The sequence below is a fragment of the Cupressus sempervirens genome, chromosome 11 (genome assembly GCF_028749045.1).
Source record: "Cupressus sempervirens isolate cs-2001-9-10 chromosome 11, ASM2874904v1, whole genome shotgun sequence".
Lineage (NCBI taxonomy): Eukaryota > Viridiplantae > Streptophyta > Pinopsida > Cupressales > Cupressaceae > Cupressus > Cupressus sempervirens.
In genome coordinates, this window is record NC_143128.1 from 498,639,260 (window position 1) to 498,711,348 (window position 72,089).

Here is a 72,089-nt window from a genome sequence, read left to right on the forward strand (position 1 = left end):
AATATGTTTGTAAAACTACTGTATTGCAACTGGAAAAAATTCATAGTAAAAAATTTAGAAAGCAACTTGAAGAACATACTAACCACTCATCTTCATCATGTTGTCTAGATGAATAGCTTTAGTAGCCATATGTTGAGATAAATGACTTTAATTGGCTAAATAACTGAAGATTTGCACCTTGATAAGCACCCCACATTTTCCCTGCACTACCAGTCTACTATGAAACACAAATGTACTTCTTTTGGGGTGTATATAAGTATGCTCACCAAGTTGAAAGTCTGTGAAAAACCCTAGGTTTGGCTTTTACAATTTACCCTGGCGCGAATTCTTTTTGAAAAAAGGGGTGAAGAATGGATATTCTTCTCCCACCTATTTGGACGTCGTGGTTGAGTCTCATGAAAAAGGTGTTTTAGTCCTACTTTTGTATCTGATTTGAATCCATGGTTGTTGCATACTCACTATGGCAAGATGCTCATTTGTTACGTATAGCAAGATGACGATCAACGAAAAATTACCTGTGGTACTGAAAAGTGGAATCCGATGCCACGAAATGTGTTCGCGAGATGATCTTATGACCACGTGATATGTCCCAGACCTGTCAGTTTCAAGAAGGAATGCATGTGGGAAAAAACTTGCAAGTGGTGTCATTGAAGTTCAAAAATATTTGGCGATTTACCAAGTTGCTAACGGGAAATACTTGCGATTTACCGGTGGCGATATAGTGAATGCTTGGATACTGGCTAAATAGCCACGAAAATGCACCGGCTCAATAGCCTATGTCGTTACCTCCCTTACTTTCCTCAGCTCCTACAAAATGTACTACCTTGCACAATTTTGGGTTGTGTCCTTTTAAATAGGCCTGGGGCAGCGTGAGGGTGGGGGAAAATATTTATGGAGCCCTGAGCCCACGTGGTTGGAAGTTGGAAGTTTGTGGTCGTGGGTGGTTAGTGTTAGGGGTTTGGGGTTATAATGTAAGTTCTAGTTTTAGTATAAGTTAGTTTATATATATATATATATATATTTGTTAGTTTTGATTATGTTTTTATTTATATATATATAATTTAATTAATATGTGTCTTTTAAAAATTAGTTTAGAATTAAGTTTTTTTTTTTTTTTTAATTATTTAAATTAATATTAAATTAAGATTAGTTTTAAATTTAAATTAGTATTAGATTAGTTTAATTTTAAGTTAGTATAAATTTAATTTAGTTTTTAGTTCTTAATTAAATTTATTGTTTGTGATAATTAATTTAGTTTTAGTTTAAAGATAGATTAGTTATTTAAAATAAGTTTAAAATTTAGATTTTAATTGTTAGGTAGTTTAATTTAAATGTTTTAAAACATTGAAAATTTATTGTTTGAAAGTTAAGTTAGTAGTGTTAATGTCTTAATTTTTATTTTTACTTTTTATTAATTTTAGTATTATGAGTTGTTAATGAGTAGTATCAGATTTTAGATAGTTTTTTTAAAATTTAGGTTTTTAGTATTTTTTAAATTAGGATATTTGGCAATAGAGTTGTTTGTTTTGTATTAAATAAAGTGTTAGTTTAAATGATGTTAATTAGTATATATATTTTTTAGTGGAATCAAATATAATTGCTTTAAAAGCATAGTTGTGTTAGTATTATTAAATAGTATCATTGTTAATTTATTTTTGAGGATTGTATCTTATAGACCAAATTCAACATATAATTATCTCTTCTTACACAATAATAAATTTACTTATCTATTTACCTTTATAATATATTTTGACAATTATATAAATATTATTAATTCTTATTTTCAATTAAATTTTATCAAAAAAAACTAATAATTAATATAGTGAAGTTTTAAACTTGTAATAAATTAAATTTTAAATAGGAAATTTTTGAAATAAATTTTCTAAAATTTAATTTATATAAACTCTTGGAGAACTACTATGCTAAATCTATGTGAATAGTTTTTTTAATAAAAAATGATATAATATTTAGCTGAAACTTTAATAAACTTATTTTATACTCTAATTATTAAATTTAATTATTTTAAATTATTTTAAAAATAAATTTATATAATAAACTTCCCTATCTAAAATTTGATACTACTCATTAACAACTCATAATACTAAAATTATTTCCAAATATCCTAATTTCCTATTTAAAATTTAATTTATTACAAGTTTACTACTAATGTTTGCAAGAGCAAGACTGCAAATTAGAATCCTAAGCAAAAGTTCATGGGTCACTGCCACAAATGCAACAAACAAGGACATCAGGCACATGAATGCAAAACCAAGACCTTGAGCACACAAAGATTTGAAGGATACTCCTATAACTATCATAAGTATGGAGATAGAGCATATGAGTGCAGATCCAAGCCTAAGTGGTCATCAAACAAATACACAAAGGTAAATCACAATGGAAAATCTTATAATTAGGATTACAATACTAGGTATAGTTGTCACTACTATCAAGAGTATGTACATGTTCCTAAGAATTGCATAAGAACACACTTTAGAAGTGACTAAAAAAAATGGTTGAGTCAACTACATGTTTTAGTTGGTTGAAGATTGGTCACATAAGTAAGAATCACCCAACAAGGTCAAAAGTGTCAAGCAGTGATTCTACAATGGAAAAGAAGAGGCAAATGTTGAGAATGTCAAAGATGAAATGAAAAATACATGGAAGAGAAAGGAAGATTGCAGCACATCAAGTTCTGATGGGATCTCTTCACCCAATGGGTCAGTTGATGACACCATCTCCAACTAAGAAATCAAGAGGCATGTGTGGGACTGATATTTAAATAATATATCATAATTATTTCCAAGGACTTAGTTTTGAAAAGATTATATTTTCATGAAGAAAGATGCAAAGTTTTGTTTAGAATCTTGAAGAAATCTTTTAGTTTCTCAATTTTCATGTTACTGTCAAGCATGAAAATTTTCACTTAAGTTGTCGAGTGAAATCTAATTGATACTGAACTATGATGAAAACCAAGAGTGCATAATGTAAGTTTCAATCAATACTTGGATGTATATTTTTCTATGTGTAGAACACATTTCCTTCCTTTGGAAAAGTTTCATGGAAGACAAACAAATCCATTGTAGTACAAATAGGAGAATTCATTGAGAAAATGGGAGAGAGCTTCGAGTCTATTATGACTATCTATTTTGAGGACTTTAAGTAGTCAATGAAACAAAGACACAAGATACTAGTGTCACTAGTTGAGAAACATTTCAATGAGGTTTGCTTTCTAGTTGATAATGATTTCAAAAATGTACAAGTTGTAGCTCCAAGGGTTAATGGTTGAGATCACTAGGATATGAAGTCAATGTGGATGAGGCATCTATAGTAATTGCATCCTTTCTTGTAGAAGAAGAAGTAGATAATAAGGCTACTGAATTTGTAAATTGTGATGTTTCCAAATCAAAGATAACTATGGATCTAAAGACAACATTAGTGATAAGGAAGAAGAACAAGATTGTCAATAAATTGAAAGAAAAATATGGTGAAGGGGCAAAGGAAGATGATGAAGAAGAAGATGTACCAGCCCAAGTACCATTGGCCCTAACACAAGGTTAGAGAGAATATCAAGGAGAAGAGGAAGTCGAGCTTGAAGAAGAGACAAAGGAGAAAGTACATTGCTCCAACTAAATCATATGAAGAGAGGATAGAATTTGATGTTAATAGCCAATTTAAAGTGGTAAGTCAGAGTCCTTCTGATTTAGATTATCTATGTGAAAATATAAAGAATAATGTAGATTTGAGTGGATTTTCACATATTGGATTTGATAGACTTGGAAAGCTAGAAATGGATAAAGTAGAAGAGTCAGTAAATGCCATGATGGTAACATTTAAGATGACTCTAATTGAGATTTTGAACTCTCTACCAAATACTTTATATGATAGAGTTGAGAAAAGATGGAAATATAGTCTTACAATAGAAAGGAATATTAGAGAGACTACACTTGTAAGAGTGATGCCTGATTTAGGTAAAGCTAAGATGACTAAAGCCATAAAGAAGTATGCAAGGAGATTTTCTCCTAAGTATCATGCATTTAATATTCTCCAAACTAAAATTGAAGATATTGTTTAGAAAAGTACCCAAATCTGGAAGGTAATTTATGGGCTGACAACATCTAAGGTAATTGAGGAGAAACCTATTAAGGTAGGTGAAGATAAAGATGAGCAAGAATTAATTGAGGTTACTAAAGTTGATACTGAGAAGGATGAACATATGGAAGGCACTGAAGAATGGGAACAAAAATAGGCAATAATTGAAGATGAGTAGCAACTAGAATAGAGTATACCAGATATACAAATGTTGAGTGCCAATCCACTACATGTGACAAAAGTAGACACTAAAATCATATAGATCAAGGATGTTTTTGACACTATGACTCAATACACTAATTCACTAATAGAGGAGGACATGAATAAGATACTGCTAGACACCACCACCAAGGAAAACTTATGTAGTCACCCTATATTGGTGAGTGTAGATGAACTTAAGGAGGCAGAGAAGACATTTATAGAGGTAGAAACTTGAGACATCAAAACCCCTTAATTTACTATGATGCAACCTACATTACCCATTGTAGTGTATCAAAGGAAAGAAACAACCACCATGGCTAACATCAACAAATTGGTGCAAAATTTGTTAGTACCAAAAGTTTCTACTCAAGCACGGGATGAAACACAAGTTCAAACAAGATAGGTAGATACTCATCTACCTACAACACAAGTTCAAGATGCAATTGAAATTGAAAAGAAAGAAGAGGAAAGATGGAAGATTCAAAATTGACTATATAGCCTTGTTGGAAGATTGAAGAGATTTTTGGAATATTGGTTTGATGATAATACGTAACACTCATGACTGAGTTTGTCATTGGTGTCAGTATAGCATGTTTGATGTCTTATGTGGTATCTGACAGAAGAACAATGGAAAGATCAATTTGATATGATTGACTAGTTGAACATAACAACCACTCATGGTTATGAGAGATACATTTGAGTATCTAGCATATTCAGTTAACATTAGAAGTAGAAAGGCTAAGTCTAGAAGAAGTTATGTAAGTTTTGGTAGTGTTTGTTCTAAGATAGAGTTTATAGAGGCATGTTTGGGTAAACTTGTCATATCTCTTAGCAGATTTGATATATTAAGGATCAAGGTTGAGGACTTGGAGAAGACATGTTAAGGATGGCATGGCTAAGGTCACTTGTAATAATATTATGTGTAGAAAAAGTTATTCAAGTTGCAAGGTGGAAGATTTGTGTTATCGCTAAGTGTAACATGCTCTTAATGTGGTCCTATAATAGTTAATTGAGAAGGATTAACAACCAACTCAAGGAATTTTTTAATGGACTTGGTATAAAGGAAGGATATTTTACTTTATCATGGCATGGATATATGTGAATTATGAATGTTTGGAAAGTAGCAGAGAGTATGGAATGTGAAGTTGAGCAAAGCAGTGTTGAAGTAAAGGAAACTTTATTGCCAAGGTTTTTCTGAGTGATCCAAGGTTTGGTATTTAGATTTGAGGTTTATGACCTGGTCTACAAGGTCTAATATAATTGGTCTTGTTGATAGGACAGAGGAAAGAACAAGCAAGGAAGATAAATAACAATAAATTACTTGTTTGAGCAATGAGCTCTTCTCGTAGTTGAAATTGCATGTTTTGGCAATAGGATCTTCTTGCATACATTGTACCACAACTCCTAATAGGGTTGGAATCTCCTAACAAGGATTCAAAGTCTCCTAATAGGGATTGATTTTACTAAATGTTGTAATAGACTCCTAACAAGGTCTATACTCTAACAAGGAATATTTATATCAGTACATCATCTTGTGGGCATCATTCCCACTGGGGTTTTCCCTCCGATCAAGGGTTTCCCTAGTCAACATATCTAGTGTATTTGTTTATGTGAATTTTTCTATTGTTGTTATTTACTTTGGTTGAATGGTTAAGTTTGTTTAAAGAAGATAAGTGTTTTAATTATTGGATAACTAATTCACCCCCCACCCCTCAATTATCTTGGTGGACCATTTTTTCTAACAAGCCTCAAGAGAAATTGTCAAAAAAAACACTAGTTACCTTACCAACAACTACTACTCTTCCAAGTCAAGCACTTCAAATGTCGAGTATAGAAGCGACTCCATTATAATCACCAAGGTCTAGTACATCCAAGGTAGGTGAGGTTACATCATTTATTGATGTCAACTTGGATGAAGTGATTGTCCTACCAAAGATTGACCTTGCAACAATCACAATTGAACAAATGGGCATACTACAAGATGCACTTGCAAGGAAAAAGCATCAAGAGCTACTTAGAAGGGAGCATAGGTAGAAGAAAGCATTGCAAGACATCAAGAATATATTTATTGATGCATTCAACCTGCCAGCACCTGAAGAAGACAAGCTTATCATGGAATAATTGGTATTCATTGTAGAACACATCAATGATGCAGACCTAGAATCAAATGTCAAACTACTTGAATTGTCTAAGAGAAAATTTCGAGGAAAGGTAAATGACAAGCTATCAAGTTCTATTACACTTTTAGTCTTGGTTGAGTTAGCAACCAAGACTAAAAGTGTAAATAAAATCTTAGAGAATATTTTCTTACTTCACACCAATTTGTGTGATACAAATTTGTTCACACAAGAAGTATAGTGCCATATTGGCAATTTGGAGGCAAAAATGAAGCTAACAGGTATTACTCTACCCAATTCTCTAGCTCAGATTTAGAAGCACTTCAAGAATTTGATGTATTCCCAAGGTCAATTGGTTGACCTAGTGCATGCTGAAGAAGAAAATATTTGGGCCACACTGATTAGCATCCAATCCATGTTGACCCCACACATGAAAATAATTCACAAGGAGCTAGCCTTTGTAGAGACACTAATGAAAAAAGATTCCCATCTTTCTAAACTAGAAGGCTTAGTTTATCTTGTTGCCAATTTGGCCATCCAAATCAAATCATTGGAGGTAGGTTGTGATGATTGGGATGTATCTTTGAAGCTAATACTTGAGATGCATAAATATTTTTTGGATAAACAAACTATTCAGGTGTAACCCTTTGACATAAGTGTCAAAAAGGGGGAGTAATAAGATAGGAGGAGAAATAAGAAAGAGGGAGCATAATAAGTTTTTTAGTGACATTGACTCCAAGTGATGAATAGATACAGTTTTGGGGGAGACAAAATAAAGGGGGAGTCAAAGACATAAAAAAATTATAGCATATGCATATTTACTTAGCAATAGTATTGATTCAAGATTCAAGATATAATAATAACCTCAAGGGGATGTATAAGATTTTGAGGTATGATAGTAAAGTCAAGTTTTGTAAAATTTTGAAATTTTGATATTTTGTATTATACCGAGTAAAGATGGTGATTATCTAAGTAATGCTTGTAAGTTAAAGATATTCATTCATGACCAAGTGTTTTTTCCACTCATGTCAAAGGGGGAGATTGTTAATCTCAAATTGGTTTTGACATATGAGTGTTTATACACATAAGTCATTTACAAGATTAGTTCATGTCAAACAAGTAATACATTTGGAGCATAACATGTCAGATAGTGCATATCAAGTGAGATTCTTAGTGTATGTTGAGTAAATAGTTGGTGCCAATCCACTCAAGTGTCGAGTAGATAGATGATGTCGAGTGATTCAAGAGCCGAGTAATCAAAGGATGTTGAGTTATTTAGATGTTGAGTTTTGGCATTGAAGTTGTAGTTGATGTTGAGCATCAGGGACTTCTAGTGTCGAGTTATATAGTTTTGACATAGTTGTTTGTAATGGCACAAACTCCTATGTAAATTATTTTGGAACCAACTTAAGGATATATTTTGAGATCCTAGATGATAACAATGAATCTTGATTGATTATCCCAATGCAACACATGCAACCAATCAGAAAAAAGAGAAGGATTAAGCAATAGGTGAATCACAATCATTGATTCATACCTAACCCTAAGTCACCAAGATCTTCATAAGGAGGGTAAACCCTAATATAGAATGTAAGGAGATGAGTAGAGAGAGAATTTTGTGCATGCAAAAAGAGAATCAAGGTGTGACTAAGGAATTGTGATCTAGAGACATGAATTATAGAATATGTTAGCGGAGAACATAGTAAAGGAGTTAGAGGATAGAAGAGATACATCTAATCAAAGAAGGATCAAGAATACATGCAAAGAGGTGATCTAACATCAAGTAGTAGAGTGCTAACAAAGGATCATTGTTGAGACATTTTAATAGGTGAATCATTTAAATCTCTTAACAAAGTAGTCCTAACATGCTGAGATAAATCCTTGAATAGGGTGCTTACTTCATTGTAAGTTGAAGTCCTCTTACTAGGCACACTTCTAATAGGGTCATGAAATCCTTTAATAGGGTAAGACTTAATAGGATTTGTAAGCCTTTAACAGGGCATACCTTTAATAGGGTAGATCATATTTCATGATCAAACATTGTAACATTCATTGGATATACTTTATAAATGTAGTAGTGAAGATGTATGGGTGTCATCCCCACCCCAGTTTTACCTTCTCATTAGAGGGTTTTTGGGTAATCATATCTTGTGTCATATGTGTGAATGTTTATTTACTTTCAAGCTATGAATAGTTATGCTTAATTTGGTATTTTAGTTTACATGCATAGGTAGTGAATGATTTTAAGGATGAAGTTTTCAAGTATTTTATGGGACTTAGTATTATCATATATTTATTGAAAAACCTCCTTGTAGTAAGTCAATTTCATCAAACACAAAACAAAAAAAGTAATGGTTCACTTGACCCCATGTCACATGAATTCTGGGAAGGTTGGTGTCAGGTTGGGATTATTGGGACGTTAAGTGGATTAATGTTATTTGTATGGGGAGATGTATAAGTAAAGTAAAATTTAGTAAATAAAAGATTTGGCTTAAATATTTTTATTTTTTAAAGGATATAAGGGTTAATGGCTAGTGGATAGGGAATTAGTGGTAAAATTAGATAAGGGGTGGTAGGAAGTAAAGCAAGATGTAAGGGATAGTTATAGTATAGTTTAGGAATGGTTAGTAGAAAATGTTAGGAGTAAGGAACTGTATATCAGATTACTAATAGAGATTATTTTAATTGATTTAATATTCAAATAATATAAGAAAATAAATTAAACTAAGATAATATTGTTGGCATTATGATACATTTTTGTCATTAGTTACAACACTTATTGGATTCTGAATGCTTACCGAGCTCACACCGGAAACCAAGCTTTACTTAGTTCTCAGTGTTTACCGAGTAATCAAGGTGAACAAAGAAGTCAGTGTTTACCGAGTAATCAAGGTGAACAAAGAAGTCAGTGTTTACCGAGTGATCAAGGTGAACAAAGCAATCAGTGTTTACCGAGTGATCAAGGTGAACAAAGCAATCAGTGTTTACCGAGTGTTCAAGATAAAGAAAGGAATCAGTTTTGATCGAGTAAAGATGTACTAAGATGTAACCGAGAACTTCATGATAATCGAGCTCCTGAGGTTATCAAGGAAATTAATTTTTACCGAGCTCAGACGGATATCAAGGAAACTAACTATCACCGAGTCACAAGGTTCTATCAAGTATTTCCTTTGATCATCGAGCAACAGTTCAGATAAAAGTATTCACCGAGTGACATCTCTTCTACCGAGTCTCCAGTGGTTACCGAGTTCAAAACTATTCAAAGTGTTTAGTATGAACCGTGCCTTCACTTCTACCGAGTGCATGATGATGCCGAGTAACGCAGTGGACGCCGAGTATCAGAAGGACACCGAGTCAGTTCAGTGAACTTGAGTTTTTACCTTGGGCCGACTTTGTATAGAGATTTGCACTTGTTGTTTTAGCCGACCTTGCATGTATTATTTAGCCGACCTTGCATGTATTATTTATATGGATAGTATATATATGCAATGTATTGTATCATTCAAACAACAGTTATGGCAAATGGTAATGAGTGGAAATGTGAAAGTGTGAATGTGTGAAAGTGCGAAAGAAATACATGCGTGCGAAAGTATGTGGGCTGAATTGTGAAGATATTCAGCAGGTCTAGTTTTGAAGCAGAAAAGTTTTATCTATCACATCAAGGTGAATCAGAGCATAGCGGATCTTATCAGCAATCAGTTGTAATCAGATCCACTGTTTCATTCTAACAGGTGAATCAGTTTTTGCAAATCCTTTAACAAGGTAGACTTAACAGTCTTTTGTAAATCTCCTAACAGAGTGCATACTTTATTGTATGTTTGGAAATCCTCTAACAAGGTGGATTTAGCAATCCTTTGTGCTCCTAACAGGGCAGATCACCAAAAGTGGTCGTTGTAAGCCTTAACCGGCCAACTTCATACTGCAGTAACGAAGCTTGTGGGTTTCATCCCCACCCCAGTTTTACTTTCTATTTGGAAGGTTTCTGGGTCACCAAATCTGTGTGTTCAAGTGTTGCAAATGATTTTGTCTCATGCTTACAATAGGTTACTTGGATGAATGATGAATATATCAGTATACAGTTTTATTGTTCAAAATTTTAGAAGTTACTGATTCACCCCTCCCCTCTCAGTAACTTGTCATATCTTGAATATTTCCAACAAATATACATGTTCATATATATATATAATAAATATATATAATTAATCAATTTACAAAAAAATAAAACACACAAATTATAGCATTTATAACTATTCACATAATAAAAAAATGAGTAGCTCAAATTGATATAAAGATAAATTAAAAATTATTTTTATCATTACAATACTAATTATTGCATATTCTCATTATTTAATTGAATTAATTTTATCTTAGATGCTAAATATTTATTATAATTCATAAAAAATTTGAAACTAAAACATGCAACATTACAAAGAGAATGGACTAAATTAATACACAAATCTGTACACTTATTTTGATTTGTCGAAACTCGCCATATTGCTAGCTAGATTGTTGGTTTTTATGCTGGTAGCGATATAGAAACCCACTTGAAAGTAACAAACGGTGAGGCCCAAGACATGTGATATCATGTAGAGATTAGAAAATATATATATATGTGCCAACGTGTTGAGCCAGCTCAGCGACAGCGATATCATGGACCCACTTCCCATGTACTAGGTACAAATATTTTTTATCGTGAGATCGAGCCGAGATCAAAGGGTGGTGTTGAATCGCTATGAAAGAGTTCTCGAAAGTTAAGTATAGTGAGTTAGCGAGTGTGGCCCACCACTGTTGAAGTAAAATTGTTGTCCATGAGATCAAGTCTAGATTGACAACGGTCGTTGACTCGCTATAAAGAGATGTGAAAAAATTAGGTAAAGCAAGTTAATGGGAAATGGACCCACCATTGTATTCTTAAAGGTTGTTTCAATTGTCTACCACACGATTAAAGTAAGATCAGTGATCATTGCTAGCTTTTTGTGGAAAGATGCTTAAGAATTATGTATAATGAGTTAGCAAGTTGATGACACATGACCATAGTCATCCATGGGCCCGGTTTGAAGTGTCAGCCTTGAAGGAAAGGTACAAGTGGAGGTGTTTTATTGGCTTAATTTCCAATGTGTTAAGAAGAAAGATGAGTCAGCTTAGTTGTCATTCCCAAATCGTAGGATTTTTCAAGGATCAACAACACAAGTTTAAAAAACAAAGTGCGATGCCACTCTGTTTTTCTATTCAGTGCATTTATGATAAGTAAATGCTTTGCATGTGGGAGAAATAGAGTATAACACAGAGATTTTCATTAATTCCAGTCCCACACGAAAAAAGATTGCAAATTTTCTAAGCATAAGAGCCTGATTGATTGTGTTGTGTTAAGCTTGGTAAAGACGTGAAACTATTCTTCTATCATTCAAGAGAAATTTTAGAAGTTCAGAGAAGAACAAGTTCAGAAATTCAAGTAAGTACTCATATTATAACCTCTATGGCATTCCAATTCTCTCAATACTGTCGAAATGCCTCCTAAGAAACCATTCTCTGGGAAACTTAATTATATGGATAGGAATGTCCATGATGATTTATTAGAATTACTCCTAGAATCTACTGTATAGCCTGCACAAGTTACAAAGTTAATTTCCTTAAACCCTAGTCTTAAAATTGGTGATGGCCTATATGACAAGGGGAATTGGGTTAGGGATGCAACAACTACTCAAACTAGCCTTATCTTGTTTAAAAAGTGGTTTTCAGAAAGAAAGTTGTTTGCCCCGCATGTTAATGTATGGAATTTTGATTTAGGAAAGTTAGTAGTCCCAAGTGTTTTCATGGATTATGATTTGGTTGAAGCCATTGCTAAAAATTATGACCAAGCCATTAGGGTTGTAAGAAGAAAGGATGGTGTGCCTCTGGTCTCGATTACTCCTAAAGAAATTAGAGAGGTTTTTCACCTAGAACCATTATTAGACTACCATGTGCAAATAGATCTGCTAGAATTAGAGAATGAATATAAAGTAAAGAAGGATGTAATTAGGGGAGGTGCACTAAGGGCACATATTGGTACAATAGGAACTTTGCCAGTAATTACTGCAGCCTCTAGAGAGCCTTTTAAGAAGAGTCTTTTCACTTTCTGGGCTATAGAGATATACATGACCTTATGCCGAGTTTTTGGTGAAGATGAGCAAGAATTTATGCCCATTGGTTTCATGTACATGATGGTTCAGATTACTTCCTTTGGTGTAGATGTTATTTTTTATTTTGCTTCCTTTTTGGCTGAAGAAATTCACATTGGTTTAGTTGGGATTGCGAAGGGCAAGGTGGACAAAACTTTTGGTCACTACTCTCTATTAATGCATATGTTTTTGTTCAAAGGAGTGACATGTTTTGGTAACGAGATGGAACTAAATAGAGAGGAGAATGGAGAAATACTACCAATCCAGTTGTGGAGTGCAGATATGACCTGGGATGCAAGTAATGCTAGTTTTGTCAGATTTGATAGATATTTTGCTGCTAAATTGAGATGCCTCATATTGAGTGACAATCCCAAAATCCCTAGGGTACTAATGAGTGTCATCAGGCCTATGGATAACCCCCATGACTTGAAAGTTTCACATAATTGGGGAGATATCATCCCCTACCCTATTTCTACTATTTTTAGAATCTATGGTTTCAAGGGGAACCCTCATGTTTTGCTTTACCAAGTTCCTTTGAAGGTGGGAATGGCTGAAGTTTTATGGCAGTTAGGGGGAGTGGAAGAAATGTTTTTGTTGAAAAGGCAATTAGGGTCTATTTTCCCTACCTTCACAATGGCCCATTAGTTTGTGATTACAAAAGGGGGATGGATATTTTTGCATAAAATTTTGGAGCAGTATATGATGGCTATCTCTCATCCCCATTTTTGTGATTCTGAGGGATTTTTCAATCAGATGTTGAGGCATAGAATCAAGTTGGGACCGGTCAAGAATGATTTTTATTATCCAGAGGATATTATAAGGAATGAATTCTCATTGCAGGAGCAAGAAACTAAAAAGGAAAAATGGAGAGTTTATTCCTAGGTCTTAGAATTCATTCATTGTTTTGATAATAAATATGATCCTTTGGATAATGCTATTATAGAGGTTGACAAAATAAGTAAGCTCATGAATACCTTTCTTGAAATAATGGAGGTCATGAATGAAAAGAAACAATTTTTTATTGATTCATATCTTGATAAGGCTAGAGAGGTCATGAGGAGGTTGGCTTTCACTCCAAATGTGAGAACTGATAAAATAATTGTACAAAAGAGGCTTGGATATACTATAATTCAGAATAAAAGGGTTCCTATAGACAAGGGAAAACAAATAATAGGATCTACCAGTATAGCCCAAGAGGAGAGACCTGAAGAGCCTAGTCCTAAGAGGCAAAGGGTAATGACAAAAGAAAGGCCTCAAGATGAGGAACATTCACCCACCCAGTCCCATTTAAGGATTGGAGAAGAGTAGCTCACTGGTGAACAGGTTGAACAAATGGGATCATAGGGAAATATTTTTATTACTCAAGCAGAATTAGATGAGGGTAACCCTCCAGAACTTCCTCTCCCAAGTTTGGATCTAACAATAGTTGATTATAGAGGTAGGGAGTTAGACCCTATATTAGAGCAGGCAAGTCATCAATTTTTGACTGATGACAGTTTTGTGAAATCAAGGGCTTTTCAACAGTTTGCATGGAGGACAAACATGAACATTTTTGAGGAGAAATGTAAAAAGATGAAAACAGAGCATCTATAAATGGATGAAACTTCCATGCAAAACCAAATTAAAGAAGAAATGATGAAGGAATTGCACAATATAAGCCCTGAGGAGGGGAGGAAAATGATAAAGGCATCTAACATTTTATTATTTCTCAATTGGGATATTGCAGATGCATTAATTTTCAATTATGTTTCAAGTAGATTGGAGTTGCAAGACCCAAATAGAAGAGACTTCCAAGGCACTTCATTCATTGAAGATCAAGCTGCATTGGTTAGTTGGTCATTGAGAGAGGGATCTAGAGCCACACCATCATGATCAGATGAGTTTGGGTTGATGGGAAATATACTTGTAAGAAGGGTTGCTGATACTTCACATGTACAGGCAGCATATTGGAATGTGGATTCTTCTAAGTTTGTGTTGGCCACTGCTAAGAAGGAGGAACAGATTATGTCTGAGTTATAGAATAAATATGAAACACTTCTTGAGGCCTATAATAGGGAGGTAAAAAGGAGAATTGAACTTGAAAACAAGGCAATGGGGAAATTGACAAGGCCAAGAATAACATAGCCCCATCCTCCAGTGGAACCTTTTAAATCCACCCTCCTTGTAGAGATACCAGACACACCTCAAAGGCCTGAATATTATATAGCTGAGGAATTTGAAGAAGAGAAGAGAAAACTATGGGCCTTACATGTAGAGTTAAATATGTAGTATGAGGATAAGCTTAGAAAGGCTCTAATGTATTTAGTGGACAAAATTGAGTGGCCCTTATTCTTTGATCAGTTGGTAAAAGTAATAGATATATGGGAGGAATTGAAAACTCATGATGATACCCTGAAGCCTATTGTTAATAAATGGGGAAGAAGGGAAAAGAAAATCACCCTTCTATGTTATTTAGCTATAAAGTCTTCCAATGACCATGTTGAAAAATTGTATGATATTGCTAATGACCTGTCAGATTTTGATAACAGGAGAGTTGCTCTGCAACTGAAAATTGTTTCTTATTTGAATAAGTACAAGAATAAAAAATTTGATCTTGACCATCATCATCCTCTTGATCACTATCATCATCATGACCATCATCACCATGATCATCACCATCTTCATTACCATGATCATGATCGTCATCAACATCATCATCATCATTATTGTCATTATCGTTATCATGACCAAAATCATCACCATCTTCTTCTTCTTCATCACTAGGTAACTGTTGTTCTTGATAATCAGTTACTTCCTCTTGTGCTTCTTCAATATCTTCTTCTTCGATCACATTATACTTTACTAGCCTTCCTCTTGGGTCATGTCTAACAACAAATGACCAACCTAGTTTTTCTGGAACACCAAAGTAAAACACTTGCTCGCATTGACTTGGAAGAACATAGGGCTCATCTCCGATTGGATCAAATGACCTTGTATTAATCATAATAAACCCACTGTCATGTTCAATAATAGTCCTATTGGGATCATTTCGATTCAGTCGTAACCTAAACCATTTGATGACAAATAGAACTATTTTGAATGAATCAAATTCACACTCAAGTATATCATCCAAAATGCCATAGTATCAATTTTCAGATTGTTGAGGATGTATGTCAATTCTAGATGAAATATTGGTGACTACGAAGACACAACTTATCCCAAAATCACATGTTTTCTTTGTTTCATCTAACTTTTTTGTGTAGAATTTATAGCCATGGTAGTACATAGCTTTGTGGTGTTTGACCTAGAATTATTCAAACATGTCAAGAATGTTCTCATTGATCTATGAGTTGATATTAAACTTATGTCTCATGATTAGTAATCTTATGCATACCTTTGTATCTCTTAAGCCATATATTAGATCAAGTACCATTGGCATAACATTGGGACCTCCATTATGATGAGCTTCTTTAACCAATGATGCAACACCATCCCATATTAATGAGCGACTATTTTCTTGAGATTGTTCAATCCATACTATCATCCAATCAAGATTGTTTGCAATGTACAAGTGTAGTGCATCCCACTCATGGCCAATTATAAAGAACACAATTACACCAGTTAGAAACAACTTATATATAGTGATGATGGATAAGAATTGTTAAATTACAAAAAAAACTTATAATTACTTATCACTCTCCTCAATCTACCTTTCCCCATCAGGTACTCCCCTTTGAATTTGTCATTATAGTTGGGATCCCAAATGCGATCTACATGGATACTTGCTACAAACTTTGGAAGATATTCACTAATAGACACCATGGTTTGGTATATCATAGAACCCTCAAGATGTGCTCTTTGTCAAACCAAGCCCTTCATAAATTTCAAGTGCCTCTCAACCATCCACATTGATCTAGCTTATACAGGTCCACACAATTCAATCTTCTCAACTTGATGTATGAGGTAGTGTTCTTGAGCATTGAAAAATGTTGAAGGTAAACACTTTTGCATTTCACACATAAGCTGTGGAGTTTTTGTCTTCCAATATTTTATATCTTTTTTATCAATTTCTTTAGATGATAACCACCTAAAAGAGATTCAACATGCAAAAACACATAGAGGAGATTTCAAAAAAAATTATACAATAGATTTCAAATAAAAAGCTACAAATCTAAGAAAAAAACACTCTTCTAACCTCATGTATTTTCCAAGATCATATATAACTTGTTTAATATTGTTGGCAAACTTTTGTGGAAGGGATAGAGGTAGGACGAACTACAATCATTAAAAAATGATCATTTCAATATATTATTAAATAATGCATCTGGTACTACATTCAATCTTACAAATATACTGTAAATAGAAAACATGACTTACCTTGAGGAAGGTATTCCAATCATGTGTCTTCAACCTTGGCCCAAAATCACCTTTCTGTGATAGAAGAGTGCTTATATTTGCAGCAAATCCTGTTAGAAATTTTGTTTTTTTTATGACTTCTTTTAATGCATCACTTTGTTGCTCCGTTAATAACCAAGGAAGGGCACTTGTATTTATGTGGTCTCCATTCCTATTTGATTCAATGAAAACTTTTAGTGCATGATTAGATTCATGAATGTCAGTACAAATTTTAGCAATTTGTTCTCTATCACACCTTCCATCCAACATTTTCCATAGTGTCTCTATTACATTCTTTCCAATATGCATAGCATCAAACAAATGCACAATTGGGAGATCTTTGTAGTATGGTAACTTACTAAATTGAGTAGGACAACTTTTCATTCCTCTAGGAAGTTGGTCATTGATGTCTTGATGACCTTTACGAGCATCAATTATAGCATTAGTAAATATAAGACAATATCGAAATACAAATTGTAAACTTTGGATGACCAATTGGACATTACTTCGATGATTTAGTCGATCGTATTCCAACTTCCATAAATGAGGTGTCATTCTTCGTGGCCTTGATGATGTCTCTTCTTTCCCATTGAAAAGATGTTTTTTGGCAATTCGATACTTATGATTATGGTGGAGAAAGTGTCTAAACTCATCAAACACTTGCTTTCCTAAACTTCTTGAATGAGGACATTTCATCTTCGGACCACAAACTGGACATGCAAATTTTCCTTTTGTCTGAAGACCTAAAAGATCATGTATACTTGGATCATGTGCAATGATCACACACAACTTAAGCATTTGATAGTAATGCGTAACCACTATAACATACCAAAAATATGTAATCTTAACAATATAACATACTGCAAAAATGAGTTAGCCCAAGGGCATCATGTATTGTCCATACAAGCATTGCATAGAATTGAAATTGCTAATGTCCTATCAGTCTAGAGATGTCATACATAGTGATGTCATTCCATAACTTCAACAACTCATCAATTAGGGGCTCAATATACACATTCATATCTTTAACTTGGTATTTACCTAGCAATTGAATGAACATAAACATTATGTAATTATTATAACCATTTTCATGCACTATTTATAAATTAATTTAGATAACTATAAAATAAAAAAATACCTGGCACAATAATTGACAACATTATGTGCTCCCTCTTTATGGACATCCAAGGAGGAATGTTATTGTTAATAACAAAAATAGGCCATACTAAGTAAATAGATCTCATATCTCCATATGGATTGACACCATCTATCGCCAATGAAAGTTTTAGATTACGAGGTTCTTCTTTAAAGTGTGACCATGTTTCTTCTATATCTTTAGATGCAGAACCATCAGAAAGAATTCGCATAATGTCATCCTGACTTCTATTGCGTACATGGTAATCCATAAATTGTGCCAAGCTAGTGCACCTGAATAACTGTTCAAGACGTGGAATAATGGGAATGTACTGAAGAACCTTGTGAGGCACCTTTTTTGTTATTTGATCTGACCAATATCTACTAACATGAAAATTAGGGCATTCTGTTGCAAATTCATGTTGTTTATGATATAGAATGTGATCATTGGGACATGCATGTATTGTTTGATACTTCATTCCAATCTGATCCATAATGTTAGATAATTCTTGGTACGAACGAGGCAAAATATTTGATAGTGGTAACAAAAACTCACTAATCAACCTACAACAACAAATATGCATTGTTAATATAATGAATAGTAATTGTATGCTAACATTTAAGATGAAAAAAATGACATACCTTAGCTTACGTGACATTGCTACATTGGATATACTATTCATAACCTTTAAGTTCACCAAAAACACTATAGCTGACAATAGAGTTGTTTGGGAGCCTTCGTATAAGGGCTCGTGTGCCTTCTCAAGTAAAGGTATATCAAGACCATCTTCATCATTATTATCAGATTCACTAGTACCATCATTGTGAGCCTCTTCATCACTTTCCTCAATACCATCTTCTTCAATCATGTCCTCTGGCACATTATTATCTTCTTCCATGGGAGTGTTATCCTCATCTTGGATATTCACACCTCCATTTTCCTCTAGTAGGAAATCCACATTCAGTAATGGATGAAAATTGTGGCCCCCTTCAACATGACCATATTACCTACAATGACTCTGGGCTGTTGTGATTAGAATTCTTTGATTCTTTAAGCCCTTACACTTTTTGCAAGGACAATAACATTTATCAGGTTTTCTTCGAAACTGAGCCCACAATGCAACCATTGTCTCATTATTTTGTTCTGGGTTCATATTGTCAGGCATGGTCTTTCTTCACAGGAAAATATACCTACAAATAAATTGGATATGTTATGATTAATGTTTATATCTGCACATATGGTTTTTGTTAATTAATGTTTTCAAATGTAACTAAAATGATTACAAACATATCAAAAAGGGCTTTCACAGGGTCTTATTACATCAACTGTTCTAACATGGTCATGTTGGTTATCTTGAGACCTTAATGTCTTCTCATGCCTTCAACCTTGACATTGATGCTCCTGCATCATTCTCCCAAGGATCAAGGAAAGTTGGATCATCATGGAATTGAGTAGGCAAACCTTCTAGGAAGTTGCAATACTTCAACCTTGTAAGTGTCACATCAATGCAATGGGTACTAAACAAACAATTTAAGTTGATGAGAAATAGTTGTTATGAATTCAAATTGTAAGCATCACCTCAATGCATTGGGTATTAAACAAACAATTCAAGCTGATGAGTATGGGTTTTTATGAACCACAACTCATGAAATATGCATTAAGTCCATACCTGTTGCTTACAATGAGTATGGATTTTTTTCTAAGAACATACCTGTTGTTTACAGTCAGTAAGTTTCTATATCCTCTAAGAAATTTATTATGTCAAATCAACATACCCAACATCTAGCAGATAAATGTGCAATACAATTTGTGTGCTATTCACATTAAATTGTACAAAAATGATCTCTCAATTGAGAACAAAGTATCTTTTAATGAGTACATCAGATATGTTGGTCAGATTTTTTGCGAATCAAATTTTCTTAGGATCATAAAAAAAATTAGATGAAAAGTTTCTGATAAGTCATAGGGCTTTAGGTTTTGGCATAGTATATTTCGATACCTTTGAAAAATCTATGAAAAGCCTTAGGTTTGTCCTTTTAAGTTTTTCCTAATGCAATTTTTTTTAAAAAAAAGAAAAAACAAACAACAAGGAGCGAATGTTCTTCTCTAGCCTGCTTGATCGCCGTCGTTAAGTCTTTTGAAAAAGGGGTTTTAATCTTGCCATCTAATCTGATTTGAATCTATAGTTGTCACATGTTCGCTATGGCAAGATGCTCATATGTTATGCATAGCAAGGTAGCGACCATCAAAGAATTATGTGATACTGAAAAGTGGAGTCCAGTGCCATGAAATGTGTTGGCGGGAAGATCTATTGACCATGTACTATGTCCTAGACTAGTCAGTTTCAAGAAGAAAGGAATGTGGAAATATTTGCAAGTGGTGTCACTGGAGTTTAATTTTATCCGATAATTCGCCAAGTCACTAACTAAAAACACTTGCGACTTGCCGGTGGCAATATAGCAAATGCCCAGATTTTCCAAAGATAGTGTCTTTCTGAGATTAGAAGTAATTTTGAGGATCCCGAGGAAGATATGCTACACATTTCACTTTTGTCCCTCTACAAGTTATTGTCTTTTGTAGTTTCTTTTTTCAAGTGTTGTTTTTAAAGTGCTTACCAGAACTTGCCATATCGCTAGCCAGATTTGTGGTTTTTATGCCAGTAGCGATGTAGCGATTGCTCAAAAAATGGTAATGTAATTGATAAATCCTCAAAGGTGGGCCCTGATAAGGCTGAGCTGTGCAGATCAAATTACATGGTGGCATCCTATTGAAATATCTTTGAGCCAGAAAACTTTTATTCATTAGAGCTCGCCATGTCGCTAGTCAGGTTATTTTTTTTGGTCGGTAGTAACATAGCGACCCACCTAAAAGTCATAAACAAGGTGAGGCCCAAGACATGTGATGTCATCAAGAGATTTAAATATATATATAGATATATATATGTGCTAGCGTGTTGAGCCAGCTCAGCGATAGTGGTATCATGGACCCACTTCCCGTATATAAAGTACAAAGATTTCTGATCATGAGATCGAGCTAGGATCAAAGGCCATTGTTAGCTTGCTATGAAGAAGTGCTTGGAAGTTATGTATAGTGAGTTCGCGAGTTGTGGCCCACCATTGTTGCAGTAAATTGTTGAATGCAAGATCAAATCTATATCGATGACACTCATTAAATTGCTATGAGGAGATGTGCAATAAATAAGTATAGTGAGTTAACAAGCAAGGGACCCACCATTGTGTTCTTAAAGGTTGTTTCAATTATCTACCACACGATTAAAGTAAGATCAGTGGTTATTTCTAGCTCACTGTGGAAAGGTGCTCAAGAGTTATGTATAATGAGTTAGCAAGTTGATGACACATGTCCGTGGTCATCCGTGGGCCTAGTTTGAAGCACCAGCCTTGAAGGAAAGGTACAGATGGAGGTATTTCATTGGTTTGACTACCAATGTGTTAAGAAGAAAGCTGACTCAACCTAGTTGTCATTCCCAGGTTATAGGATTTTTCATGGATCAACGATGCAAGTTTAAAAAAGGAAATGCGATGCCACTCTATTTTTCTGTCCTGTGCATTTATGATAAATGAAAGCTTTGCATGTGGAAAAAATAGAGTATAATACAGGAGATTTTCATTAATTCCAATCCCACACGAACAAAGATTGTATATTTTCTGAGCACAAGAGCCTATTGATTTTGTCGTGTTAAGCTTGGTAAGAACATGAAACTATTCCTCAATTGATTAAGATCAATTATAGAGGTTCGGAGAAGAACAAGTTTAGCAAGTCAAGTAAGTACTCATACTATAACATCTGTGGCATTCCAGTTCTCTCAATACTGTCAAAATGCCTCCTAAGAAGCCATTTTCTGGGCAAATTAACTATATGGATAGGAATGTCCATTATTAGAATTACTCCCAGAGTCTACTGTAGAGCCTACACAAGTTAAAAAATTGATTTCCTTAAACCCTAGGCTTAAAATTGCGAATGGCCTGTATGACAAGGGGAATTGGGTAAGGGATGCAACAACTACTCAAACTAGTTTTATCTTATTTAAAAAGTGGTTTTCAGAAAGGAAGTTGTTTGCTCCACATGCTAATGTCTGGAATTTTGATTTGGGAAAGTTAGTAGTCCCAAGTGTTTTCATGGATTATGATTTTCTTAAAGCCATTGCTAAGAATTATGACCAAGCCATTAGGGTTGTCAGAAGAAAGGATGGTGTGCCTCTGGTCTTGATTACTCCTGAAGAAATTAGAGAGATTTTTCACCTGGAACCATTATCAGATTACCATGTGCAAATCAATCTGCTAGAATTAGAGAATGAATATAAAGAAAAGAAGGATCTAATTAGGGGAGGTGCACTGAGGGCACATATTGGTACAATAGGAACTTTTCTAGCACTTACTGTAGCCCCTAGAGAGCCTTTTAAGAAGAGTCTTTTTACTTCCCAGGCTGTAGAGATATACAAGACCTTATGCCAAGTTTTTGGTGAAGATGAGCAAGAACTTATGCCCATTGGTTTCATGTACATGATGGTTTAGATTGCTTCCTTTAGTGTAGATGTTATTTTTGATTTAGCTTCCTTTTTGGCTGAAGAAATTCACTTTGGTTTAGTTGGGATTGCAAAGGGTAAGGTGGAAAAAACTTTTGGTCACTACTCTCTATTAATGCATATGTTTTTGTTCAAAGGAGTGACATATTTTGGTAATGAGATGGAACTAAATAAAGAGGAGAATGGGGAAATACTCCCAGTCTAGTTGTGGAGTGCAGATATGACCTGGGATGCAAGTAATGCTAGTTTTGTCAGATTTGATGGATATTTTGCTTCTAAGCTGAGGTGCCTTATATTGAGTGACAATCCCAGAATCTCTAAAGCACTAATGAGTCTCATTAGGCCTATGGATAACCCCTATGACTTGAAAGTTTCACATAATTGGGGAGATGTCATCCCTTACTCTGTTTCTACTATTTTTAGAATATATGGTTTTAAAGGGAGTCCTCATGTTTTGCCTTACCAAGTACCTTTAAAGGTAGGAGTGGCTGAAGGTTTGTGGCAGTTAGGGGGAGTTGAAGAAATTTTTTTGTTGAAAAGGCAATTAGGGTCAATTTTCCCTACCTGCATAATGGCCCATCAATTTGTGATTAAAAAAGGGGGATGGCTCTTTTTGCATAAAGTTTTGAAGCAGTATATGATGGCTGTCTCTCATCCCCATTTTTGTGGTTTTGAGGGATTTTTCAATCAGATGTTGAGGCATAGAATCAAGTTGGGACCGGTCAAGCATGATTCTTATTATCTAGAGGACATTATAAGGAATGAATTCTCATTGCAGGAGCAAGAAACTAAAAAGGAAAAGTGGAGAGTTTATTCCCAGGTCTTAGAATTCATTCATTGTTTTGATAATAAATATGATCTTTTAGATAATGCTGTTACAGAGGCTAACAAAATAAGTAAACTCATGAATACCTTCCCTAAAATAATGGAAGTCATGAATGAAAAGAAACAAATTTTTATTGATTCCTATCCTGATAAGGCTAGAGAGGTCATAAGGAGATTGGCTTTCACCCCAAATGTGGGAGCTGGTAAAATAATTGTACAAAAGAGGCCTAGGTATACTATAATTCAAAATAAAAGGGTTCCTATAGATAAGGGAAAACAAATAAAAGGATCCACTAGTATAGCCCAAGAGGAGAGACATGATGTGCCTAGTCCTAAGAGGCAAAAGGTAATAATAGAAGAAAGGCCTCAAGTTGAGGAATATTCGCCCACTTAGTCCCCTCTGAGGATTGGAGAAGAACATCTCACTGGTGAACAGATCAAACATATGGAATCACAGGGAGGTATTTTTATTACTCAAGCAGAATTAGATGAGGGTAACCCTCCAAAACCTTCCCTCCCAAGTTTGGATCTAACTGTAGCAGATTATAGTGGTAGGGAATTGGACCCTGTATTAGAGTAGGCAAGTCATACATTTTTGACTGATGATAGTTTTATTAAATTTAGGCTTTTCAGTAGTTTGGATGGAGGGAAAACATTCACATTTTTGAGGAGAAATGTAAAAAGATGGAAACAGAGCATCCAAAAATGGAAGAAACTTCCATTCAGAACCAAACTAAAGAAGAAATGATAAAAGAATTGCAGAATATAAGCCCTGAGGAAGGGAGGAAAATGGTCAAGTAATCTAACATTTTATTGTTGCCAAATTGGGATATTGCTGATGCTTTAGTTTTTAGAACTTCTGTTTCAAATAAATTGACTTTACAAGATAGGAATAAAGAGAATTTTCAAGGCACTACATTCATTGAAGATCAAGCTGCATTGGTTAGTTGGTCACTGAGAAGAGGATCCAGAGCCACATCATCACAGTCAGATGACTCTAGCTTGATGGGAAGCTTAATTGTGAGAAGAGTTGTTGATACCTCACATGTGCAGGCAACATCTTGGAATGTGGAGTCTTCCAAGTTTCTTTTGGATACTGTAAAGAAGGAGGAATAGGCCATGTCTGAGTTACAAGGTGAATATGAAACACTTCTTTGAGGCCTATAATAGGGAGGTAAAAAGAAGAATTGAACTTGAAAACAAGGTAATGGGGAAGTCCACAAGGCCAAGAATAACATACCCCCATCTTCCAGTGGAACCTTTTAAATCCACCCTCCTTGTAGAACTACCAGACACACCTCAAAGGCTAGAATATTATACAACTAAGGATTTTGATGAAGAAAATAAAAGCTATGGGCTTTAGATGTAGAGTTAAATATGCAATATGAGGATAAGCTTGGAAAGGCCCTAATGTATTTGGTAGATAAGATTAAATGGCCCTTGTTTTTTGATCAGTTGGCAAGAGTAATAAGTATATGGGAGAAACTGAAAACCCATGATGAAATCCTCAAGCCTATTGTTAACAAGTGGGGAAAAAGGGAAAAAGAAATAACCCTTTTATGTTATTCAGTTATAAGGTCTTCAAATGATCATATTGAAAAATTATATGATACTGCTAATGACTTGATAGATTTTGATCATAGGAGAGTTGCTTTGCAACTAAAAATTGTTTCTTATTTGAATAAATACAAGAATAAAAAATTTTATTTGTTTCATTGTGCTTTGGATAGAAAGAATCAATTGAAAAATAAGGATGAATGGAGTAAAGAATTGGATGACCTTTTCTGCATAAGGATAAATAAAGTTGTTAATGAAAAGGGGCATGCCTGGTGGGCCACCACAATAGAGGAATTGGTTAAAGTCCAATTTTTTTTATTCTTTGAGGCAAGAATTTGTTTGTTTTGAAAAGAAAGCTGATTATATATTAAAGAAATAGGATGATATCCTGTAGTTCAACTCACCGGATGACATACAGTTTAACACATGGATAGCAGATATTCCTTCGGACCAGTAGTTGGAGGAAGGTAGTTCAGATAATGATAGGGAACAGGAAGATGAGGTGCAAGTCATTGACACATCAGCACCAAAATTGAAGGAAGAAGAAAGTGAAAAGGAAATAGTGCCTGCTCAAGGTGAAAGTAGTGAATACCCACAAGAACAAACTGATCTGAAGGCATCACAAGATCACCCCTCATTGGCTAGCCTGACAGCCATGTATTCTGAGGATTAGGAACAATGAGAGACAAATTAGAAGTTGATAAGTATAGCAGTAACAGGAATGGGCCTACCTAAAAGAATATTTGATACACATGGCATTCTGTTGTGACCTTTTTGTCTTTTGTGTAATGTTTTGTTCCTTGGACACCTCTCAATCACATTTTCCCTTTTCTTGTTGCAACTCATATCTATATGAATGAGTTTTCAAGGAATTGTGATGGTCTAAGACTTGTGTAATTTTTTGTATTCTTTCAAGAAGAGTACATATATAGTCAGTCCTATAGTACGTAGGGGTTTTGACTTTGCTTCCATTGTACTTTCTGATAAGAAAATTGAAATGACAGAAATGACAATCTATTCTCGGCATTCAATTGGTTTTTGGATTAGTCATATGAAAAGGATAATACAACAGGGTATTTACACTATATCTGTGTGCTAAAAGGAAGTATTATGTGCATGATCAAGAGTTGTATGCTATTGTTAAAGCCTTGAAGAAGTAGAGACATTATTTGATTCCTAAGGAGTTTATGTGGTATATTGATCATAAAGCTTTATAGTATTTGGGAAGTCAATATAAGTTGAATCAAAGACATTTGAAGTGGGTTGAATACTTGTAGATTTTTACATTTGTGATCAAGCATAGGAGTGGAGTTACTAATCGAGTTGCTAATGCATTGAGCATAGGATGTTCTTTGATGATCGAGATGAAGGTTGAAGTTATTGGTTTTGATGAAATGAAGGAATTTTTTGATACTACCCCTATTTTTCTAAGGTGTGGAGAGAGTCTGGAGCACCAAATCTATCAGATCAAATAAGTAAGTATGATGAGTATTTCATTCAAGAAAGTATATTGTTCAAAGATAATTAGTTTTTTATACCAAGAAGTCCTATGAGAGTTAATTTGATTAACAAAAAACATTGTGGTGGTTTGGATGGACATTTTGGAATTGATAAGACATTGAGTTTTCTTTTGCTTAAGGATAAGTTATATCAACAAAATATGTATAATGATGTTTAGAATTTTTTAAAGATTTATGGAATTTTTTAAATTGCAAAAGGAGTAAGTTAGAATACTAGTTTTTATATACCTATTTTTCTTCTTGAGAAAGCTTGGAGTGACATTAGTATGAATTTTGTTCTTATATTACCTAAGATAGCGAGAGGGTATGATTCCATATTTGTTGTTTTGGATAGATTTTCTAAGATGGAAAATTTCATACCATGCAAGAAGACATGAGATGTTGTGCATATTTCTAAGATTTTCTTCAAAGATATTGTTAGATTGCATGGATTTCCAAAAAGTGTTATTTCTAACAGAGACTGTAAGTTTGTTGGTTACTTTTGGAGGACTTTGTGGAAGAAGTTGGGTATTGAGTTGAGATTTAGTTCTACATTCCATCTACAGATAGATGGAAAGACAAAGGTTGTAAATAGAAGCTTGGGTAATTTTTTGAGATGTTTATTTGGAGATAAGCCAAGCAATTGGGATATTGTATTGGCACAAGATGAGTTTGCATATAATAATTTTCTGAATAGGAGTACAGAAAAAACATGTTTTGAGATTGTTATTAGAATGTAACCTAGAGGTATATAGATTTGAGGGATGTTTCTAGTGAAGAGAAGAGAAAAGGGGAAGAATTTTCTGATTTTATGAAGTCTTTCCATGAAGAAGTGAAGTTGAACTTGGAAAAAAGTAATCAAAAGTATACAATGAATGTTGATAAGTCTAAGAGACATCATGTTTTTGAAGTTGGTGATGAGGTGATGATTCATTTTGTTAAGGTTGTAGCTTCTATTAGATTGATTTGATGGTAAAACATCTTTAAAAAAAATATCCTATACATTTTATATGTAATGTAATATATTTTTTATATAATATACATTATATATTATTATATAATAATATAATAACATATTACATATATGCTTAAAGATGAGTTATACATATAGTTATTTATATTATTAATATAATGATGATTAACTATAGAGACATGTCTCCTCCTCTCATATTTATATGAGATCCAAATCTGCATTTTGAAATCATTAATAACATTGGCAATGTTATTACATTTATAGAAAATGATCCATGTTACTCAACATGGTATCAAAGCCTAACTATAAATGCAAGAAAATAAAATAATACCTTGAATATTCTAAGCATCCTTTCTAGAATTCCCATCCAACTCACAAGTGTGTGAACTCAAGGATGCTTAGGAGTGCTTCCCTACAAACTACCTTAAAGGATGTTCAGTGCAATATTCTATATGAAGAACAAACCCATTCTTTTCAATACAGAGCTCTAGTAAATGGATGGACAATGAACCACTTTCTTGTTCCTCTAAGAAGAGGGCTCCTTTAATATATTTTTTAATGAATGATATTGGATCTCTACAATTGAGGTTCACAAAGGTCTATCTCCAACATTTACAAAGATTATTGTGGCAGCATTGGTGTATTGCAACTTGACATTATGCATCATAATGTGGGTTAGAAACAAATGAATACTCTTACCAAATGAATCCCAGTGGAAGATTGACACCAAATGGATTGCAGTGAAAGAATCTCACCTAATGATTGTGATGGGGTGTGAAATGAATAAGGGATTAACATATATATATATATATATATATATATATATATATATATATATATATATATATATATATATATATATAATGGTTCTCTGCTAATCACACACATTGGTAGCAGATGTAGATTAACAATATGTAGAGTGGAAAGCAATAAGAATCACTTTAAAAACTCTACAAATTTTCTCTATTCTATATAAACCAAGATGATGCCTCTACATAAAGATTATCATGCTCTCTGATTGAATACGATGCAAAAAATCTTTATTTCATGCACTCCTATCACTCATTTAGATAATGTATTAGTTCCCCCTATATTATGAGAGACACATAAGGATGAATCACTTTACTCTCTGGCTAGTTATAAAATAAGTGACATGTCATCATTAATCTTTTTATTAAAGACAAGGGGAGGCCTTCTAACTATAATAATTGATATTGATGGTGAAAATCAAGGCACATTAAGGCACTTGGATTGGACCCATTTAAGGTTTTGGTGTTATATTCACATCATGTACATCATTCAAGTTTGCATATTTGACTGGTCCTTATCACCTAGAATATAAGCATTCAGGCATATAAATTAAAAAAAGTTAGACCATTCTAAAAGTGACCTAAGTGTATATATGTTAGTAGAAAAGTACACTAGGTGTTTAACCAGGTGGTGTGGCCATACATTAGAAGGAAATAAGTTAGACACATTAAAGGTAGGTAGGTATAAATGCATAATTTATTGCTAATGATCATTCCCATTCCTTATTTCTATTTAAATTTTTGCTAATGTCATGTGTGGTAGTATACATATTAACATATATATATTGTGTTTAATATATTATATATATTAATGAAAATGGAATATATGCATATATATTCAAAGTATATATTCTTATTTATGTTTTTGGAAAGATCTTTACTATGCTAGAAATATATAATACTGAGAGGGGGGGTGGTGAATCAATATTCTACAAACTTTTGCACACAATGAGATATTGTTAATTACTTTCTAACTTGCATATGGAAGTAAACCATAATTGTTGAATAGTAAATATAAACATGCACATAGAGAACTCATAACACCATTATTTTTTAACTAGGGAAACCCTAGCCAAGGGAAAACCCTGGTGTGGACGGTACCCACTAGATGATTCACTAAACAATAGGATCCTATTAAGGGTATTGACCCTATTAGGAGTCTATGAAGTACATATATTATTTCAAGTCCTTGATAGAGGACTAGGCCTTGTTAGAAGCCTCAACCCTATTAGGAGTTGCTACAACCTTGTTAGGAGTTGGTATAACTATTAAACACAAGAATATCTCATTGTCCTAACATGCAATTATACAATTCAATTCCTTCACAAAATAGGTATACATACAATACTTTCTTGGCTACTATAACTCAAAATTGCTCTGATCTTACATCAAATTTCACATCACATAAAACTTTCTGATATTTCTCATAATAGTTTGCATGTCACATCTAATCACACAAGTTCCTCCTTCTCTGTGCAATATAAGATCTTTACTTATACCTTTCACCTTAACAAAACTCTGCACTAGCAACCTTCATGTCTTCACATGCTTGATGCAATATAAAATAACTTATGGAGTAATATCCACATAGTCAGCTCAACATAACTTAGTAATTATTTTGTAACCAAAATAATTCCTTAAGTCATACAACTTTGTTTACTGCTATGCTGTGTTTTGCACTATTAAATACCCACACTTTTAATCTTGCTATAACTTGTGTCGTACTATTCATACACATCTATGCAATGGAACACATCATCATGATAGTTTCATGAAACTTTCCTCAACTACACATAAGATAACTCTCAATGCATCATCCATACTCTTAAGATCTATTCTCTGAATTGTTGCAAACTATTTAATACTTAAACAATTTCTATCTTTAAATGCATAAATGAAATGTTGAATGTATGTTTCCATAAATGAAAACCATCAAGAGATATAGCTGACCATATTTCCAATAATCTCCTCCTTTGGAATCGATGGAAACATTTGGGAAAAATTTTCTAAGTCCCAAAATGATATCCTACATAACAAAAACAAATAAAAGTAACTATACAAAAATTGCCTTTAGAACATAACAATTTTAGCTCTCTCTCTCTCTCTCTCTCTCTCTCTCTCTCTCTCTCTCTCTCTCTCTCTCTCTCTCTCTCTCCCCTATAATACAAAACATTGGTTAGATAGTCCTATGGCTACTTATTTGGCTTTCTCTTCCTATTTAGTTTATAAATCTAGCAATCGTATTCATCCTATGTCTATGGATAAATGCTAGAAAACCTTAGTAACTTTGGATTAAAGGTATATCCTATCATTTAATTCATTACAAATATATAAATGATGGAGCTATACCTCTTAATTTAGAGGATAGTTATCAATCAATGATAACTGATCCAACTATTAGTGTATTTTGTCTTTCATAGTTGGGTATGTTGAGTTCTCTTTTATTTTTCTATCCAAAGGAAAAATCTGTTTACTAACAGGATGCAAGCATGAAGCTCAAAGAATGATAAATTTAAGTGGATGCTATGCAAAGGTGTAATCTAAGTCATGCCAAGCACTCCTAAGGTTACAAGTCTCCATATTTCAAGGTTTCAAATGTTTTGGACCAAAGTTTACAATGTCTTGACAAGTGTTTGAATAGTATCCAAGGTGTAAATTTGCAAGTTTTTCTTTATCTTGATTAATGTTTTACACACACACAAGGCACAATAAGACAATAATAGTTTTACATCACAACCTAGGATTTAAGACTGTATATTCCATTGAATTCCCACTTGAACTGAAGTTCATCCATGCTTATCTAGAGTGGACAACTTAGAATCTTGGCACCATAGGCTCTCCCTTATAGCAAACTCACTTCTTGGGGCTAGCAAGCTTTGGTTTCCAAGAGGCATTACTTCCCTAGGGACTATTGTCTCTACTAAGGATGTGAGAATATGGGATGTCTTCATGGGTATTAGTGACCCCTTGAGCTAGTGGGTAGAATGGATTTTGGTCTCTAAAACAAGGTATTTAGTGTGGTCATTTCATTTGGAAAGTGAATGATAAACTTCCTTAGAAGGTCTCCAAGCCCTAAGAACTAGGGTTTGATACACCACATAGATACTGGAGGAGAGCTATCACACAACAATACCATTGACATGACATTAATTGTATCAAGTCTATTATAGTGGTTGGAATGTTGAAACCTAGTTTTGGCCCATCAGCACTTCAAGGTTGCTCCATGGGGCTCACCAAGTGATGAGTCTTGTGTCCAAGATAGGCCTCTCTATAGAAATTGCACAAATTTCTCTCGCACCCAAGATCTATGAATAACGAGGGGAGATGATATGTCCATGCAACTCCTAGGGTTCTAAACAATGCATAAACACCAAGTAGTATAGAAAGTTAATTTTGGTGAACCAAATAAAGTGTTATCTAATCTACAAAAACCATGCATAGAGTTTGAACAAGCACACAAGTCTTCAACAACATCCTGTAAACAAGCATTAGTAGTTTTTCAATGAATGTGTTCTCCCAATGATTGCCACATATTGTAAATAGACCATTAGTAACAAAAAGTCATCTACTCCAGGTCCTAACATGAAATTGAAACCCTAGATGTGAATTTTGATCAAAATAGGTGGTTTCTGTGAACCAAATGAACTCTGGTAGAGCATATTACACCCCAAAAGACCAAAATGACTCAAGATGCCCCCAATTGTGCTTAGACAATGAATATTACATCCATGGCATAGTTGGGGTCCTAAAGGGTGTAGTTGGTAGTTTTTAGGTGCAGTTGGGAGAGTGGAAGTAGGCTATGGGGAAATGGTGTCAAATAAATACCTAGAAACTTAAATCTTGAAGCCTGCCTATTTCATCAATTTATGTCTCCAGTTTATATGTTTGTTTACTTTGAAGTAATTTAAATAAGATTTATTTGGCTAAATGCAGTCTGGATGGGTTGTATGCTGGTTTTATTATTTCTTTTAATTCAATCAATTATATAAATGTTTTAGTAAATCAGTAGGGCTTATGAGTTCATAAAAGGGATATTGCATAAGAATGGAGATGGGTGATTGCAGTTCATTAATTCTTATACAAGTTATTTGAATTAGATCTCCTGCCAATAGTCAATTTCTTGCCCAATGGATAAGGCACTAGTCCTATAAATCAAAAGTAAAAAAGGATGAATTCTACTGCTGCATATCAAGTCATCTTATAAAATCAAAATTATTTCAATCCTATTCAAGAATTATAAATGCTGGTCTCAACTCATTTATATCTAATTCTTGAGTCTTAGGTAGCTGTTATTTCCAGGAATATTTTTAAATTTTAGGAGAATTATGACCAGATCTGCTAATAAGGGATGTGTATAAGTTTGAGAGCATTGAAGAATTGAAGTGAGCTATGTATGTATGTGAAGGTAATAGATGAGAATAAGAATGAAACTAAGATAATTTCATACATAGTTGCATTAGAATTATCCCTAGGTATACCCACCTTGGTTTAGTAGAGCCAGAAGAGTAGGAAACCATCATTTGGTTTTGTTGAAGTTGGGTTATAGTGATTCATTCATATAGTTGATATTGGGAATTGGCTAATCCCTAGATTGTTTGAGTCATTTCACTGTGATATTATGCATTTTGTTGCTTGATTGTTTCAACAGTTTGAAACACCAACAAGATACACGCTACTCCTAATCATTCAATGCACAAGCATGAGGGAAAAAATGAATAATTATTTATAGTAGGACTATCTATGAGAGCACAGCTTCAAGAGTATGAGCTGCATCTTTAGCCAGAGATGATAAAGCGAATTGCTTCTTTTCTTCTTCTTTTTTCTCCCACACAAGCATACCATCTACACGTCAGCTACTAGAATCACTACATTACATTTTGTATTTTGGAGAAATAGTTTCTTAAAATGGTACTTCTAGATTGCACCAGGAAAGCTTCTATAACTTATAACAATGCATCTTGTATAGTTTCCTCATAGTATTTACATTGCTGGGGCTCCAAAATCTACAATGAAGTTCTTTTGAAAACTTGCAAGTTAAGCTTGCTTTCTTCTTTAAATAAAGTAGTGAAAAAGACTCCTAAATCAACAAGGTCATGTTGTGGATGCAAGCCATATAAAAAGATGAAAATAAACTACTAGAATGGAGAGGAAAGGAATGCAGATATAGATGTTCTACAATATATCAATCCTCCCAAAGATTGAGTTCTTGTTTAATGTCTTGCAAAGCAATCTATAGTAAAATGGCCACAAACCTGTGTGAATGGGTTTGGATCAAATTTTGTTAGAGTTAATGCTACTAATTTGAGTGAAAAAGAAAATGGTAGTAGCTATGGCATATTACATTCTTTTTTTTCGATCCAGAGTTTTCCAACACCAAGACATCTCGAGATTCCCTGCATGCAAAAGAAATACGAAAATGATTAGTGCGTTATATCAAAAATATAAATTTTCCATAGCTTTATCCTTGCACTTAAATATATGCTAACCCTAAACCTAAACATCATCTATAAAACAACTTTGTGACCTGAAAGAATTAACAGTGGCTCTTTTTTTTAAATTGCGATGAGTAGAAGAGAAAGATAAAATGTAAAAGCATTGAATAGCTTTGGAATCTGCCTCTGCAACTTTTTGATAGATAACAAACTTGGAATGATATCTAATGACTAGATTCTTACCTCCTTTCTCCTCCCCTATTGACCCTACACCAAACTCCTGCCCATTGTGGTCACGGTGCGCCCCAAAACAAAATTAACACTGCCATGACCTTTTTTCTTATGTTCTGAAGGTCAAAATTCAAACAATTTTACCATAGTCAAAATTTGGTCAAAATTTTGACCATATCAGGCCCATTTTTTCAAAAAAATGAATTTAACAACCCAAATAGGCCTTTGGTCAAAAATTTTGGTCGAAAATGGGGGCCTAATGTACTAGTGACATATGTTTGGTCTGTTATAGTGCTTACACATTATTGTTTTATTTTAAAGCTATGCATGATAATTGTATATGATCTTTTAGGTCTTCAGACAAAGGGAAAATTTGCATGTCCAGTTTGTGATCTGAAGATGAAATCTCATCATTCAAGAAGTTTAGGTACTTTCTACACAATAATCATAAGTATCAAATTACTAAAAAAAATCTTTTTAATGGGAAAGAAAAGACAATATCAAGGCCACAAAGGATGACACCTCTTCTATAGAAGTTGGAATATGATTGACTAAATCATTGAGGTAATGTCTAGTTTGTGGTCTAAAGTTTAAAATTTATATTTTTATATTGTCTTTTATTTAGTAATGATATAATTGATGCTCGTGAAGGTCATCAAGGAATTAATGACCAACTTCCTAGAGGAATAATCCTACTCAATTTAGTAGATTACCATACACAAGGATCCCCTAATCATGCATTTATTTGATGTTATGCATATTGAAAAGAATGTAACAGAGACACTATAGAAAATATTGGATGGAAGGCATGACAAAGAAAAAATTGCTAAAATTTGTAATGACATTCATGAATCCAATCTCATACTAAAAGATTTCATTGAATCAAATAGCAATGGAGATTGCATAAATATGAGTTCCCTTCCTTAGTTATTATTGGAGCAACAAAGTGATGCATTAAAAGAACTCATAGAAAAAATAAAATTTTCCATAGGATTTGCTACAAACATAAGCAATCTTGTATCAAACAAAGGTGATTTTGGGCTAGGGTTGAAAACACATGATTGGCATACCTTTTTCAAGGTAAGTCATGTTCTCTATTTACAATATACTTGTAAAATTGCATATACTACCTATTGTATTATTTCATTAAATATGAAAATATCATTTTTTAATGATCATAGTATGTCCTACCTATTGACAATTGGCTAATAGAGATATGTAATTATTTTCATTTATGGCAATACATGATGTACATGCTTACTAGAAACCTCAAAAATAAAGAGATTTAGCTTTTGGTAATCAAAAAATTGTCTAATTATGGAATTTGGTATACAATAGTATATTATTTTGTTTATAACTAGTTGTCGATGTCATATTATGACTAGTGAAGTTAGATGGAGATAGTATATATGTTGGTGATGATGTGTATAACCTTAGAAGTTAGTATGGACTATACAAAACATAGATACTCATATTTTGATGAAATAGGATAGAAAAATTGAAGGTAAGGATTATCTTGTTTACAAAATAATTACTTGTCCAACTAGGGTCAACATCCTAGATGTTTCCTCTAAGTTGGAAAAGAGTATTTTGGTCTTAGCCAACCTTGAAGAAATTTCTGTAAAGGAATGGTATTTATGAAAAGGACATCATGCAAATTTAAGTGTGTCATTATGATATCTTGAAGAAGTTATGCTTGAGAAATTTTATGCAAACTTTTGCGAAAGTGATATATGTGAAGGTTTGTATAGGCTATTTTGTGATCTGAGATCAAGCTAAAGATCAAAGATCAATCAAGGATAAAGTTATAGTACTTATATTTTAGAAGTTTGATTACTTGTTTGGGCAATGAGCTCTTCTTGTGATTGGAAATGCATGTTTGTACTACAACTCCTAACAGAGTTGGCACAACTCCTAATAGAGACTCTTTATACTAAAATTTTTCATTGACTCCTAATAGAGTTCATCCTCTAACAAGGAACTTATATATCAGTATAGTATCTAGTGGTATCATCCCCACTAGAATTTTCCCTCAGCCAGAGTTTCCCTAGTTAACAAAATATGATGTTATGAGTTATCTTTGTGCATTGTTATTGTTATTGTTTAGCACTAATTTATTGCTTTGTTATGCATGGTTTAAAATAAGAAATAAAATCTAGTTGGTGACTAAAGTTTGTAGATTATTGATTCACCCCCCTCTTAGTAATTCCTATTTCTAAAAATTGGTATCAAAGAATAGTTACTTTAAAGAGGCTTAATAGCTTGAGTAAGATCCCTATAGAAATCGAATAGTTGATGAAGAAACTTGAAGAGGCTCTTAAACAAATTGATCTCCTTATTGAAGAAAGAGATAAGCTAAAATACTGATATGAAGACTCTAAAGTATACATTAGACATTGAACATCTCAAATCCAAGCCTGAATCTATTGAATCTGGAACTAATGATGATCTGATTATTCAAAGCTAAAGATAGAGTTCAAGATCTTGAAGAATGAACTAAAAATTATGAATCTAAAGTTGAATTTGAGGAATGATCCTAGCAATGTTGAGTCTAATTTGAAAACTAAAAATGCAAATCTAAGAGCAAGACTAATGAAGAAGACATTTGAGTTTGAAACATTGAAAGAAGATCATGAAGAACTTCATAAGTTTAATTTTATTCTGAAAGGTGAATTAACTAAGTGCAAGCAGCAGCTTGAGAAGCTTTATTCTAGTAGAGAAAAACTTTATGATTCAATGTTAATACAAAGACCTAGTTATGATAAGACTGGTCTTGATTATCTATTTAACATGTCTACAAAGAAACTTGAGATTAGATTGGATCTGAAAGAAAAAGAAAAATCCAATGATAAGATTGAATCTATTCAATCTTTTAATAAATCTAAAGAAGTTGAACAAATCAAAGAAGTTGAAATTTTGGATGAACTAAAGAAAGTAGAATCTCCTAAGGAAACTAGGTATGAATTTAGAGGTAAGTGTTTTTCATGTAATGAAATAGGTCAGATGAAAAGAAATTGTACTAATAATTCATTTAATCATGTTAAGGATTTTTATTGTCATAATTGTCATGGTATGGGTCACAAAGCAATTGATTGCAAGAAACATAAGTATGACAATGATAGAAGGAATAATAGAATGTCTAGAAATACTAACCTTGCAAATAGAAGAAGATCTAATGAGAGGACATCAAGAGAAGTCCTTATGAAGACAAAAGACATATCATGTATTATAAGTGTAACAAATTTGGACACATTGCTCAGAATTGTCATGCACCTAATGATTAGTAGAATCCTAGAAGCAAAGCACCAATATGTTAGTTATGGAACAATTTTGGACATACAATAAAGTATTGCAAAATGGACAAAAAAATTGGAGATAGAAGGAACAAAGGAAGGAACTTCAAAAATAGAAGGAATCATGGAAAGAACGTCAAAATTGACAGATGGAACCATGAAAGGAACTCTAGAACTAACAGAGACAATGAGGAATAGAAAACATAGTCAGTGAACTTGAAGAAGAACTCAGTGAGGCATTTGTAAAAGGATAAAACATCTCAAAAGAAAAGATAGATGATGACAAGAAAGGAAGATCGAAGTTAGTTATCGAGTTTGATTCAATTAAGTTGAATTAAGCTTGTCTAAAACACCATAATTTGAGAACTATATTCAAAGATACAATTAGAGGTAGAGAAGTTTGGAAATGGTGTATCCAATTGAGTTTAGATGGTACCTAAGCTTGCTTGTAATTTGGAGCTTATCTAAATAAGTTATGAAGGAATTTAGAGTTACTGATATTACAGAAAGGATTAATTCTATAGCAAAAGATGCAAAGTATGTTTTTGAAAAGTATTTCATGAAGGAAAGTTTAGAAGAGCTTTTTCATGATGGAAAATAGCTACAAAAAACCTTAGGTGGCATTTGAATATTGAATAAATGATCTTGAGAAGTTATTTGATTACATAATGTAATTAACAACTTTTTCATATTTGTAAAGTACACAATTAATGCAAGCTCAAGTTGATGGAATAAATAGAGTACATAATTGATTTTTACTTCATTTTGAATACATCCAAAGTGAAGAGAACTCAAAAGTGACTTGTCAGAGTGATTTTTAAGCAAACCCTATCTTCAAAAAGAGGTATTTTATCATTTTTCTATAAATTTATTTAGTAAAAGTTCTTATTTGATAGAATAATGGACATGGCAATATTACACAATATTGAGAATGAGGATAGACCTAATTTGAAGGTTGTTTCCATAAAACCTGCTAAAGGAAACCCTAACTCAACGTTATCCATCACTCTGAACAATGTAGTATATCTTGAAGATGTAGGAAGTTATCTTAACTATAAATTTTAGTCTATTGGTAGTGAATACATGAAAAATGATATGGAATTATTTTTTAATCACAACATGACTATGAAGTCTAGATTTGAACATTTAAGGGAACTAGACCTGTTCAAATATAATTTCTCTTGTGAATTGGACACAGATGAATGGACATAGATCATATTAAGTAGGATACATGATGGGGAACTTTGGATGCAAGATAATATAGTTGATATTTATACCAAACTTATTCATGAGGTAATTGGTCGTAGTAAACAAGGTAGTGTACCTATAGGCAATAAAATGGTCAATAAGAAAGTTGAGAGCTATACTAAAGCAATGTATAATGGAAAGACCGTGGTGATCAGCACCATTAAGAAAGATGATGTAAGATTCCTAAGTAGAATCATTGCCTATTCTGTATGTGCAAGCTCAAATATTGATGAATTATCAACCAGATTTATCTATGCAACATATAAGATATGTGTAGAGAAGGAACAAGTAAATCTTAATGAAATTTGAGAATGAAACTCTTAGAGAACCTAGAGAAGATCAAAAGGACTAAGAATGGCGTGTTTAGATTTTAGTCATTGATCAATCACATATTCTTTCATGTGCTTGAAATATTTTCATATTTATCACTCACCAAGATAATGAGTAGTGATAGGTGTACAATGGAGAAGATCACAGAAGCATGTAGAAGGCATCTTGCAGAGAAGATATTAGATAGTGGAAACCAAATAATGAAGACATTTTAGAATGAAATGAGATAAAGATTTAGGATTGCACCTACAATTATAGATAGATTTAAAGATGACATTTGTGTTATGGTTGATATAGATTATACTTATATACAATTAGTAGAATCTTGGAAAACATTTCTTGATCCCTTGGGTTATGAATTGAATGATGACACATCAGTTGGTTACATTGATTTATTGTTGAAATTAGAGAAGGACAAAGCAAAATACAAATTTAGAACTTATGATAAAATTACCTAGTTAGCTCATCAAGCATCCCTAGAGAGGCTTCTCACAAGAAGATAGAGTCTATTATGAAGAAAGCTTTATTTGAGGCTAGTACAACTAAGAGTGGGTCTGAGGCAATTAGGAAAACTATTAAACAAGGCATATTGAATATATAACTGTTGTTAGTATCTATTGAAGAGACATCTTCAGAGCAAAGCATTCCACATGCAGCAGAGTCAAATAAGTAGTCTAGTGAACCAACAAGAAAATATGAGAGATTGTTGGAAGCTATGACCACAAAAACAAAAAGGGTAAAGCAACAAGCCACCAAACTAGGCAAAAGGAAAAAGACATTTTTGACAATTGTTGAGTCTAGTGATGAAGAGGAAGAAGAACAAGAAGTTAAGCAAGAAGAGAAGGTGACAATTCAAAATCAATCAATAGGAAAAGATCGAAAACCTTGGAAGCCAAAGATAGAAAAGATTAACTCCACTATTACTATTGAAGGTAATTTTTGACTTGTATAATTTAAAAAAAAATAAAAAAATTGATATCTCTACTATGAGATACATTATAGCAAATAATCTAAAACTAAAGGATATTAAGGGCTTACTAAATTAGAAAGTCTATAATAGACTTATTTAGAAGAAAGCTCTAACAAGAGAAGAAGATCTAGAACTTTGAAAGTCTATGCTAAGAACTATTTGCAAGACTGATGATGAAGAAGAGATTAAAAGATTATTGATTAATCTTGCACCTTAATTGAGAAATAAAGTAAGACCATTTTTGTTTATGGTGGGTGAGAAAGAAAAATTAAGAAGCAAGATTGCAACAACAATAAGTTAGAGTTGAAAGAATCTAAGGCAACATCTCCTCCATCACCTAGAACCTCAGAAGTGTCAGTGAGAAGTGACACGATGCAGATAGATCAGACCAATGTTACCATTAACATTGATGATACTAATCCATTTGAAATTTCTAAACTAAATGAAACTGATACTGAGGATATTGAAGACAAATCAAGACAAATTGCAGAAGAAAAGAGACTACTTGAAGAAGAAAAGAAGAAAGTAGAAGAGGCCAAGAAAAAATTTCTTGAGGACAAGAAGAAAAGAAAGGAAGAGGAAGAAAAAAAAAGAAATAGAAAAAGAAGAAATGAGGAAGAAAATAAAGGATGAATAAGAAGAGATTGGAAGAGGAAGAGAAGAGAGAAAAAGAAAGAAAGGAGAAAGAAAAGAAAGAAGAAGAAGAGAGAAGAATAAAAGAAGCAACTGAGAAGAAAAAGGAAGATGACACTAAACCTTCTAGTTAATCTACTCTACTTTCACTTGATAGCTTAGCAACTAATGATGATGATCAAACTAATTTGATCTCATCCTTATCAAACTTATTCAGAAGAATAAAATAGTAAAGAGCTTGTAGAGAACCTTGATGGAGATTACTAATAGACTACACTATACTTTGGAAGTACAACACACAAAATCAAATACTAAACAAAGGGCACAAGCAGTGCTGAAATCATTTGATGAAGAATTTACTAACTTGTTAAATATTGCAGAAGAAAAGGCACAGATCCCACATGGTGCTAACTTTTTTAGCACCATTTGTAATATTAAGAATGATTTGATAAGTCTTAATACTTGTATCAAGGAAGTTTGGAAGTGTCAATAGGATGGGAAGATATTATACATTTAGTGTAATCTATCATACAAACTTACTAAGGATATTGACAGTCAGATATAAGGAAAGATGAGTGAGCTAGAGGCTCTATCTAGCTAGATCAAACATTCATATTGTAAAGTTGATGATTTTGAAGGACAAGTGGCCAGTATTCACAATGACATTAGGAAAATAGAACTTCAAAGGAATAGATCTTGAAGAGGATATTAAATTTTAGAGAGCCTATTTCTCTAAAAGTATGGAATGTGTCAAGGCCAAGGACACATATTCTAACTTTTGTATTTAGATCTTAATGTAGTCGAGATTGCATCATATTCTCTATGTGAAATTCTCACCTTTGCTGAATCCACCAAGGAAACATGCACTAAGGGTATGGATAATCTTAAGGAAAACTTTGATGGTTGCATGAAGATCCTATCAGCTTAAGGAAGGACAACACTTTTGACAATTTTTGGATAGTTTTTTCTAACATTTTGACCTTTTTCATTGATACCAAAGGGGGAGAAGTACACATAAAAAATTTTAAGGGTAGAAGTAAATTTAAGGGGAGACAAATACTATAAATATATTATAAGAGGGAGCATATGTAAAGATGGAAAAATGTAATAGATATACTATTACTATACTATTTATGTAGTTTTTGTTTTTGATTAGATAAAAAGGTTTTACAGGGACCCTGAAACCCAAGAGTTAAAACAATAACAAGGCTGATAATAAGTGTGAAAAGTCCAGCCAAAAGAGTTCAAGTTCAAAGGTTGATAATAAGCCCAAGGCCCAACCTAAAAAAAAAGATCATAGAAAAGACCAAGAACATAAACTACTTAGAAACGAGAAAGGAAAAAGTCCTAAAAAAAAGCCAAAAAATAGATTAAGACAAAAGAACAGGGAGTGGATCAGTCCTCATTCTTTCCCTCTAGGTCTTGTATGACTTGAGAAGCCTCATAGGCCATCTGGTTCTCCTTAGCCTCTTGCTGGTGTGCCCTTTGATCCTCCTAGTCTTGACCATTGTTGATGTTGTCCTTTATAGTGTCGACCACCAATCTAGCTTTTTCCCTATCTTTTCCTTCCTCTTCTTCCTTCATAACTCTATCTTTGATCCAAAAAATTAAAGAAATAATGTTGTTGTTGATGGAGCTTAGAAAAGAAATCATCTAGTTTGAGAGATTATGATTGTAGATTTCAAGGTTATTAATCCTTCTCTCCACCAGACTGAGCCTCTCACTGTTGCCATCTCTATTATAAGAATTTGCTCCATTCCTATTATCCTCCATATGACTCACCTAATCTTTGACCTCCTCCAACTCATGGAAAAACCACTTGATTGACCTGAAGGTATCAATCATATTGTTGCGGGCATTGTTCAAGAGGTTCAGCCATGATTCCTTTGCATTATCTGAAATAACCACAATCACTGGGTCTATAAGTTCTTCAAGCTACGCATTTTCTTGGTTTTCCACAAGGACCTGCAAGTTCATGGCCTCTCTAAAAATGCCCATTTTTTAGGTCCTAACATTAAATTTTTTCCAAGCTTTCCTCCTATCTTTAACTTGCACCTCCCCAACCTCAGTCTCAGAATCCATTTTTTGCTCCTTAGGTTGTGCTTGAGTATGGATAGGAGAAAGAGGTAGTGAAGAGATATCCCATTCTTGCTGCAATCTCTCATCCTCCAAACCCTCCCTCTTGCATTTCTTCCCTCCCCAGTCTTCCTTATTTTCCTCCTGCATCTCCTTTTCCTCCTCTTTCATCTCCACATCCTCCTCATCATTGTTTTCAATCTTCACATCCTTCACAGGTTGCTTTTGCCCATGAGCCCTAGGGCTTTTCCTACTTGGGGTAATGGAAGAAGGAAAATTCTTGACCTGAAGGGTGACAATTTTATTAGCAAAAGAAATCTTACCATCCTCAAAGCTAAAGATCTGAATATCATCTAAGTCTAAAGAGAAGCTAGAGCTTCCAAAGGTCACATTCTTAGTCTGAGGGGGGGCATTGCTTATAGTCTAAGCCTTGAAGTGATCATAAATGAGCAACAAGAGCCCCATGCAAAGCAAGGTTATCAGTGGGCTTCTTTTTGAAGCTAACCACTGCCTTGCTCATGGAAGTTAACAAGTAAAAAGGAAAAGAAATTTTACAACTGTGCTGAAAATGATTCAAAAGAAAAAAGTGGTGGGTACGAGCCCAATCAAACCTACGGTCCAGACTAATGTACTCAATTATAGCTCTCAGAACATACCTCCACAGTTTCTTCATAGTATTAGGAACATAGTAAGTGTCAATCTTCTTCAAGGCTTTTAGTTCCTCTGTATCCTTCACAAAATCCCATACAGCGTTAGCCAAGAGCTTCTTGTCCCTTAAAAATTTAAAACCCTCAATCAGGATTTCAAAAATGGTCGATATCACCTCCTCAGTGATCATGAAAGAAACCTTGTTCACCTTAACTCTGCCATCCTTCCATGAACCAACCATACTATTGGTCACCTCCTAATCAAAACCATGTATTTTTGTAATGTATCTGGTAATCCTGCCCTGATCCAGCTGCTCCCAAATTTTTTCCCTACTCCTTTATTTCTCTATTTCACCAACTGGCTCCTTTCTGCACCTTTCGCCTACCATATCTGCACTCTGTACACCCTCAATTCTCATATGCACCTCACACTATGACTGATAGGAACCTCTTTGTTTAAGCAGAATACAGAAAGAAATAACCTTTTTGTTGCTCTTATTGCAAATGCAAAAAATGACCCAGAAAGCATATCAAAAAGTCTGTAATAAATTACAGCAATTACAATTTCCCATGCTACCTTTTTGGGAAGTACCCTTTCCCCTTGATCCATTCATACTCATAATTGCACATTGATCTTCTCCATACTTTTGTTGGATCTTGTCCAGTTTGATCAAGCTTTTGACATCCACCAAAAAAAAAATTTTGGGATGCCATGTCATAATTTGGTTTGTGTTGACCCCTATATTAGAAAACCTATCAGCAACCAGGTTAGCTTCCCAAAAAATATGAGTGACATGGACTCTATCGAATTTGGCAAGAGTCTCATGAGTCTCATCAATAAGATTTGAAATTGACTATGATGGTTAAGAGTTTCCATTAATACAATTTATATTGTTGTTCAAATCCCCTTCAAGCCAAAGGTTAGTAACTCCAATTTCAAATGCTAGTTTGATAGCATTACACACAACATTTGCTTCCACAAAGTGGTTGGTTTGAAATCCTAGCGGTAGGTAAAAAGCCGCAATACCATTACCATTTTCATTCCTTATTATGCCTTCACTTCCCAAGGAGCCAAGATTTCCCTTGGATGCTCCGTCAAAGTTGGCTTTATGCCATCCTTCCGGGGGGAGAAGGCATTTGGCTTCTTGTCTTTTCATCTTTCTATCTTTTGCCTTCTCCTTTTTTCTACCACCTAATTCTATATCTCCCCCTTTCCTTACTGAATAGTTTTCCTTAATGTTTGCAAATATTTTCTTTCCTATCACTATAGCTGGCTCCTCTTTATCTCTGAAGATTTTGTTATTTCTCTCCTTCTAGATGCTCCAACAGAAATGAGGCAGGATCCAAGAACTTAATTCTTGCAAATCAGACCTATTGAACATGCATTTCCATTGACAGAAGAAATCTAGAAGGTTAAAAGACACACATCAGTTGAATCCTAAGTCTTGGTTTAGGAAAACCCAAACCTCCCTAGAGAAAGAGCAATGAATGAACAAATGATTTCCAGTCTCTGTTTGATCTTTACATAACACACATCTGCTAGGCATAATATGACCTCTTTTAATGAGGTTATCCTGGGTGAGGATTTTTTCCTGTATGGCCAGCCAATAGAACATATTAATTTTTGGAATGAGGCCAGGAAGCCAAGCCCTCGACCAAGGAGGAATCTCATTTAATCTCCAAAGGGCCAAATACCCAAAGGCAGTAGTATATAGCCCATTGGCATTATCTCCCCAGATGAATTCATCCCTATTGTCATTTAGGGCCATATAGTTTAGCATTATCATGATAGGATTAAGATCTTCAGAGATGATAGATAGGTCTATCCATCCCTGGTCATTCCTATAGTTACTAACTTTCTGCCCAAAATGGTTGATGCAGTCATTCACCCAGACCTCATAGCTAGGGTTGTTCATAAGAGGGCCCTGAATAAGCCAACTATTGGACCGGAACTAGATATCCTCCCCATTTCCCAATTTCCAAGAGACTCTAAAATTTTCCAGGTCCTTGGCTTTTAAAAAACCATTCCAAACAACGGAACCTGTTGGGATATCTTCGCTGAAGAGGGTAAACTATTTAGAGGGCCTCTTTATATACTTGTTTTCCATAATGTCTCTCCATTCCCCTATGCTACTAAAGATATGCCATATTTTCTTAGCCAAAAGAGCCTTGTTGAGGTGTGTAAGCTTCCTAATGCCTAGACCTCCATATTTCTTGGGGAGGCAAACTTTTTCCCAAGCAAGGAGAGGATACCTTTTATTCTTTTCAGCCCCTGTCCATAAGAAGTCTCTCTAAATTTTTTCCATCCTCTCAGCAAATTTCCTAGGGATCACAAAAAGGTTCAAAGCATAAATAGGCAAGTTTTAAAGGGTGGATTTAACCAGTTGGCATTTTCCAGCTTGGCTAAGAGAGGCCCCTTTCCAACTTGAATTTATGTAGTTTTTGTTACTTAGTAATTTTCCCTATTTTATTGCGGTCAATGCTAAAGGGGGTGATTTTTGACAATTAGCTAATAGAGATATGTAATTTTTGTCATTTATGGAAACACATGATGTACATTCTTATAGGAAACCTCAGAAATAAAGAGACTTAGCTTTTGGTAATCAAAAAATTATCTAGTATAGAATTTGGTATACAACAATATATTGTTTTGTTTATAACTTGTTGCCAACATCATATTATGACTAGAAAAGTTAGGTGGAGATACTATACATTTTAGTGATGATGTGTGTAATCTTGAAAGTTAGTATAGACTGTACGAAAAAAAGATACTCATGTTTTGATGAAACAGGATAGCGAATTGAAGGAAAGAATTATCTTATTTACAAAATAATTACTTGTCCAATTAGTGCCAACATCTTAGATGTTTACTCTAAGTTGGAAAAGTGTATTTTTGTCTTAGCTAACCTTGAAATTTTTTTTGTAAAGGAATGGTATTTATGCAAAGGAAATCTTATAGATTTAAGTGTATAATCATGCTATCTTGAAGAAGTTATGATTGACCAATTGTATGCAAACTTTTCTGAAAGTGATATATGCAAAGTTTCATATAAGTTATTTTTTGATCCAATATCAAGCTAAAGATTAGAGATCAATCAAGGAAGAAGTTATAGTACTTATATTTTAGAAGTTTGATTACTTGTTTGGGTAGTGAGCTCTTGTTGTAATTGGAAATGCATGTTTGGGCAGTGGGCTCATCTTGCATACTCTATATTACTACTCCTAATAGAGTTGGAACAACTCTTAACAAGATTGGAATCTCCTAACAAGGATTCAAAGTCTCTTAATAGAGACTCCTTATACTAAATTTTCTCATTGACTCCTAATAGGATTCAGCCTCTAAAAAGGAACTTATATATCAGTATATTATCTAGTGGGTATCATATCCACAGGGGTTTTCCCTTGGCCAGGGTTTCCCTAGTTAATAAAATATGGTGTTATGAGTTATCTTTGTGCATTGTTACTATTACTATTTAGCATTACTTTATTTCTTTGTTATGCATGGTTTAAAAGAAAAAATAATATCAAGTTGGTGACTAAATTTTATAGATTACTGATTCAACCCCCCCCCACCGCCCCCCCCCCCCCCCCCCCCCCCCCCCCCCCCCCAAAAGTAATTCCTATTTCTAACATTACCTCTATCCCTTGCACACCAGTTTGACAATAGTATTAAACAATGTATATATGATCTTGGAAAATACATGAGGTTAGAAGTGTTATTTCTTATATTTTTTGTTCATATATTATATTTATGACTTCTTTACTTTTTATGTATCTCATTGTATAATTTTATCTAAAATCTCATTTATATGTTATTGCATGTTAAATCTCTTTTATGTGGTTATCATATAAAAAAATTGACTAAAAAGATATAAAATATTGGAAGAGAACAATTCCAAAGATTATTTATAAAATGAAAAAGTGTCTACCTTCAATTTTTTCCAATGCTCAAGAACACTACTTCATACATCAAGTTAAGGAAATTGAATTGTGTGGACCTACACAAACTAGATCAATGTGGATGGTTGAGAGGCACTTGAAATTTATGAAGGTCTTGGTTTGAAAAAGAGCACATCTTGAGGGTTCTATTGTAGAGGGATATATGGTATACTAGACCATGGTATACATTAGTGAATATCTTTCCAAGTTTTCATCAAAGATCCATGTAGATCACATTTGGGATCCCAACTCCATTAATAGATTCAAAGTGGACTACTTGATGGGTATCAGTAGATTAAGGAAAGTGAGAGGTAATTATAAGATATTATTGTATTTAATTAATTCTTATCTATCATAAATATGAGTTGTTTCTAACTGGTCTAGTTGTTTTTTTTATAGTTGGTCATGAGTGGGATGCACTATAGTTGTATGTTGCAAAAAATTTGATTGGATGGCGATATGGATTCAACAAACTCAAGAAAATGGTCACTCATTAACATGGGACAATGTTGCATCATTGGTTAAAGAATCTCATTGTAATAGAGATCCCAATGTTATGCCAATGGCACTTGATCTAGTATATGGCTTAACAGATAAAAAGGTACATAGAAGATTACTAATCATGATCCATCAATTTAATATCAACTCGTGGATTGATGCAAATAATCTTGACATGTTTGAATAATCATAGATCAAACACCACAAAGGTGTGTACTACCATCGTCATAAATTTCACATTAAAAAATTAGATGAAATCAAGATAACTTATGATTCAGGGATAAGTACAGTCTTCAAGGTCACCAATATTTCATCTAGAAATGATATACATCCTCAACAATCTAAAAATTGATACTATGGAATTTTGGATTATATAATTGAGTGCAACTTTAATTCATTCAAATGGTACATGCTTCGAATGAATCAAAATGATCTTGATATGAGTGTTATTGAACATGATAGTGGATTTACAATGATTAATATAAGGTCATTTGACCTAGTTAGAGATGAGCCCTATTTTCATCCAAGTCAATGTGAGTAAGTCTTTTACTTTGGCATTCCATATAAGCTGCGTTGGTCATTTTTTGTTAGACATGTTCCAAGAGGAAGGCTAGTAGAGTATAATGTGATGGAAGAAGAAGATATCGAAGAATCAAAATATTAAGTTAATGATGATCACAAATGAATATTACATAGTAATGAAGAAGAAGAAGAAGAAGAAGAAGATTCTGGTGATGTTGATGATGATGGTGATGATGATCATGATCATGATCATTGTGATGAAGATGGTGATGATTTTTATGATGATGATGGTCATGATAATGGTGATGAAGATGATGATGATGGCAATGAAGATGTTGGTGGTGATGATGATGATCAATGTGACAAGTACACTGATGGTGATGATGATGATGACATGGATGAAGATGATGATCAATCAAATGTGTGTTGATATATGATTAGTGTCAAGTATGAATGGGTAATATGATTATAGAAACTCATTTGACTTGTATTTTTTTATAATTAAGTTAGTATGTGTTGAAATCTACTATCATGGAGTATATACAATGATATTGCATAGCTACCACACATAAAGTAGAGGCAAGGAATTAAAATATATACAATGATTTCAATCAATACATCATTTAATTTTTTCCTTCTATGTAGTTTGTAGCATATATATCATGTATTTTTGGCCAACTTAAGATAAATGATTTACATATGCAGGCTATTTAACGCCTTTGACCGTGATCATGCACACTGACATGGATTGGCAGGTATAAGTCAATATACATATACAATTTTTTTAATACATATTTTCTCTTTACGATTAACATCAACTTTAGTCATAATATGTCTCTCATTTTATGGATTAGAAGTATCACCAAATAGGTATTGTATGTGGAAAATGTGGGCCTTAGTGTTCACACACACTTCAACATGATCATTATCTAAGAGATCATCTTGGAAAAAACATGGGATTATTCATCCAAGATGTCCAAAAATTTGATCTATTGCCTTCTAACTAGATTGATTATGCTATTTCTCTCAGAACGAGAAGCTAGCAACTAGACATCTAGAATAAAGGATTTAATTAAGCTAGATGATATGCAAATTTAAAGCTAAATGAGATATGCAAATTAATCTATATGTAATGCATATATTAAGCTAAGAATAAAAAGAAAATATTATTCTAAATGAATATATTTTAACACTAAAATGGTATTGTAATGTAAGAAAGATAACAAGCTATGAATGTATAAGAAAATGAATATTTCATCATAAGTTCAATACGAAATCAATTCAACCTCTATAATGAGGAATTGAAGGCTCCTTAAATAGAATTCTAGAATCAATCAATGGTCAAGATTAGATAGAATAGACAGTCGAGATTAGAAATGAGATTTAGTTAGAGTGGAAACTTCCTTATGCAAATGAAGTTAACTGTTTTAGATCTAAGTGTCATGAAGAGCTAACTAATTCCCTTCTAAGTGTGAGAAAGAGTTAACTGAATTAATTCTATTTCTAATTTTAGTTCACTCAAAGTTTCCATTTTTGAATTGAAGAGAAGATTTTGGAGAAGATATTTAATTTAATAAAATAGAATATGACCTCATAAATGCATAATCTTAATTAATTGATTAATTAAACTTAATAAATTAAAATAAGGATATATCTTATTAAATCAAATACATTTAATTCCATCATATATTAGCTAAAGAGGTAATTTTAATTTAGTTAATGTATAGAGACTTATAATTAAATCAAACTCAATTAATAGGTTTAATGTAGCTAATTTGAGTCAATGCTTAGGAATTAAATAAAGAGTGTAATTAATGCAGATTAGGGATTTTCTACACTTAACACTTAGGTCAAGTAGTGAGTATTAGAATTAGAATTGCCTAGTGAAATAGGACTTAAGATTGACTAAATAGACCATAATTGGTTTAGCATGGCAATGTGCCAATTTTGGGGTATTACATTTGTCTTTCTTTGAATGAATGTACAAGCAGCACATTTTATTCAAATAAATCAAAAGTATGAAGCATAGATCAAGAAGATAGATTGGGTCTAAAATTGATGATAAAAAGACCAATTGATAAGATTTTTAAGGTTATCTCCAAAACAAAGCTTGACCTTAGAGAATCCAGATAGAACACCTAGATACAAAAGTTGATAAGCTTTTTAAGGTTATCTCCAAAAGCAAGCTTAACCTTAGGGGATCAAGATAGAACACCTAGATATAGAGATGATGAGACAAAGATTTTCAAACATCATAGAATTGTTCCTAGAACAAGACTCAATTCTTAGGAGTTGGGATCAGACTATCTTGATACCTGTCCATTAGAAAATGACAAGATTTAATCATGATTCATAGAATTATCCCTAGAATGAGGCTTAATCCTTAGGATTCAGGGTTAGACTATCCCTATCCATTGAATAGTGATTAAAAGCAAGAGCCTATAATTATCCCTAGAATGAGTATAATTCTCAACAAGAGTTAGGATTATCTCTAGAATGAAGTTTTACCCTCAGAAAAAATTTGGAATTATCTCTAGAATGAAGCTTAATCCCCTAGAGTCTAGATAGAAGATGGGAATACTAGTCCATAAGAAAGATAACAAGATCTATCATGAAACATAGAATCATCCCTAGAATGAGGTTTGATCCTCAGGAGTTACGGTTAGAATGTCTCGATACTTATCCATTAAACTCTAAGAAGACTATTATAAGATTGATAAGCTAAGGAAAAGATAAGATAGATGACATAGATACCAAATAGAGGGGAAAAGGATGCCCCAAGTGATTAGAATTGAAACTAGTTTTGAAAGATTCAATGATGTAATCATCTTGCCCCCTTCAAGAGAAAAATAAAAAGATGACACAATAGAATAGTGATGTAGAGAAGTATACTAAAAGATACTGAAGAAATCTGAGATTCAAAAGAATCTGAAGAGAATTTGGAGTCAATTCAGAGTGATTTCAAGGTCTAAAAGACCAAGTTTAACTAAAGTTGACCAGAGTTGACTTTTTCCATAAGAAATTATGATTTGAAAAGATTTCCAAAATCTACAAAGTATCAAAAAATTGGACTACACATGCATTTGATCATGTGAGTCCCAAACTTTTAAAATGCAATTTTGAGCTATTTAAGTGTGTCAAATTTTGAATTCAATCCTAAAATGGGTTTAGAGTAGCCAAATTAGCTAGGGGGTGATTTTCATGCCAATCAGAGCACTTTGAAAAATTAGATCAAAACCTATATAAGGCCCAAAAAGGTAATTTTGAATTCATTCGTGCTTTTGTCCTTTGTGAAGAAAATAAGTCTGAGGAGAAAGATGGTGGTCCCTGTGCATTCACATTGATTCAAGAATTCTAGATGACATAAGTGGCCTATAAACTATGGACCTCTAGTGAGTCATTGATTATCTTGCTTCACATTTCAAATTTCATGCATTTCAAGTCATTTTTAGGATGTTTTTCAATTTTTATTGTTAGTTTTTGTGTGAGGATACCATTCCTCGCACAAAGCCAATCATCCTTTGCATGAAGAACTACCAAGCTACTACTTCTTTGCCATTTTTTGTGGGTTCCTCATGCAAAAGATACCCATTTTTCATGTGAGAAGCCGAAAACATGGTGAATTTTTTATTTATCATTTTGTCACTTTTCATGCAAGAAAGTATTTCCTTGTGCGAAGATGTGCAAGTTTGCACAAGAACATGAATTCTTGCATAAAAATCTAGTGTAAATTGCATGTTTAGTGTTTGAAAATTGATATTTAACATTTTTGTTCATTTTTTTTACTTTTGGAAATTGACCATTTGCTTGTTATTTTCATGTATGCAGGTTATCTTTCCTAATGTTGAATTTAGATCACACTACTTGCCATATGAAGCTTTGCTATGACAATTAGATGATGCTGACATGGGACATATTGATACACTTAGATTTTCATATCTTTGTTAGATTCCCATACTATTGGTGAATCATGACCTATTGATAGCACTAGTTAAGCATTTCCATTTGGAGATGAACACCTTCTATCTACCCCAGGGAGAGATGATTATCACCTGAGAGGACATTTACAAGATACTTTGCATACCATTCCACAGGCCATGGTTTGTATATGATAGTACCAACAATAGGTATAAAGGCACTGAGGACCATTTTCCAAGAGGATCATATCATGGGTAGAGCCATCACCTAGGATGAGATAGTACATACATATGGGCTCATTCATAGATTGCTATCAATACTGGGCATATTTATCAACTACTTTTTGATGCTAGATGGAGGTTAGCATAGGTTAAAGTGTGGATGGGGATAGATGTTACAATTGATGTTGGAGGCACCCAAGAGATATGGATGGAGTTAGTGCATGCTCACTCAAATGTTCCACAAGATGCACAAGATTGTATACCATGAGTGGAAGATTATGGCCATCGAGGTCTATGTTCTTTAGGTATGGGCACGGGAGCATTTTCCCATGATGAGATCTATTTTTGCAGATGAGAGGTAGATTATAGAGCCATATATTTGTAGATATCAAGGCTAGTTAACCTAGACAACTTTGGGGAAGATTGAGTAGTGGAGAGGCAAACTAGATGACCTAGTGGCAGTATTATGGAGACTATGGAGGAAGATAGAGGCATGGGACAATGCACAAATGGAGCTAGGAAATATGTTTACATCTCAACCACTGATAGGTCACTCTTTGTAGGTCATAGAGAGGTTCTATTGATAGGGGTATGCTGATAGTATGGTCAACCATAAGACATATCACATTAGTACTATTCATATGCATGACTTACTACTAATGTGGATCAAGGGTGGTCAGTGAGGTTAGATCCAGGAAGTTTGATGATAAATGTGCAAACCATAATGGTGACCTAATGGGATTACCTACCAACAATAATAGATGGGGGGATGACTCTAAAATATCAGGCATACTTTGTGATTCATCCCTTCCCTTGATTCATTGATCTAGTAGGGATGGTCATACCCATATAGCCAATGCAAACAACACAAGCACCATTACAATAGCCACAATAGGAGAGGTCCAAACAAAGGATACATCAAGTGCCTATTCCTCCTTGATAGATGAGATTAGATCTAGATGCTGGAGGTATTGGGATAGGTCACAAACATCATTGAGGTGAGATGGGCTCCCTAGGAGTGATAGGAGGAGACACACAGAGGCCATGTATAGAGGTAGAGAAATTAGCTGAGTAGGAAGAGTAGGGGTTGGTGATGAGGAGATGGAGGATCAACCTACTAGACCATAAGGCAGAGATATCTTGGCACAAACTAAGGATGCCCTTAGGATATCGAGGGATAGAGTAAGGACAACATAGTGGCAATTAGGATATTTGCACATATAGGTTGCAGTAAGGGATACCTAGATAGAAAAGTGGGAATGAGTGATACACAATTTTTGAGAGTAGCTAGAGTGAGAGGCTTGAAGATTAGAGGAACAATAGGATGAGATCTGACTATAGTCAGTGAGGGTAGCCTACTATTATACAATGTATGTAGTGATAGTCCTATATGAGGTAGAGCAGGTGCCCCATTTTTCACAATATGCTCGAGAGTTAGGAGGTGCACAACCTCCAATGAGACTAAATATGCCTCCTCCTCCTCCTCCTCCTCTAGCTAAAGGTGAGAGAGAAGGAGAGAGTTAGCTCATTTTGTTCTAATTTTGCTCTGGCTATGTATTGACTGGTGTGCTAGCACCATTTTGTACCATTTTTGAGATCAGCATTGCTCGAGTAGCATTCTCTTTTGCACCAATGTACACTTGACTCCATATATATATGAGATTTTTTTTATTTGTGTACCTTTTCATGTGTCATCTTTCTCTTGTTATTATTTATTATACATGAGAGGTTTATGCTTTGATTATGAATGCAAATTTGATGTGATGTATGAATGGAGTGTAGATGAGATGAATCATGAAATTATGTATGAAATGTAAAATGTGAATGAACTAAGATCTCATGTAGTGTTCCATTTTTTTGATAATGATAGGTATTCAATGAAGATTGAGAGGATGAACCAAAGAATTGAACACTTGTGTAGTCCTAAAGAAACATGATACTTTGAAGAAGACAACAATCTCTCATTACAAAGGATGCAAGTAAGTCAGTGATTGAACCATGTACTTATGAAATGCAGCCCTACATTAGATGCAACTATAAATATGGTTACCAAGCTTCAAAAATTATCATCACTGAGCATTTAGCAAAATCCCAAATGTCATACAATTCTCGCTAACATTGCAATCATAGAAATATGAATATGACACATGTTCTAGTTTTGTTGGGATTAAATATAAGAATTCAAGGCACAAGAAGCTAGAATGACTAGAAAATTTGTCCCTTTTAATATAGCAAGAAAACATAAGCATCAAAGCATAAATGCTAGGATGACCAGAATGTTGCTTGCATGTAGACACACTAGACACACAAGAGATCCTTCTTATGTTAAGTAATTAGTAAGTATTTTGTCCATAATGACCCTTGCATTTGCAAGTTGAGAAAGAAGTGTACTAAGTATACTTGTAGTGACCCATATATTCACTTAGTAGGATAAGTATTAGTATTTACTATAGCTTAGAGAATTCACTCAAACAAGCAAAGAAAAGAATAAACCCTACTGAGTTATCTATATAAAAGGAGTCGAGGTACATATAGCCATCCACTACAAGATATAGGCTCTTATAGTGGACACCCCTTTTATATGGATGTTTTAGATTATTGCAACTAAACCAACCAATAGAAAGAAAAGAAAAGATCATGCCCCTAGTCCTCACTTCTCTAGTCAAAAGGGACATCATCGAGTTACTCAAAAGAATATGATAAAAAAAAAAAAATCTAAACAAGAAAAGAAAAGATTAGCATTTCACAAACATGTTCATGATTTTGAGTTCATTTTCTGTGAAATAGGATTGATGTTAAGTGTCGATGTTTAGAATATATATGAAAGAAATCACTTCAGTAGAGTGATGATAATAGATCGACCCAATTAAAAAAATAGTTGTAGTGCCTACCCTTGTTCACATCTTTTCTAGACTTATTGTTGCTATTATTATCAGATTATGTAGACTAGTTTTATGTTGATGGTTTAGTGGTGTTGTTTTGACACTATCAGATATTATGATAGGGATTCAGTTGATATATGATGAGATCATTTAGACTTTACATTTCATGTATGTATGATTATCATTACATTATTTTCAGTTATTAATGATGATTAGTTAGATGGTTTATTATCTCATATGTTTTATTATGGTTACTTACCCCATACTTGCATGTGTATGGTGTGCATGTTTTCTTATTGTATGGCATTTCTGATATGGTTAAGGAAGGGAGTCGTAGTCACCTGCTTAGTCGAGATCTACATGATGCACCACTTCCTGCCATTATCTGTTTAGCTTAGCATTATATATTGTATGTACATGCATGGTTTTTCTGCAGGTTGCAGGTACCAGGTATCGACTTCCTTGAATTGCCAGGATGAGCGTACCCTATTATACTATCTCAATGATAAGAGAAGGGAGATAAATTCTCAAGTCCAAATCCCAAACCTAAAAACCATTTGTCCTAGTAAGTTAGGACAAATATCAGAGTTGAACACCCACCGAATGTGTCGGATGACATATTTCATGATTTTTAACCCTTTAGATTTATTTTGTATGATTTGTTCTATGATGGGTTTTCATATTTGATCTTGGAGGTCTATGGTGAATTTTCCATTAATTAAGTCTTAATAAATAGATTTAATTAATAAATTATTTATTTGAGAAAATTAATAAAATATCACGATCTTTGATATTTTGATTGTAATTAATTAAATGTGAATTATTGGGGAAAAGGAATTAAATAAAAAAAACTAGAAATTAAAAATAATAATAATTATAAAATAATAATAGAGTAATAAATAAAATAATAATAATAAAAGTTATAAAAATTAAAATGAAAGTTATAAAATTTAAATATAAATTATTTAAAAAGTAAATTGGAGTTATAAGCTTGCATGGGAATTAACATGTGTCAACAACATAGGGGTTAGTGCACCAATTAAGCACAAGGTGTCTACAATTCTATGACTCATCAAAAAGGTTGGAAAAGACCCATGCTTATTTGGTGACACCTTTTAGCGGTTTCAAGAAGCATTCCAAAGGTTTCTTGAGAGCTCTTTATATTCAAGCATTCATAGAAGCTTAGAGAGAGGGTGGAGAGCAATTGGAGCATTGGAGAACTCAAGAACTTTGAAGAAGGGAGCTTGCTCTGCGGGTTTTCTAAGGAAAAGCGAATTAGCATCAGAATCCAGGTAGATTCTTGTGATTTTTCTTATGCTATTTTCGCATCATGCATTCCTGTCTTCTTCGTGTCTTCCATATGTCTTCTAAGGAATTTCATATTTTTATTGTATGCATTTTCAATTTGGGCAATTAAATTTATTTGAGAATTTTATATGCATGGATTTTTAAAAAAAAGAGAAAACGGGGCTAGGGTTAATTCATAGCCAAACCCATTAGATTATTTATTGGATAAATTTGAGATCAAAGTTAATAGGAAATTTCTAAAAATTAGAATTTCTAAATAAACTGTGTATATACATGTTTATATTTTTTAATCTGCACACACACACACACACGCACACACACACACACACACACACACACACACACACACACACACACACACATATATGCAATTATATATATAAATATGTATACATGATTATATGCTGTGATGATTTTTTTTAATTTTGCAAGTATATATATACATACACATATATTTATACATATATATATATACATACATATGTATATATAATATATATATTTAATTAAAAAAAAATGAATATCATTAATCGAAAACATTGAACTTTATTTAAAAATTGAATTGCATACTCGTGAATAGAAATTGCATAAGCGATTTAATGCAAATTGAGGCGAGCAGGGAAGGCCGAGCCTGTACCCCCACCCCACTACGTATATGTGGCAGAGGCTGGCGGCACTGCTATCGCCGCACGGTACCTCCTCTGTGCAGTGATATAGATATATATATGAATTGACTTCCAATATTGTGACACAATTTTGTGATTTGCGATTTGCGATTTACGAATTGCGGTTTGATTATTATATTTTGTTTTATAAAATGTTATTTTTTTATATATGTATAGATGTATATTTATGTATATATATATATACAAGTATATATATATATATATATATATACAAGTATATATATATATGTATATATATATTATTAACTGTAAATGATTATTATAAAGTTCTCAATTAATGGATCACTCTTTTAATGATTAAAATATTGCTATTAAGCTTGTCAATTATGAAGAGATATTAACAATTAATTTAATTAAACTTAGTTTGTTTAATTAAGATTAATTATTAGAATATATAATCAAAGTTTTTGATTCATTGAGAATGTCAATTTTCAAACAATGTCATATAAATCAATTAGAAAATTGAGTCTGATGGAGAAACTTTTATCTATCAAATGAATACTTGGGTTAGGAAAAACATGAAATTTCTCCACTTGATAAAATTTGGAAAAATGTAAACTGAGACTTTTAAAATTCAAAAACTTAGCAAAACCAAAACATGTGTTTACATTGTGTATTCCTTATGCTATTATTTTGGGTTTTGGGTTGACTAGTGTTGACCAGTATAGGACGTCTACCAGAGGCTTGGGGGTTATGTGACTGTGATGCCATGATGATGTTTTAATCTTGATCTTTATATCCCAACCATGGTTATGTGATGGAATGCTCTATGTATTGGATGTGAATACTGAATGTTATAGTTGAGATTCTTATTTATGAGACTTAACCATTATTTTTGGTCATCGATCAGTTATCCTTGGTTATTTTCTAGTCGCCATGATGGGACCAAAATGTGGATTTATTCTTGATGATGTCATGTTGTGACATGTTTGACTCAACCATTTTTGGAGTCTTTGATCAATGTGTTTGAGATATATTGTTGGTAATTGAGAACCATTGGATACTTTTGATTATCAGTGATGCTTCAGTTGCCAATAGAGAGCTGTTGTGGTCATGATTTTCTATGGATGTTTGCTCATGGAGATTTGATGCTTTTATTTGATGATTTTATTATGGATTATTTTTGTGATTTTGAGATTTATGATTCCATGAGCATTAGGGTAGGATATCTGCATGTAGTGACGGGAAGTGGCTTGCAATGGGGGCCAAGGCCCTAAGAGGCCACCAGGGTAACTCATTATAAGTTGGATTAATAAGTGATAACATTCACACCTAATACTAACTGAATGAACCTAAAAAGATACGTGTTTTGGTTCTCGCCCATGCCTTGAGTGCTTGTATAGGCTAGGATGGGAGTAGTGAGAACGCATGGTTGCGAACTTGCATTCCATAGTATGCCTTGTCAGTATGAGAGGATACTAGTGGCTGCATGAGATCAGTATGGACCTGTGGAGTTTAGCTAATTGCCAGGGTAACTTGTACGCGATAAATGCAATGACACTTTCCCGCTTGCATAGTAGGTTCCTACATGTCATTGTGTGCCTCTGGGATTAGATGTCAGTTTTGTGATTGGAACCTTTGAGTTAGTATACTTTTAAGATTCCTGAATTTTAGGGATTTATGCTATGTGATTTTGATAACCTGTTTGGGACTTGAGATTATCTCCTTAGCATAGTGGGAGTGGACCACTTAGGTACCACATGGTTGGGTGGTAGTGTATTTTCCACTCTTATCATTTGAGATTCATTGAGACATCTTGGCCAATGCATCCTTCGTGATGGTGGATATGTATCCTTTCATTGATAAATAGCATATGTTAGATGATTTTATCTTATGCTTATATTTGCATGTTAGATTACTTTCTACATATGATGTTGTATATGTTAGGAGTGACATTCCTACTATGTTAATACTGATGATCTCTTCGGTGATTTGGGATGTTATGCACGGAGGGATGGCTAGGGCCCATGATGGTCTAATGATGCTATTAACGGTTGGGAGGAACCGTGCACTTAGTTAATTATGTTTGATCTTATGATGGATGCATATGTATTCTATGATGATGTATCATGAGTATCATGTGTTTGTCTTTGATGTATCATGGATTAGAATAGGATGATGTACCTTATTTCACATATGTATATTCTTTGAGCTTGTCATACCCTATGACATGTACAGAGGATGATTGAGCATTTGGAAATGTAAAGTATGAACATTGGACTTAACATTATTATTTCATGTGGATGTTGTACTAGATGGATTCATGTATGTTAGTTAATTTAGATGTAACTCAACGTTAAGGGATTCTTAAAGAATGAAATCGGTTATGTATGTTATATTTACTTTTAGATGGACATTGATATTGCTTCCATTATTATGTACAAGTTATATGTGGTATTTACTTCCATGTTATTTATTTTTTATTTATTTTTAAATGTTACCAAACTTAGTAAAATTCTAGGTTAATTCTTTGGATCCCTTGGCGGGGCATTACACTAGTGATTGATGCAAGAGATGTTTTGTGAGAGGACTCTCTAAAGTGACACAAATGAAAATAAGCAAACATAGTTGGAACAATTGGTGACTGATGTGAGAGATGTTCCATGAGAGGAGTTTCTGAAGTGACATGAATGATAGTAGGAAGACATAGTTGGAACAACTAGTGACTGACATGAGAGATGTTTTGTGAGAGGAGTGTCTAAAGTTACACAAATGATAATAGGTAGACACAATTGGAATAACTGGTGATTGATGTGAGACATTCCTATGACATTGTATGGTGTTTCCCTTGAGTTATGATAGGATTCAATTCATGGATACATGAGCAAAAGTAGCAAACTAAAGTAGGAAAGCAACTGTACAAAATCTAGAAGATGCACTACAAGATATAGCATTTGAAACAAGAGGTGCTTATATAGAAGATTTTTACCTTCTTGGTGGAGATTCTTTTTTTTTCTTGCATTTTTCTCTTTTTGATTTTTTTTTATTTTTTGAATTTTTCCATTTTTTTTTTTGGTATTACCAAGGATCTTATTGCTAGGTTTTCACCAAGATAATGAAATCTTTTTAGGAATTTTTGCAAATTTTAGATTTCTTTAGGAAATTTAAGTATATATAGAGAGCTTCTGAAATCAAATTAGTAGTAGAACTGCTTTAGATGGAGAGTGTTGATGGGATCCTTGAGCACCTCTCTAGATCAAGCCAATTGGGTTCAAACTTCCCTTTCTATACCACTATTGTTGACTCTTAGGGTTTTCTCTCAAAATGAGATCACCTAGTTGGAAGTTACATGGCTTAAATTTCTTATTATAGCTTCTAGACATACGTTGCTAATAGGCTCAAAGATGACCACACACTACTTGTTGATGTTCATCTAATAATTCCAACTCTTGCAGCCAAGATATTCTATAGTCATCATTAGTAATGAATCCCTTCATGGAGATTCTCAAATTAGGAATCTCAACCTCAATTGGAAGCACAACATATGCTCCATATACCAAATCAAAGGGTGTTGTACCTGTTGGAGTTTTGATACTAGTTCTATAAGCCCATAAAGTTAGATTAATCTAAAGGTGCTAGTCCCTTCCAAATTTTTTAACTATGCAATGAAAGATCTTAAGGATTGCCTTGCTAGATGCCTCTACTTGACCATTACCTAGGGGGAAGTAAATAGAAGACCAATGTTGTTTGATTTTGAACTTTTTGCACAACTTGAGATCTTTTTTTTAAAACTATCCTCGATTCTTAGTAATGATGGAAGAAGGTACACCATACCTACATATGATGTAATTCATAATGAAAAGAGCTACAATTTTTCCATTTTCTATTGAGAGAGGGACTATCTCTACCCATATAGTGAAGTAGTATGTAGCTGTAATGATGAAATTGTGTCCATTTGAAGAGAAGGGGTGAATTTGACCCACAAGATCAAAGGCCCATTGTTGGAATGGACACATCATGATAGATAGAATTAGCTCCTTGGCTAGAGCATGAATCAAATTCCCATGGAGCTAGCATTATTTGCAAGACTTGGCATATTTGATTGCATCTTGCTCCATATGTGTCTAATAGTAACCAGCTTTAATAAATTTATGAGCTAGTGTTAAGATGTTAGAGTGAGATCCATAAATACCCTCATGTATATTGATTAATGTGCACTTGGACTCATTGGGTTCTAGACACCTAGGAAGTGTTCTGTCGATACCTCTCCTAAACAAGTCATCAAGAATAATAACATACTATGAAGCATTGAGAATGAGGTAAGATTTTTAATTTCAAGTTAGACTATCTGAAATTGTTTGGTCATGTACGTAAGAGTATATATGGTGGTAGCAGGATGAGTCATGTCCTACAATAGAATAGATCATTTGAGATTCAGGGGAATTATAGGCAGGGTAGAGTAATGTTTCTACTAGAAACTCATGTCCAAGATCATTCTTTTGCATTTCTAACATGGAAGCAAGAGTAGCCATTACATCAACTGCTTTATTGTCTGCCCAAGGAACTTGTTGGAAAGTGATATGAGAAAAGTATTTCTTCAAGTCATCCACCATGCATTTATAAGGGATCAATTTTTTATCTTTTATCTAATATACATCATTGACCTAGTTAATTATGAGTTGTGAATCACCAAAGACATTTCATTCATCCACTCTTCAACTACAATCTTCATGCCATTAATTAGGGCTTTATATTATGTAATGTTGTTTGTATAAGGAAAAAAAATCTTGTATGCCTTAGGCAATGAATACTTCTATGGTGTTATGAACAATAGCCTAGCATCGGATCCCTATTGTGTGAAGGAATCATCAAAGAATATTGCCCAAGTCGAGTGCATTAACATGAGAATTGATTCATCAAAAAAGTCAATATTTAGTGGAAGAAGACTTTGCATTGGTGCTTCTACTAATTGATCAACAATATTTTGTCCTTTGATAGCCTTCTATTCAATATACTAAATGTCAAACTTGCTTAGTATCATGACCCACTTAGTTAACCTTCCTATTAGAGATGCCTTGTTGAATAAGTATATTAATGGATCAATTTTAGCCACCAATTGCATAGTATAAGTGAGCATGTAGTGTCTCAACTTTTGGGAAGTAAAGATAACTACCAAGCAAGCCTTCTCAATGATACTACAATTCATTTCATAAGAAATTAGTGTGTGACTCAGATAGTAAATAACTCTTTCTTTATTATCATTATCTTCTTGAGGTAGCAAGATACCAAGAGATGAATTTTTTGTTGAGATGTACAAAATAAGAGGCTTCTCATAGATAAAAGGCATCAAGATCAGTGGATTAGCAAGATATTTCTTTATTTGTGTTAGACTCTAATCACACTCTTGGCTCCAATTATATTTCACACCTATATGTAGAGTCTTAGTAAAAAGTTGTGATCTATCTGCAAGCTATAAGATGATCTACGAATGAATTGAAGTATTCCTTGTAAGCCCCTCATTTGACTAATATTATAGGGTAGAGGCATGTCCATGATTGCTTGAAATTTCTTTGGATCAACCCCAATTCCTTTTGCAGAGACAATGTAACCAAGTAATTTCATAGATGTTACACCAAACACACATTTCTTGGGGTTGAGTCTTAGACTAAATTTCTCCATGCGATCTAGGATAGGTCCAAATCTTGAAGGTGAGTGTTGCATTTTGTGCTCTTAATTAAAGTATCATAAACATAGTATTCCATTGTCTTATGCATCATATCATGGAAAATTGTATTAACTTCTCTTTGATATGTGGTACTAGCATTTTTAAGACCAAATGGCATTACGTTCCAATAGAAGGTTCCCCATGCACAAGTGAAAGCAATCTATTCCTAAACTTTTGGTGCAATTTTGATCTGATTATAACCAAAATATCCATCTATGAGTGAGTACATTTCTTACGTTATTATCATATCCACTATTATATCAATGTTAGGGAGTGGAAAATAATCCTTTAGACATGCTAAGTTCAGATCTCAGAAATTTGTAGACTCTAATAGATTTTTCATACTTGGAGACTAGAACAATGTTTGATATCCATTCAACATAATCACTAGCATAGATGAAACTAGCTTTTAGTATCTTTTATAATTTAGCTTTGATAAAAAAATACAATACAAGGATGCATTTTACTAAGGTTTTATTTGTCTAGTTTAACTCCTAGTGCAATAGATAGATGGTGCATTATGATGTCAGGAGCCAAGCTTGGCATGTCTAAGTACGTTCATGCAAAATTTATCTTTTTCTCTTGGAAGAAGGAAATGAATTTCTCTTTTTCTTCTATAGATAGTGACTGTGCAAGATGTATCATGTGAGGATGTTCCTTTGATCCCAAGTTGATCAACTATGTTGGCTCTATCAACACTAATGATCTTTCTTGAAAATGACTAGGAAATGCATCAAATATCTCATCCATAGGCACCTTAGAGAGGTTTTTACCTTTTGATACATCTTTTATATTTACTATTTTAGGGTTCAATACTGCCACAATGTGGTTTTAACCATAAAATCTTCTATTTCTTTCATAGTTTATTGTGTGATTGAGATATTTGATGTCAGCTTCATTCATGTTGATGCTCTATTCACTTGTGGAAGATGTTATAAGTTTGATGACATTTAAGTAGCAGGCAAGAGAATAGTCATTTTGGAATGTAGGGAATTAAATAAATGCATTTTAATTCTAGTCTATGAGCTCAAGATAAGTGAGTGAAAGAGATGTGGTAGGTTTGATTGTGTTCATAGTATAATCATTAAATACCTGGACAAGCAATTCGAGACCTGGAGAAGCTTCATCCACAAGTGTGTTTGAATGCCTTTGAGAGCTAACATCATTAATAAAAGACTCGATGACACTAGTTGAATGAGACTCATTTGACCTAACCCTAGATGATTCACCTATTTTGAGTTGATTTTCATAGACATGAACTTGATCTATATCTTTATCTATAGTTGCATCTGAGAGAGAGTCAAATTCATAATCTTGAGAATTTTTGCTACATGGGGACAGCCTATAGAATTCCCCAATAGTGATAGGAACAAATTCTCCTTAATCATCTAGATTTTTACAAAGGTACTCAATGACTAAAGCATGACTAGACACTACTTGTTCTTGTTGGATATGGGGAGAACTACTAGTGTCATCAGAAGAATCATTGCCATCATTCACAGTGATGACACATGGTACAAAGTCATCTAGTTCTATTAAGAATTTAGAAAGATCATAAGTAATTAGATAAGGATAAGGATCCTCATTATCAATGTTGTCCTCATGGTCATCTAACTTGGCTTGTGACTCATGTTCAGATGAACTCTTTGGTTTTGGTATAAATTTGTTAATCCCTAGATGGAAGGGAATCTTCTTGAATCCTAGACTAGATGTATCTTGATTCCTTCTAGCTATCACTTTAATAGGATCAACCACACCATTTTTGTTACATCCAATAGGACCATTCCCTTTGTAGCCAAATAATTTCATGAGTTTAAGACCTAAACCATACTTTTTAGGAGTAATCTCATGAGACTATTCTATGAGGTTAACTAGAGTTTCCTCTTTGTGTATCCAAGAAATAATGGCTCTATTTTTTTCTTCCTCATCAAGAGGTATAATATCTTTGAAAAAGGTACCATCATACTTAGTTTGTGGTGACAAAACAAAAGGTTTCTTCATTTTAGATGGTCTCCCATAATGATAGGGAGATTCGGGAAGAGATGTTAGAGACAAAACTAGTTCTATGTGGTATTCACCCATTAATGTTTCTTATATCTTGATTGACTACTCAATTTTTTTGAGCCTATCATTGTGATATTCAATTGATTCCCTATTAGCAGGTACACAATTTTTATAGCTAGTATTTGTAGGTACAGTGACTTTAGATCCATGAAATGGAAACTTGACACATTGGTGGTAAGTTGAAGGCACAACTTGCATTTCATGTATCTATGGTCTTCTTAGTAGGATGTTGTACACTAATGGAATATCAAGGACCTAACAAGTGATGTCCCTTTCTACAAGACCAACTTAGAGAGGCAACACAACTAGACCTAAAAATTTACACTCAACTTTGTCATATGCCTTAATGGTTATCCTACAACAAGGATCAATGTACTCTTTAGAATAGCCTAATTGACTAAAAAAAGTAGTAGAGACAATGTTTAGACCATCCCCATTATCAATAACGACACAGTGGACATGCCTTTGGTGTATCATGACCTCAATGTGTAATGGTTGATTGTGTGGATGACTTAGTGAATTGTCATCCCCTTTAGAAAAGGACATATAGTGAGGTGAGGTTAGATGGCCTACCATATATTGGAACCTATCAAGATAAAGATCTTGAGGTAGATTTGGCTAATTAGGGCTTTTTTGAGAATTTTCCTATGAGAAAGAAAGATTTTGAGCAAATTAAAGATCGTTATTTGAGCACTTGCCCATTGTAATTGGTCAAGGATACTATAGCTAGTAGCCACTGTAAGGCCATTCCCTAGTACTATATTATGAATCTTAATAACATGACTATGGTTATGCCTAGGAGGAATAAAAGAGATAAGATGTTATGTTTTGTCTCTTGTGAATGACAGACTCTTATCGTACACCTTATGATAGAATGATGGTATGAAGGTCATGGAATCTAAGTATGCCTTGATTTAAAATGAACCTAGAATCTTATTGAGACTAATGTTTATTGTAGTCATTTTTGTACTAAGTATCATGTTCAAATTATATTTGGTTGATAAGCTAAGACCCTATGGGATAAAGACTTGAGGTGCCATAACTTAGAAAACCATGTTGGCGGGTTCCTGGTATTTAATGGCCTATTAGGTTAACTAAGTTAGATGGCTAGTAAGGAAAGATGAATCAACACCCACTCTTGTGAATAATATTAATAGTCATAAGATAAAATTGTTATCAAATTTGGATGAAGGTCTACACGGAAGAACTTGATATGATGTAACCTGATGAGTCAATTAGGTGGATATATGGACATTAATAAGGAAATATTTTATGAACCAATAAAATATAATCAATTTTTTCTATGAATGAATTCTAAAACTATTTGACATGACTATGCAAACATCCTATCTTTCTACGTGGCATAATTGATAATTATCTCATAATGATAATAGGATATTGATAGCAACCAAATGATATTTCATTGAATCAAGGGATATTAGTTGAGATGTTTTCATTTTGATGATTTTGACATAAATTATGTATTTGGAACTAATTTCCATGTTGACTGATTTAATAGTATAGATTCAACATTCCATCACTATGATAGAAAATGGAATTATGACATGATTCAAAAATGCTTAAATTGATCTTGTTGGGAAGTCAGTAATATGCAGATTTTTTAGGTATAATGATCAAATGTTTTATATTTAAATGATGGAGAATAGGAAGTTAATTATGAAATGTGTTATATGTGAATTGTAGGATAATGAAATTTTCATGTATCTTTACTTTCATATGTATTTTATATGTGAATTTTTATTGGACTACTAATGCTTGAGTTTAGTGTGTAGGAAAAGAACTATGGAAACATAATAGGAAAACAAGGTATAAACACATGTTAATATGACACTACCAAGGTGAATCTTTAGAAGATTTGTAAACCTCATTGTGAAGTGTTTATTTTGTAAATGTGAGATGTATGTGTGTAGTATGTATTTCATGAGTAGATTTAAGACATGTCATGTGTGATGTGTAGTGGAATTTGTGTGTATCACTTGACACTTGTACTCGTTATGTGAAAATGACATATTCTCTTAAGATGGATCATGTGGCCACCTTATATCAAGTTAAAATCCTTAATTGAGAATTAGACTTATTACCTTGACTTAGTAAGGGAAACACAGGTTATCACCATAGGAAATTCAAAATAGGACTTTACCTAACATTATGAGGGACAAAAGTAGTTCTAAGATGAACGTGTAATAAAATAAACCCTACCCATGATAATAATTTAAGTTAGGGGGCTAATAGTGACCCCTAGGGTTCCTAGAAGACTTAAGAGACCTCAAAAAGATTACATTTCTTATTAAATCCGAAAATGGGAGGATTATATGGAGGATTGGCCAAACTAGAAACCCACTTACCCACTCTCTAACTTTAGAGACATTTAGGGTTTGGAGGAGGAGAATAAGAAGCTCTACAAAAAATTTCATTTGTCATTGCTTGGAGTGAGGTTGGTACCCATGATCCATGGTGTTCCTTCATTGCATTGTAGATTGTAAATGGTGTTTCATCATTGCATTGTAGATTTTAAATGGTGTTTCTTCATTACATTGTAGATTTGAAATGGTGTTAATGTGGTTTGTGAAAAATCTTGTTGGATGTGTGTTGAATGTGGGAATTTTATGTGATTTATTCCTTGAATCTTGTTTTGTTCATGTTGGTGTTTGTGTAAATGGGTGTGAAGCATCACTCACCCTTGGGAGGGAAGAGATGCTTGGGTGAAGGGGTTAGTTGGGCTCACCCATGTAGTTGAGAAACTCTCCCATGTGTGGAGATGATTTTGATGTGTTTTCAATGGAGTATGGAGTAAATGTTTACTTGAATTCTTAGAGGTATAAGGAAGTGTATGAAGAGGGAAGACATTGTTAAGCCCTAAAAGGGCATGTTGCTTATGAGAAAATGTGAGTATATGTGATTCATGGTTTTGACATTCTCCTCATGGAGAGAGCCCACCTTCACCCTATTTATTGATTCTATTGTTGAATCTTTGTGCAAGCCTTGGGATGGGTTTTATTGTGATGTGTTGTGTTGAGTTGTTTTGTTATGATTATGCATGATATGTGAGTTGAGGTGTACAACCATTTGTGCCTTGTTTTCCCTGCTCAGTGGGTGACCTCATAGAAGCTTGGGATGGGAGGTGAACCTCCATGGTTCCCAATTTTGTGTTGTTTTGTGCAGGTAGTGGAAATGAAAATCATGAAGAAATTAGGGTTTCTCCCTTGACATTATTGGAGAATCAAGTGTTGTGAAGGAATCAGTTCTTTTCATGTAATTTTGTAGTGTGTTATGGTTGTAGAATCCTCACTTTTATGATCATTGAAGTATGAGAGGAATTGATCCCTCAATGTATACCATTTTGAATGTTTAAGATGAGGTTTGATGTTGGGTATATAGTTGTCTTTGTAAGAGAAATTTTGTATCATTTTCATAGTTGTATAGAAGGGAAGAAATTAGCTCATGTAAAGGACTATACATTATTTTCGAATTCATGTTGTAATGGCTCTTGTACATAAGAAGATTCATGTATTCAATTGTTAGTCAAACCTTGTGGAAATTTCATGTGTGAGATAGTCGAAGTAATGTTTGTTTTAGGGTAGGATGAGTGAAATTATTGTAAAGTTTCATATTATGTGATTGATGTAGTAAGTTACAGTCCTACACTTGTTCATATGTATACTTGGAAAATAATTCATTATGGTTCCAATGAGAAGAAATTCAATATATGATTCTATTCACCCCTTAGGAAACATTTAAATTTGATCTTGTATATTAGAGTATTAAACTAAGTCACCTAATACTAATGCATCACTAGACTAGAATAACATCAACCCATCACCTAAGGAACTCTCTAAATTTCATATTACTAAGGGAAGAAATTTACTCCAAGGTAATACTTAGTCCAAAATATATATGAGAAAATATGTTGTGGGTGCATTTTACTTCTTTGGAATTTGTATGAGAATGAGAAATTAAATCCTTGCCTATTAAAAACCAATATAAAATTCAGAGGGATAGGCCTAGGATCTTCCATATAGGTCACTATTAGGAAAAATCATGCCCATCTAAAAGCCAATAAATGATCCTATATAAATGACTACCTAGGGGATAATAGCATTTCTTTTCCCATTTTCAAAAAAAACATAAAATATTACTCACCTATGGAGAGAAATGAGAATGGATAAAGTGAGCTCTTCAAAACACTAAAATAATAATAATAAATAATATATATTTAAGACATGATAGGCATCCCATCCTCTTGGCAGCCTTTTAGGTGCATGCAAATTGTGGCCTTGGGTTGGCCATGGTCTGACATAAGTTAGAATCCCTCCCTAAGTGACCACTTTCTTAGAAAAAGAGAAGCATTGATGTTACACGTTTTTTTTTTGTGGACCCATACCCTTGACAAGAAATTTGGGCTCCCATGGAAGGGAAGAGGGGCCTCAGTTTTTGTGCTGACACAATCAGCAATGTAAGATTATGGTGGCTCCACCTTAGAGCTTAGAAGGGAGTGCCCACCTAGGAAGATATGACACCTAGGGAAAGAGGATAGTTTTAAGCATTAGGTAGAGGGAAGTAGGAAGTCTTAGAAGGGGAGAATAGGTGCCTGATTTGGTGAAGGGATAGATTTATTAAATGAGGGTAGCTAGGATTATTTTGGGTTAGATTAGCATATAAAATTATGTGTTAGTTGGTTACTAGTTGGTAATTAATTACAGTATAGAATATTAAGTTAGTAGTGGATAATAAAATAAAATAGAAAGATAGTGTAGCAAATAGGTAATATTTATTTTTAACAACTCTATAGTGTGGAGTATAATATGAAGCAAGATCGATTAATTTATGAATTATGAGTATATTAGATAGGATAGTTTTTTTTATGGTGCATGGTTAGGAATAGTTATTAATTGATGTTAGGATTTAGTGACAAATAGCATTAGTTAGTAGTTACACTCAAGTATTTAAGTCTATCAAATTTAAGTGATGCTAAATTGTTAGTAGATAATTGATAATTAGTAGATAATAATAATAAGTCATAGTGGTAATTGGAATTAAAATGTGATTTCAACAACCTATTCAGTAGGTTAATATTAAGGTTAGAGTCTAATTAAATGATAAATGCAAGAGTTCATTATATATATATATATATATATATATATATATATATATATATATATATATATATATATATATATATATATATATATATATATATATATATATATATATATATATATATATATATATATATATTGAAAACCATATGAACTGGCATGGAAATGTAATGAATTAAGGATACTATATAAATACTAAGAAACATATATTGCAAAATAATTGGTTCATCAAAGTTAAGAAAGGAGTAAGTAGTTGAAGTGTTGAACCTTCTTAATGACTAAAAATACTAATTAATAGTAAATAGATAATAGGTTATTAAAGTTTTTGGAATATAATTCATTGTTGAAATGTAAGTGTATAAATAAAGTTTTATTTAGTTAAATGTAAATAAGGGTCAATAACCCTACCGGTATAAATAGATTATCAATTTGTATTTCTGATATTCAATAAAGATAGGCTATTTTCTCAAACCTTATATTATTTTTATGATTTAATGTAGCATCATGAATTGTAAGTGTGGGTCATTCAATTAGTAAGTACTTACGTAATGATTAGAAAGTGATATAGGTGAGAGTAGTATAGATAAGTTGGTAGTTGATATAGGGTTAAGTTAGAAGGTGAATTAAATGTCATAATTGACTTAACAGTAAGAAATTAATGGTTTTATTTAGTCCTAATAGGTTATGTTAATTATTGGGCAGTGTAACCTTTAAGTGTAGATTTGTTTCCCTAAGGGACCAACCTAGTATTTTGTAACCAATGTATGCTAACAAAGAAATCTAATGTGACTCATTTAATGAATCAAATCAAGTGATATGTAACTCATTATCGTTAAGTAAGATTGACAAAGCCATTATGTAGGGTTAAAACCTAAATATATCTATATTGTGGAAGGATTCTATTCGCTTGACAAAAAATGATACTTTTTGAACCTAACATCATTAAGTTATACCTACTTATCCCGAATTCAACTTAAGGACTTGGGAACCCAAAAACCTCAAAGACCTGATGTAGATGAAATATGAACATTAACTATTTGATAACTTAATTGTAGCATGCAAATGTCAACATGTGTTTTATTTAGTTAAAATTTTATAATTTGAATTAAAAAAATTGTTGTGTTCTTACCCTAAAATTTTGGGCATGATAGCTGTAAAAGATGTTGCAATTTTTGCACCTTTTCTAGATGGACCAAAAAGAGATTTGTCTTTTTGTTGTCCTATCTTAGGAGAAGAAGGTGTAGGGCCTTTAAGTACCTACTTGGCATGAGAATGCATAACAACATTGGAACAAGATTGTGATGGTTTGTTGTTAGATGTATTGGAAGTAGGGCCCCTTAAGACAAATGGTGTCATAGGTTTAGGGTTATCTTGTTCTCCCTTAATGGTGATAATGTCACAATACTCAAAATCCATTGGATCAACCATGTCGATTACATCATCATCATTAGAGTACATATAGTTGACCTTGTTATGAGGTTTCTATTTTGAGTTTTCTCCTTTTCCATAATATGGGACTGGTTCCTTGAAAGCCTTGTGATCTGAGTTCTTGTTATGTTCATCCATAACAATGTCACCATCATTAATTAAATATTGAACTTTGTGATGCAGGTTAATGCAATTTCTAGTTTTTTGACCTTTGTTTTGATGGTACTCACAAAATGCAGTTTTGTTCCACCATGGGGGTCATGGTTGTGGATCATAAGGACAAGAGTTATCCAATGGAGAAATGATCTTATTTTGTAGCAAGGTCTTATAGAACACATCTAAAGGTTCACCAAGAGGTGTATATTCTCATTTTTGGCATGTAACCCAAGATGAGTGCTTCAATTTTTTTCCAAATGTCTTATTGTTAGAATGTGGTTTCTTAGCATTCTTGGATGCTTTGAGATTGTTTGTAAGATTAAATGTTGCTTTAGCAAGTTTAGGAGTAATTTTGTCAATAACTCCATCATGCACAACCTATCAGTTCTTGTTCACATATTTAGACTTATCCTTATTAGAGTTTGATCCTTATTTGGTGTCCTTTTAAAGGGTAAGTTCACCCTTTTTGACCATGAATTCCTCAATTTAGATATCTTGTGTGACCATGTCTTCAAAGGTGCATGGACCTTGAAGTTGAACTCTAT